The following is a 69,923-nucleotide window of genomic DNA, read 5'->3' on the forward strand; positions in this document are numbered from 1 at the left end:
GCAGGTGAGAGAGAGCAGAATAAAAATAAGGTGTGGCTTGTAGAAAACTAAACCTGGATACTTATATATCACCCTGCACCAGAATCAACTCCAAATGGATCAAAGAACTCAGAGTCAGAGCAGAGACTCTGAAAACATTACAGGATGGAATAGGAGAAATCCTAGGTTTCCTTGGCACAGGCTGAAAATTTCTTAATAGAGACCCAGAAACACAACAAATCAGAGAAAGGTTGTACAAATGAGATTGCATGAAGTTGCAGAGCTTCTGCATGGCAAAGGACATAGCTAGCAAGATCAATAGAAAGCCTACGGATTGGGAGAAGATCGTCACTAGCCAGAGAACGGATAAGTATCTTGTGTCTAAAATATACCTGGAACTCAAAAACTTAAATCCCCCAACAACAAATCCTCAAAGAAACAACTGCCCCATAAATAAGTGGGCTAAAGATGTAAAGAGAAACTTCTCTGAAGAGGAAATAAGAATGGCTAATAGACACATGAAGAAATGCTCAACCTCTCTAGCCATAAAAGAAATGCAAATCAAAACAACATTGAGATACCACCTCACCCCAGTTAGAATGGCCATAATCAAGAATTCTAATAACAATAGATGCTGGAGGGGATGTGGACAGAAGGGAACCTCACTGCATTGTTGGTGGGAGTGTAAACTTGTTCAACCTTTTGGAAAGTAGTATGGAAGTTCCTCAAAAGACTCCACATAGAGCTCCCCTATGACCACTTTTGGGCATTTACCCGAATGATCACAAACAAGACCATACTAAAGCTACCAGCACAACTATGTTTATTGTAGCATTATTTACCATAGCTAAGATATGGAACCAACCCAGATGCCCCTCAGTAGATGAATGGATCAAGAAAATGTGTTATGTGTGTGTGTGTATATATATATATATATATATATATATATATATATACATATACATACACAATGGAATTCTATGCCTCTATCAGAAAGAATGACATTACCCCATTTGCTAGGAAATGGAAAGACTTGGAAAGAATTATATTAAGTGAAGTAAGCCAGGCACAAAGAAACACAGGTCCCATGGTTTCCCTTATTTGCAATAACTAGTATATATCTGAGATAAGCAGAAAAGGTCAAATAAGATGATGTTAAGTGAAATGAACCAAGATAATGACACAAGTGGTTTTTTCTTTCTTGCTATTGTTTCTAACATACTTTTTTTTAAAGGAGATATCTGATTGACTTTATTTTTTTCCAATTGCTATGTTTTTTTTCAAATTCTTTATTGTGATTAAGTGATTATATAATTTCTCAAATTTCACAGTATTGTGGGATAGTGATGCTTAGTCAAAGTCACAAACACATATTTATAAGGTACCATGTGATTTTTTTGTTGCTTTGTATGTCTCTCCCCACCATATAACCCGTTTTCACTGTATTTGATGTTGGTATAATTTGGGGAGCAGAAGGGAAAAAACAAATTGTTTAAATAGGGATACAGGTTGACCCATTGCAACAATGAGATGTATAAGACACTATATGGGAAAATGAACTTTACAATTTAGGCGGGGGGTGGGGGGGATGTAGTTGTGGAGATGGGAGGGAAAGGGATGGTAGGGGAAAAACAGAGCAGGCAACAATGCTTGATAAGAAATGTACTCATTACCTTGCTCATGTGATTGTAACCCCTCTGTACAGTATTTTCACAATAAAAATCTTATCAAAAAATAAGGTGTTGAACTCCTTCATTTACATATGCTAGCTAGAAGCATCAGCTGTGTGTATTGTATATGGGAAATGCATCTGTAGTCTTGGATCTGAGAAAAGTTTTGTCCTATCCCTCAACCATCTCTTCTACCCTTGCAGCTCATATGAGCAATCTGTCTTGAAGAAGTTAAAATCCTGCCCAAGTTTTCCCAGCCTATTAGTGAGAGAAGCCAAATTCAGATCCAGAACAATGGCTCCAAACACCCTGCCTTTTAATGACTTCAAGCTAATGGAAGTGACTCTTCAAAAAGGATATTCTGTGATTTGCAGGTCCTGGGGCTTGAACTCAGGACTTGGATGCTGTCCCTGTGGGCTTTTATGCCCAAGGTTAGTGCTGCTCTAGCACTTGGGCACCAGCTCCACTCCACTCCCCCCTCTTTTTTTGGTGGATGATTGGAGATAAGAGTCTCAGGGACTATCCTTCTTGGGCAGGCTTCCAACCTCCATTCTCAGATCTCAGCTTCCTGAGTAACTAGGATTACATGTGTGAGCCATTGGCACCTAACTTTCACTTTTAAAAATCAAAGGTAAGCATCCCCGCCTCCCCCATCCCACTCCCCATATTTGAAAGTTACATTTCTTTGGAAACTATTTAGAGGTTACTGAAATGGTTAAAGAAAAAGTTAAAAAAAAAAAAAACCGCTGGCAATAGCTACTGATAATATTGAGTAATAATTTCCTGGTATTTTTTAACCTCTTATTTATAGTATTAAAAATTAGCTGACATTAGTTACACAGAGGAGGATTTCCCAGTTACATTTCCACTCCTATTTTACCATACATCCAATCTTTCCGGTTTCTTTATTTTTTAGTTGTGAAAATACTCATGATCGCTGCATGTTGAATCTCACTGTCCATCGTTTCGTGCTTTTCGCTGAAACATCCTCCCATGAACATTCTCTCCCGTCATTAGTTCGGGGAAACATGATTTTTTAAATTGCTGTTCCTTCATATTAACGAGCCATAATTTATTCCAAAGCTTCTATTATTGCCTTCTTAGTGTCCAGCTTTCCACCAGGACAACTAAGCAAGCGTACATTTTGCATAGATCTTTATCTTGGTTATTTCCTCAAAGCCCCGAGGGGCGCGGGGGGGGGGGGGGGAGTGGAGCTTTTGAGGAGGTAATACTGAGCAGTAAAGGGGCTGGAGAGGAGCAGCTGCCCGGGACCGCATCCTCACCGAGGCCGCCGGCATCGACCAGCCCGGCTACGTCTTGGAAGGCATGCCAGGATTCGATCGCACAGGTCGCCGTGCCTCTCAGGGACGACAGCGGGAAGCCTCGCGGCGGGACCAGGGCAAGGATCCCCAGGGTTCTGACAGGGAGGGGGAGAACCCCAGGCTAGGGACCGGGACGGAGGGCAGGAACTCGCGCCAGGGGAGCGCCTTTTGGCTGGGGGCGGGGCCCGGCGCTGATAAGGTAATTCTGCACGGCCCGGGGTGAGGGGGGAGCCGCAGAGCCGGGGCAGGAGGCGGCACGTCCGCTCCGGCCTCCAGGAGCGCTGGGCTCTGCACGCCTCAGCGAAGTTGGCCGAGGCCCGAACCCCTCCCACCCCTTTAACAGGGACACTCCCCTTTAAGGCGGGCGCCCGCGCGCCCCCGGCCCCGCCCTTCGGGGACGCGCGCGCGCGCGCGCGCGGCGGCGGCGGCGGCGGCGGCGGCGGCGGCGGCGGCGGCGGCGGCGGCGCCGGCTCCCCGGCAGCGCACGTGCCGGCGCCGGGCGGAGGAGCGAGGCGGGAGCGGGCGTCGGGAGGAGGGGAGGCGTCGGGAGCGCGCGCGCGCGCGCTGGGCGCTGCTGGGCTGCGGCGGCGGCGGCGGCGGTGGCGGTTACTATGGCGGAGTCGGCCGGAGCCTCCTCCTTCTTCCCCCTCGTTGTCCTCCTGCTCGCCGGCAGCGGCGGGTCCGGGCCCCGGGAGATCCAGGGTGAGTCGCGGGGCGTGAGGGGCGGGGGCCGGGATGAAGAGGGCTGGGCGAGGGGTGAGGCCTCGAGCCGCGGCCCCCACCGCCACAGCGCGCCCCCTCCCCACGCGCACAATATGGCCGGGCGGGGGGCGCGGAGGAGTCGGGGTGACCCTCAGCCAGCCGCCCGGACCTCGGGGGCGCGTCCCCCCCCCCCCCAGCCGCTCCGAGCGCACGCCGGGCCCCGGGGACCCGAATTCGGGGAGCCCCGGGGGTCGCGCTCCCAGGCCCCCCCCAGAGGGGAGTGCGAGCTCCTTTCAGATTGGGAGGTCCCTGATGTCTGCGCCCCTCAGCCTGGGGAGGGCCCCCCTTCTTCCCTCCCACCAGATGCTCTTGGGGACGTCTTTTCTCCCGCCAAGATTGTGGGGTTCAGCCGCGGGGGCTTGCTTCTCGGAGGTGTTGTGGTGTTCAGAGCCCTCGTGCCTCCCTAGGTTTGCAGCGAGAAGCGGAGTGTGTGTGTGTGGGGGGGGGGTCTCTTCTCTTCCCTTCAGCTCCTGCTCTTCGGGTGTCTTGCTCTCCCTCCTCTCTGCCTCGCGGATGTTCTGGGCTCCGGAGTCACATTACCCCCCGTCGCTCGGTCCCTCGCGTTCCAAGGGGCCAACCATCCCTCCTCCTCCAGTGCCTGCCGGTGCAGCCTGGGGAAGGGGGGCGAGCAGGCCCCTAAACCTGTTTGGGAGCTTGGCTGTGGAATCACTCTAACCCTAGGAAACCTAGGTCCCCAGCGGTTGATCTGAATCTAGGTGTTGTTTGATTTTCTCCTCGCCTTTTTCCCCCTCGTCCCCCCACCCCTCCCCCCCGCAGGGGGTTCATTCAAATCACTTTGTGGCTGCCTTTTCTGGTGAAATCCTAGAACTTGCCACTCCCCCCCCTTCCACTCCAGCCCCCGATTATTTAAAGATCCCACCTCTAGACTGTCTCCCTGGCCCTTGGTTTGTACTTATTTACCTTCCCACACGGTCTAGTCTTCCCAGCCCTCTCCACCCGCACACACCCCTTACCTTTCAACCCCCACAGCCTTCGGCTCCCAGGATCCACCCCTGCCCTTCCCACTACAGAGGTGGGGACCTTCTGTGGGCCACTCTACTGAGTCTGTTGTTTATGAGGCTGTAGGGGCTGAGAAGAGCAAATGAAACCCTAAAATATTTGAGAGTCGTCTCAAATGTGTTTTGGCTTTGGGGTTGCAGATGAAGGTTATATTTGGCAGTTAGATTGAAGTGATTATTGACCCACAGATGGATCTGGGAGAGATCCTAAGGGTTGTATTTGCTGCTGTTGTACAAAGCCTGCTTCACTTCTCAGCAGCCCCTAACCTTCTAGCATTGAGAGATCAAGTGTGTGTTCTGAGATCTCCTCTCCACTAAAAATAATGATTGCCAGTAGGTCCTGGTTTAACAAACGAAACCATCAAGAAAGGACAGTATGCCACTTTGAAGTCTCAAAAACAAGTTCATTATCTCCTGTGTTGGTATTTGTTCCCCAGTAGCCTGTGCTGTGGGGTCTTTGTTCACTGGCTAATGCTTCTGTTAGGCACCAACTATGTTCCCCCCTGTTGCTGCGCTGTGTCATAGGTAACACTGCTGTGGGGGTCTGATAAACATGTAAGGTAAGAACAGAACCTGACATTCTGTCAAGATAAGGATTGTCATGAATAAGGATGTTTACCAGGCCTCATTATGGGCCATGTTTTTGGAATGTATACGAATGTTATTTCTCTAGTAGAGTAGTAAAACCAAGGAGAGTCAAGCTTCTTGTTTGTCATTTGTGTATGTATGTGTGTGAATAAATCTTTAAATCCCTCCAATAAGAATTCTTACCCTGCCCCTAATATAGCCAAGATTGAAACAGTCTTTTCCCTGCTGGTTTGGTGTACTGTCTGTGGGGCTTTTTTTAAAACCTAGTTTAAATGTTTAATTGATAATCCAACTAGGTCTGAATGGAGCAGAGTTCATTTTTTTTGTAACTCTCCAAAAATGAACGTTTGCTAGGGTGAAGATGGGTGGGCACAATAGGGAGTTGGTTTCTTTTCTTTCTTTCCTTTTTTTTTTTTTTTTTTTTTTTGTAAATGGGAAATTAAGTTGTGTGTCCAGCAAACATTTCTCTAAGGCCTTTAAACCTCTTGGCTAGACACTACTGTTTTTTTCAGGACACATCTAGTTGCCAGTAGTGCATGCTACAGAGACCACTGTTGCAAAAGGCTTAAAGCAAAACAGTTCTGGGAAGATAGAGGCTGTGGGATAATGAGAAGTTGATTTTTTTTCCCTTCTTCATTTCTTACATAGTAGGTTGGAGAAGTGACAGAGCCAGGCAGCTCTGGTTCTGGTACTTGGACATGATGTAAGGACAGTAACAGATAGGTGTTTCTGTTAATTAATGAATTAGCTGGGACTAGTAAAAAGCCAGAGATAAGGAAAATGGGGTTCAGAGTAGAGACAGCATCCATTTTTGATAGGTATGCTATGTTTTAAGACCTAGCTGAGGCATTTTCACATTATTATTCAAAAATGTTAAATTGAGTTAGTAGCAGAAGAACATGACATTCATTTCTTAAAGACAAAAGCAACAAAAGAGGCATTTGAGGTTCTGATAGGAACATTTTGAGTTTCCATGAATACTCAGAATCTAATTTCAAGTTAAGTCTTGTAATTTGGTTGAGTGAATGTGGATTCAAATTACAGTGGAAGTGAATTCCTATAGAGGGAAGGGAAATCTCTGATTTAATGTTGTTAAAACAGCTTCTGGAACAGATGTGATAAAACAATAAAATGGCTACATTGGTTAAAGGTCAAAACCAGATGGAGGGAGGATGCTGATGTTCAGCCCAGAACTTGGCTTCTTTATAAGTTGCCCTTGAACAAGTAACTTAACCTATCTGTTACTGCCTCAATTTTCCCTCTGAAAAGTAAGGAAATATTCTGTATCACTCTTATTGGGACATTTGTGAGGCTGACTTACTGATAGCCAGTTGGCAGGAAGGTATTTTTAGACACAGTTTCTGACTTCAGTGAATAAGCAATGTTGGGTTACTTTTTTATCTTTAGGGCAGAATAACATACTCTGTGACCAATAGATGTCCCACATGTTAGTGTGGTGGATTTCTTACTTGTGCTTTTTAGTAGACCTGGGTCCTGTTTCCTCAAACCTGTCTTTGACAGGCTTTTTTTTTTTTTTTTTTTTCTTAGACCAGGCAGCATACCTTTGCTAATCAAAGACAGTCTGGAGGGAGTGACCTGCTTTAGGCTTTATTGGTTGGCAGTGTTACGCAACTCTGGGTATGTTTATGGCACTATGTAAATGTTACATAAGAACATGGAGGCTGAGAGGTGGCCAGAATGGGGACTGTGAACACAGGAAGGTTAGACTGGAGGACTTCATCAGAAAGGACCTTGGGAATCTGCAGTCAGTACAGGAAGAAACTGCACTTCATTTTCTTCTGAAAACCTTTTTAGATGATTGTGTCTTTCAGGGGGACTGCTGTGTTATAAATAGGTTTATTCTTCACCGGTGAGCTAATTGTAACCTTGCTACCAAAATATGAATCTGTAAAGAGGAGAGTGGGGAGAGGAGAGGACATGCTGCTTCCTTCAGCATGTCCTGTTGAGGCTGCTTGTTGCATCTTGGAACATGAGTTGAATTACCTTGCAGTCTGTTCTAATAACTCAGGAGTACAGGGTGTTAAAGTGGGATGGACTTCTCAGTTCACAGCACTTTAGATCTTCTTTACTTTTGAAGGTTCACTTAGAACACTGTAGTGGCTATTTCATTTTAATTTTGAAATTCTTATTGTTTACTGCTTGCTTTGAGCAGCAGTGAACATTAATTCTGGAATGCTGCCTCTTTCTGTTGAGTTCTTGTGTTCTCTGTTACAACGGGAGGGTCTTATCCCCCTTTCCTCTCTGTATTTGCAAAAAGAAAATTCTGAAGTCCTCTTCCTCGTCGGCCTTCTGGCTAGAGCTGCAGGAACCCATAGTCAGTCAGACCCACCTGGGCTGGGGATGCTCCAGCCCTTTAAGTAATCAGCTCTCAGACGCCTGGGTTTCTGGCAGTCTGATGTGCATTTCTCTCCCTTCGCCCCATGCTAGAATTGAATGCCTGCTCTGTGTTCTTGCTTTTCTCAGTTTTTCTATCCCATGCGTGGTTTAACCTGAGCTTGAGCTTCAGCGGCACCATCTCCACTCTCGTCTACTCTCTTTGCCTGCTGGCTTCTCTATCATGGGTAACTGGGGCACCCAGTACAAGTACTACTTCAGAGTATCTTTTTTTCTTTATTCTGGAGCTGCCAGAGTTTAGTTTAGCTGTGACTTTTCCATCCCTAGTGATCTTATCTCTAATCTAGATTTCGAAGATAGTACTACTTCAGGCAATGCTGGTATGCTTTTTGTTTTTCTTCTTTTACCACCTAGTCTTAAGCCTGCATTTGTATTGCTAATATATATTTTGCTAGTCCTGGGCTTGAACTCAGGGCTTGGGGACTGCCCTTGAGCTTCTTTTGCTCAAGGCTAGTGCTCTATCACTTGGGCCACAGTGCCATTTCTGGCTTTTTCTGAGTAGTTTGTTAGAGATAAGGGTCTCACAGATTTTCTTGCCCAACCTGGCTTTGAACCTCAATCCTCCTCCTGAGTAGCTAGGATTACAGGCATGAGCCCCTGGCACCCAGCTCACTAATTTTTATTTATTTGTTTGTTTGTTTATTTGTTTTTTGGTTGTGAGGCCTGAACTCTGGGCCTGGGCACTGTCCCTCAGCACTTCAGTTCAAGGCTAATGCTCTACCACTTGAGACATAGCACCATTTCCAGTTTTTCTCCTTATGTGGTACTGAGGAATGGAACCCAGGGCCTCATGCATGCAAGGCAAGCGCTCTACCACTGAGCCACATTCCCAGCCACTAAAATATTTTTATTTAGCATAGTGAAAGTAATTTTATCAAATCGCCTCTAATATTTACATAGATAAATATAGAAGATTCTTATTTCATTTGGTTGGGTATGTGCCTGGAACAGCTTTTGGCACAAGGGAATAACAGAATAAGATGAGCAAAAGTTTCTTGATCTCTGCTGTTGCAGAATCTAAAATTGCAGTGGTTTACACTAAAAATAAATAAATAAACATAATGATTTGTCATAGTGCTGTGATGAAAATAAAACAGGATAATGTGCTAGTATGTTCCCAGAGCTGCCATTTCACCTCAGAGCTTCCTTCTTTCATCTGTAAAATGGGACTCACACCATCAAGCCTTGTTATTTATCATTGCTACCTTCTATAATGTGGCTGTTAACATTAAATTAGTGAATACGAAGCCACTGAGCCATTGCTCCTAGAGGAAATAGGTTGCTGCAAACCTCTGTTCATAGCATTTCATCAAGTGATTAGCATCAGATTTCATCAAATAATTTTGTTTTATATGTTTCTATATATAAAGACATCCTACTTATTATAAATTGTTGATTCACTAATTAAACTCAGGCAAGAAGTGCAGTTTAAATTATGCCTGGACAAGGCTTACCTAACACATCCGTTCTCTTTTAAGATACATCACTGCCTTCTTGTGCTTAGGAGCACCATGCTTGGAGATCATTTATTTATTTAGTTGTGTGTGTGTGTATGTATATGCACATGTGTGCCAGTACTGACTGTAGCTTGAACTCAGCCTGGGCACTGTCCCTTAGCTAGCTGTTTCCATCGAAAGCTAGTGTTCTACCATTTGAGCCACAGCTCCACTTCCAGCTTTTTATTGGTTAATTTGAGATAAAAGCCTCATGGACTTTGCTGCCCAGGCTGGCTTTGAAGCTTGATTCTCAGATCTCAGCCTCGTGAGTACCCAGGATTACAGGCATTAGCCACTGGTGCCCGACTTCAAGACCATTTGAAATAGCAAAATCACCAACAAAAAGTATGATACTAAATATAATGCCAAAAGAACATGTGGTTACAGTATGAGAGCTGAAACAAGAAGGCAGTGTTGCCTTATTTGACCTCAACTGGGAAACATGTGTGTCGGGTGGTTCAAATCTTTTGCTGCTCTGTGTATGTCCTCAAGTGACCAAGAAAATACAAACATCAATTGTTAGGGTTACAGATAAATTTTAGCAAGTATGCAAATTCACATCTATGAAGTCTGGATAATGAGGAACAGTTTTGTTAGAGCTATGTTAGAACTGCATCACGTAGAATTCCAAAGGCTCTCGAATGGTTTTACTGTGTGTGTGTGTGTGTGTGTGTGTGTGTGTGTGTGTGTGTGTGTGTGTGTGTGTGTGTGTGTGTGTGTGTGTGTGTGTGTGTGTGTGTGTGTGTGTGTGTGTGTGTGTGTGTGTGTGTGTGTGTGTGTGTGTAATCTGGGGATTGACCCAGGGTCTCATGCATGCTAGTTAATAGTTCTATAACTGAGCCACATCTCTAACCCTTAGAATTTTAATGCATATGCTTAAAAATCACATTTCTTGGGGTTGGGAATGTGGCTCAGTGGTAGAATGCTTGCCTTGCATCCATGAAGCCTTGGATTTGATTCCTCAGTAATACAGAAACAGAAAAAGCTGGAAGTGGCTATGGCCCAAGGGGTAGAGCGCTAGCCTTGAGCACAGAGAGGCTCAGGGAAAGCACCCAGGCCCTGACTTCAAGCCCCAGGACTGGCAGAAGAAAAAAAGAAATCTCATTTCTAATTGTAAATAAACTAAAGACATACAGCACCTGCACACATTGAATTTCAAGTATGGTGATTTAAAGATTCCATAAAGATGTATTTACTGAGTTCTTTCCTTCCTTCCTTCCTTTCTCCTTCCCTCTTTTTCTACCTTCCTCCCTCTCTCCCTTGTTTCCTTCTTTCCTTCCTTCCTTTTTTTCTTTTTCTGCCAGACTTAGAGCTTGAACTCAAGATCTGGGAGGGTCTAGGCACTGTCCCTAAGCTTTTTTGCTCAAGGCTAGCCCTCTACCACTTTAGCCACAGGGTCACTTCCAGCTTTATCTGTTTATGTGATACTGAGGAATTAACCCCAAGGCTTCATGCATGCTAGGCAAGCACTTCACCACTCAGCCACGTTCCCAGCCCAGGTGCTTGCTTTATATCTAGGGCATCCTGGGCTTGATTCTCCTTCTTCTGCTTCCCTTCATTGCTGGGGATGACAGGCATCCAGAATCCTATTGCTGGGATAATAGGCATGATCTACCAGGCCCAGCCATTGGTTTATATGGAGTCTCTTTAACTTCTTTTTGCCTAGCTTGGCCTTGAACTATGATTCCCCAAGCCTCATCCTCCATCTCCAGTTCCTGAGTAGCTATGATTACAGGCTTGAGCCTGTAGCCTGTCTCCGAATAGGGCTTTTACAGATGTAATTAAGGTCCCAGTTGGTTTATCTTCAGGTAGGGAGACGACTCGTGGTGAGCTTCTGAAATTAAACTAGCCCTTTAAAGCTAGATCTCTCAGATTTCAGAAGTCCAGAGATGCTCCAGGTGACTTGGAAGCAAGCAGACACCCACGTTATGAACTGTCCAGCCCAACAGACAGCTAGCAGAGAATCTTAGGAACTTGAGGAGCTGAGAGGGTCCCTGCCTGACAGCTGGAAGAAAATAGGGACCTCAGTTCTTCAGTTGCAAGGTAATGAATTTTGTCAGCAAGCAGTAAACTTGCAGATTAGAGAGCAGCCTTAATTGACTATAGAAGCTGAAATAGTAAGGAGAGCTATTCTTTTTTTAAAAAATGTGTTAGGTATAGTACATGCCTGTAATCCCACAGGAGGCTGAGATCAGGAGGATCACAATTGGAGGAAAGTCTTGGCAAAAAGTAAGACCCTACCTCAACCAATAAAAATCTGGGCATGGTGACATGTGATGCCTGCCATCCCGGCTATGTGGGAAGCATAAATAGGGTCACACGGTCCAGGTCAGCCTGGGTATAAATGTGAGACTCTATTTGGAAAAACAAAGCATAAAGGACTAGGGGTGTGACTCGAGTGTTGGAATGCTTTGCCTAGCAAGCTCAGATCCCCGAGTTCAAACCCTTGTACTGTTGGGGGGGGGGGAGAAAGTATGTGTGAATGAGAGTAGTGAGTCAGTGCGTCAGGGTAGTGGTGAAAAGTAAATCAGAATGGGAATAATGAGAAATCTCCTAGGATGGTCTTGAGGGTGCTAACGACCAGCTAGGGCATCATCAGATCTTGAATATAGAAAGGTCTTTCTGAATGTGACTTTCTTTCACATGTGACTTTTATCTGGTTGTAACCTTTTCCTGATACTTGTGAGTGTTTTGTGGGAGAGGTCATTCTGTGGGCTTTGGACATCAGCATGGGATGGAATCTGGGAATGAAAGCATTTTTTTGTAAGTTTCTAAAGAGAAACCTCTTTGTCCCAAGTCCTTCAGCATTGTCTAGGTGTGTGTTTGTGCTTTACAGTTATCTAGTGTAGTTGGGTGAATAGTAGATAAGATGAAAATGGAGTAGGTCAGTGTTCTTTCTGATATCCAGGGCGTGTCTAGCCTGGAGCTGAATGGAGGCTGAGATACTCCTGGTGAAAGCCACCCCTTGCCCTTGAGCAATTTACACACCAATTGACTTTTATTCTGGTTGTCAAAACTATCTACCTGCCACAGACTGAAGAGTCCAGACCCTTTTCATTCACTGGAATGACAGTAGATTAAAAAAGCCAAAGCACACACCAAAAAAATTGACTGACTGTGTACTATATATTCAGATGCACTAAGCCCTCGTGTTGTATCACTTCTATATGCAGCTGCTCTTGGAGGTACTCTTGTCCTATTTTACAGATGAGTCTCCAGGAATAGAGTGGCCGCACATTGGGTCCCAAGTCAGTCTGATTCCAAAACTTGTACTTTGTGACTGACTGTGTTTACTGTTACAGTGGTCTAACTAGACAGTCAGCCTTCAGGTTTCCTTTGTCCTCCACCACTGCTGTATTTAACCTTGGGAAATGAACTGTCTCTGTCTGATGGTTCCACTGCTTTTTTATAGCTTCTAGAATCAACTCCAGATCCCTTATCCTGGCATTACAATTAGTCTTCCCTCTTTCTATCCTTGTCTTTAGCTGCAACCTTGTCATTGTTGATGCACCTGTCAGTTACTATGAACCTCATATGCCTTCTATTTTTCATGGCCCTTGCCTTTTGATTCTTTTTTCTTTTCTTTTTCTTTTTGTCAGTCATGGGCCTGAACTCTGGGCCTGAGCACTGCTTCAGCTCTTCAGCTCAAGGCTAGCACTCTACCACTTGAGCCACAACACCACTTCTGGCTTTTTCTGCTTATGTTGTGCTGAGGAATTGAACCCAGGGCCTCATGCATGCATGAGTGCTTACTCTACCACTGAGCCACCTTCCCAGCTCCTGCCTTTTGTTTCTTTATAGCATGCTTTCTTGAACCCTTTTCTAGCTAACTCCAATATCCTCTAGAAAGGGACTTTTGTTCCTGTGTTGCCCTAGTCAGTGTCACCCCTATACACTCATACATCAAGGTTCTCTGCTCTACTCACTCTCTAACCCCAAAACATTGGTGCTACAAACTACCTTATTTTTTATATGGCTTTGGTGGTCACCGAGCCTTGCGTATTTTAAGTAATTAATAAATTGGTTTGCCAGGTGCCTGTGGAAGTTGAGTTCTGAGGATCATGGTTGGAAGCCAGCCTGATCAGGAAAGTCCTTGAAACTCTTATCTCTAATGACTCAATAAAGGCCAGAAGTGGTGCTGTGGCTTAAGTGGTAGAGCTCTAGCTTTGAGCAAAAGAAGCTCAGAAGGGCTGGGAAGGTTGCTTAGTGGTAGAGTGCTTGCCTAGCATGTATAAAGCCCTAAATTTGATTCCTCAGTACCACATAAACAGGAAAAGCTTGAAGTGGTGCTATGGCTCAAGTGGTAGAGTGCTAGCCTTAAGCAAAAGAAGCTCAGGGACAGCACCCAGGGTGAGTTCCAGAACTGGCAAAAAGAAAAAGCAACTCAGAGTCAGCTTCCCAGGCCCAGAGTTCCAGCATTGGGGGTGTGTGTGTGTGTGTGTGTGTGTGTGTGTGTGTGTGTGTGTGTGTGTGTGTGTGTGTGTGTGTGTGTGTGTGTGTGTGTGTGTGTGTGTGTGTGTGTGTGTGTGTGTGTGTGTGTGTGTGTGTGTGTGTGTGTGTGTGTGTGTGTGTGTGTGTGTGTGTGTAATTTAATTTGTTTCTTTTCCATCTTCTCTGTAAAATCCTCCTGGAACATGGAGGTCTCTTCCTACCTCACCCCTTTCATCTCTGTTTATTCTACACCTACCCATTTTATTCCAGCCAATGAACTTATCTCAGCCTCCCTAGTTTCTAAGTTTTAGCCAGTTTTTTCTGTTCATTGTTCCAGTTGCCTAAAGCAATGATTCTTCTCCCTCTTGTCACTCATATGTGACATACAACATCTGCTTCCCACTAATTCATGTAGTATAGTAAATAGGTCAGGAAGAAAGTGCCAGTGATAAATATCAGTCCTTGCCCCAATAGTCACTGAAGTGCAGTAACGAAAGCAAACATCAGTTTTACATGTTTATTGTAAACTCTACGGAAAGGAGAACTAAGCCAAGTCACTAATCTATCCAAATATGATATCAGATTCTATGCACTTAGGTCTTGGGAACAAGCATTGGACCCACTCCTTTATAATGATGCTGCTGGTTCCAGTTTTACCTTGACTTTCTCCTGGGCAGCAGGTGGGCCTTTGCTGGACGTTCAGGTATTTATAGTCAGGCATAAATAACATTGCAATGACAGGTCTCCTTAGCATAAACATCAAACATCCCTTTTGAGTGAGAACAAAGCTTTCATTCTCTAGACCTGAGGCTTAAGATTGAACTTGTTTAAACAGCTCTCTAGGGTTGGGTTTGTCTCCAAGTAGAATTTCAGAAAGGCGGTTCGGAGAATGGATATAGTGTAGAGCTGGCTTTTCAGACGCCTTTCTCTTAAGCAGGCCCCATTCTTAGATCTTTTCCCAGATTGGAATTAAATACCAAGCTTACTAAGCATCTTATTGTTCAATTGGTGGGTTTTTCCTCCCTCTTTGGACAAACAGCTTCCTTTATTAAGTCAGTTATATTTTATATAAGTGCTGTGTGTGTGTACATATGTGCATGTGTATGTGTGCACATGCATGTGCATGCGTGCCAGTCCTGGGGTTTGAACTTAGGACCTGGGTGCTGTCCCAGGCCTTGAGCTTTTGTACTTAAGGATAGTAGTCTACTTGAGTTACACCTCTACTTCCAGCTTTTTGGTGGTTAATTGTAGATAAGGGTCTCATAGACTTTCCTGCCTGGGCTTGGTTCAAACCATGATTCTCTCTCAGATCTCAGCTTCCTGAGTTGCTACAATTACAGGTGTGAGCTACTAGCACCTAGTGCTTATCACTCAATTTACCAAAACAACCCTCTTCTTAACCACAGTAGTAACTATGACAGGGAATATGCATCCAATGTATAATACTAAATGTCTGGGGCAGAAATGAAAGGGGTTTTGAACTTTTGCGTTGTGTATCCTGTGGTTTGGATATTTTTCTATTTTCCATCAGTTGGTGGCCTGCTTCTATTGTTTGGACTGTTGTTGCAAGAGCCACAGCCTTCACTGTTATTTCACACTTAGAAAGATGTTTAGTAAGGAAGCATGAATTTTGTAAGCCAAAAAATAAGAACAAACAAGACCCCCACAACTTAGTATACTACTTTATATACTTATATACCTAAAGGAACCAGACCTATTATACAGTATTCATGACAGCATTTGTAATATTAACAGTGACAGGACATTACTACCAGTAGAATTCCTCAGAATGAAATACTAAAACTGGAAAGTGTAGTGGCAAAGAGAGCTTTGATGGTCTATTAGATTTTGTCTCTGGAACTGGATGGGAGGGCAGTCAGTTGGTTGAGATGGAAACTACTGACCTGTGGTGAGGGTGGGCTGCAGTAAAGAGCAACAGGATGGTAAAAGTTTGACCAGGTAGATACAGCATGTGGGATATGATGCTGACCTCCCAACCAGCCTGTCTGTACAAGCCACAATATTAGGTAAGATATTAGTGATTGCAGATATAAACTAATTCCAACAAAGGAGAGCAGTTTGAAATGCAGTTTTAAGAACCCATTCCTGGGGCTGGGAATGTGACTAGTGGAGTGCTTGCCTAGCATGCATGAAGCCCTGGGTTCCATTCCTCAGTACCACATAAACAGAAAAAGCTGGAAGTGGTGCTAGGGCTCAAGTGGTAGAGTGCTAGCCTTTAAGCAGAAGAAGCTCAGGGTCGGTGTCCAGGCCCTGACTTTAAGCCCCAGGACTTGCTAAAAAGAAGAAGGAGAAGGAGAAGAAGAAAAACCCATTCCTAGGACAGGTGGCATTAGAACTATAAGGACTTCTATTGAATCCAATGTTGAGTATTGAATGAAAGCTGATAGAGAAGTCAGTTGTCGTAGTCTAGGAAAGGGAGAGCTTCATCCTTCCCCAAAGAGTATGAGTCAAAGACTGCTTGCTGGGGCTTGGAGGAGTGCTGAGGGCACTAAACACTGACACAAGACAGGCCTCAAAATGTAGAAGAGTCAGGTACTGGGCTGTAATCCTAACTACTCAGGAGGCTGATATCTGAGGATCACTGTTCAAAGCCAGCACAGGCAGGAAGTTCTGTGAGACACTTATCTCTGAGAAACTACCAAGAAAGTTGGAAGTGGAGCTGTGACTCAAATAGTAGAGCGCTAGCCTTGAGCAACAAAGCTCAGGGACAGGGCCCAGCCACAGAGTTCAAGCCCCAGGATGGATACCAAAGAAAAAAAAATTGAATCAGAATCAAATCAAACCTCTAAATCCAACTACAAGTTTATAGAAAATACAGAGAAGTGAGGTACGTAGTAAATAACACCATTGGGAGCCAATCAGCAAAATCCAGAATATGGAAACTAGCCTGCTCTCTTCTATAGATTATTTTCAAACAGCTAGAGAGTCTAAGAAGTTTAAGAGACCTTTTGGCCAAGTGCAGTGGAGAACTTCATTTGGATACAGATTTGAATAAATTGTTAAAAATATCTTTTGAGATAATAGAAGACTTTTGAACGTTGGCAGAATATTTGAGAATATTAAGGATATTGTTAACCATTTTCAAATGTAACTTGCAGAAGCTTTTGATAGCAAGGACAAAGGATATTAAGGATATTTTAAAGCATAAAAATTGGGGTATATCAACTAGAAAATTGGCTGATTATTGTGTATCTGATATTTAATGCACACTGAAATAGGAACTTTGCTAAGAGGTTTATATACCAATTATTTCTCGCTCACCCTACAAAATAAATTTTGTTTCCTTCCTTCCTTCGTTTCTTCCTTCCTTCCTTCCTTCTTCCCTCTCTTCCTCCCTCCCTCCCATATCTCTTTTTCTTTCTTCCTGTCTTCCCTTTTTTTTTGGTGGATCATGAGGCTTGAACCTCAGGGTCTGGGCGCTGGCCCTCAGCTCTTTTGCTCAAGCACTCTACCACTTTGAGCCACAGCTCCACTTTCAGTTTTTGATTGGTTAATTGGAGATAAGAGTCTCACCGGGATTTTTCTGCCCAGGCTGGCTTTGAGCCAGGATCTTCAGATCTCAGCCTCCTGAGTAGCTAGGATTACAGGTATGAGCCACTGGTGCCCAGCTTGTTATCCCTATTTCTCAGATGTCAATCCCATTCTTTTTCTTTTCTTTTCTTTTCTTGCCAGTTCTGGAGTTTGAACTTAGGGCCTCGTGTTCCTGCTCATTAGCTTTTCCCACTCGAAGCTGATGCTCTACCACTTAAGTTACACTTCCACGTTGGCTTTTAGCTGGTTAATTAGAGATAAGAGTTTCTCAGATTTGTCTACCTGGATTGGATTTGAACTGCAATTCTCCGGTCTCAGCATCCCAAGAAGCTAGGATAACAGGTGTGAGTCATTGATGCCCAGCATGTATCTCCATTCTTTAGTGAGCTTAAGGAAGCTGTCCAGTGTTGCTCAGCTAACAAGTGACAGAGCAAGGATTCAAGCAGGCTGTCTGACCTCAAAGCCCAGGCTGTTCCTCACTATGCAACTATGTCTCCATTAAGCACCAAGGCAGCTGTCAGTGACAGAAGAGATAATCCAGGAGCCAAAAGAATGATTTCATTTTTATTGAGAGGCATAGAGTGTGTGTATAGGGTGCCATTCCTGGGGCTTGAACTTAGGCCCTGGGTACACTGTCCCTTTTGCATGAGGCTAGCACTCTACTAGCACTCTACAGATCCATTTCCAGCTTTTTGCTAGTTAATTGGAATTAAGAGTCGCACAGGTTTTGCTGCCTCAAACCAGATTTTCCTTAGACCTCAACTTCTTAAGCAGCTAGAATTTACAGGCGAGACATTGGTGCCTAGACTTTTTTTTTTCTTCTGCTGGTCCTGAGGCTTGAGCTCAAGGACTGGACACTATCTCTGAGCTTTCTTTTGCTGAAGCCTAGCACTCTACCATAGCTCTACTTCCAGATTTTTGATAGATTATTGAAGATCAGTGTCTAGACTTTCCTACTGGGACTGGCTTCTAACTGTGATCCTCTGATCTCATCCTACTGAGTAGCTAAGAGGTTTTTCAGTGGCTAAATCCGCTCCAGCAAACTGTTGGAAGACTAGATGGGCCCTTTGGGTTAGAAAACCAAATGTGAGGGCAAAGATACATTTAGAGTGATACCAGTAATATTTACAGGATGATAAAGAAACACGGGCAGCTATGCACAGTAATGGGGAGAAGGGACTGAAAACCACACCATAATATAAAACTAGAGTCTCTGGTCCTGAAGTCAGAGTTGTGTCTTGAGTTGTGGTCTTCATTGTGTCCCAAGGAAATGGGATGGGCATGTAGCACAGTAGTACAGAGGTTGCCTAACATGGGGGAGGCTCCAAGTTCCTTATCCAGAACCACAGAACAACAAATAGTCCAAAACAAGCTCAGTGGCTGGAGCCCTGTATAAGGCTCTGGGAAGAGTAAATGAAATAATTCGCGTTATAGGCTGCTGCCGTCCATGTAGACTGTCTGATGGGTGCTCATCTGAAAGAATGAGGGCTGAGGCAGTGTATATTATCAAGTTATAAACTTTAAAGGGCTGGGCGCCGATAGCTCACGCCTGTAATCCTAGCTCCTCAGGAGGCTGAGATCTGAGGATCACGGTTCAAAGCCAGCCCGGGCAGGAAAGTCTGTGAGACTATTGTCTCCAAATAAACCACTAGAAAACTGGAAGTGGCGCTGTGGCTCAAGCAGTAGAGTGCTCGCCTTGAGCTGAAGAGCGCAAGGACAGCACCCAAACCCAGAGTTCAAGCCCCATGACCGACAAAAAAAAAAAAACAAACTTGAAAGGTCAACAGATTTGCAAGAGGCCAATTTTGTACCTGTGTAGGACAGTGCTCCACAACTTGCATTCATCTCTGAAATGTATTATCCCTAAGGAATAATTAATGTTAAAAAATCACATTTGTTTCTATAGCTTTAAAACAGTTTGGGCCAGTTCATGAACTGACTACTGGACAGACTTAGCTGCTTAGTGATGAGTTTACCTTTAGAGGCTGCTACAGCCCTGCTATTCTCCCATCCCTGTCCCCAGATGATGTGCTCTGAGCAGCACTGGGCCATGTGGCTGAGTCTGCCCTGTGTGGCAGTCCCTGGGACTTCCCAGCCCAGCCACAGCCCTTCAAGAACCCCCTCTGGAGGCCCTGCTGTGTGAGGTGCTTTCTCAACCTGCCGCCGCCAGAGGCTGCCCAGGTTGGAACTTGTCTGCCTTTCTCAAAACACAGCCTATTTCTCATGAATCAAATTTTGTGCTCTCCAAATTCACACTACCCCAAACCACCTTGAAGTCATGCTTTGAACCAGGTTTAAATCCTGTGAAGGCAGTTTTGTCTTTAGTTCAGTTGTGACTATCAAACTTGTTAATAACAGAAGTCTATGCTAGTGGGACTCTGTGCTGACCACTTTCTAACTTGTATATGTGCAGAGTGGTTTAGTGAGTCCTCTGTGATTTGGTTCTTCAAATTATGTCATTTCTAGTACATAATACTTTGGTCATAGCATGAAGAGTTTTAGGCCTGTATGGTTTCTATACATGAATGCAGATTTTTAACCTGATGGGTCATTATGAGACATTACTAGGGGCTATTGTCATTAGTCCAGATTTAGTTTTTCAAGAATTAAATTTAGATTTGTATGTTGTGCTAAATTTATAGTAAAGTCAGATATGTTTGTAATTTTGTAACCACTTCTTTAGATTCAATGAAAAATAAATGCTAGCAGATAAGTAGCAAATGAAACAAAGTGGAATTATCCAGTATCAGTCAATTAAAAAACAAAACTAGATTCAAACTTAAGAGTTGGAAAGGATTTGAGGTCTTGTTCTGTTCTCTTTTTCTGGTTTATCTCGAGGAAAATGAGGTTTAGAGAGGCTACCTAACTTGCCTTAAAGCTTCAGCAGAGCTGAGACTTGAACATGGCTTTGTTGCTAAGAACTTGCTGTAACTTGCCGCTTGCTAATTAGTGGTTTGAAAGAGATCTTTTACTTGTGTTTTTTTTTTGGGGGGGGGTGTTCATCAAAAGGAATTATATTTATTGTGTACCTTCTATTTGTTGATTCTTTTAAAATGTTATTCATATAATTTTACATAGTTACGGGAGCTAGTTATTAACAGTCCCACTTTACAGATTGAGCTCAAAGGAGACTGCTGCAATCAAGTTAATAACTTGCTCAAGGTCATCTGGTTAATAGTAGAGCTGACATTTGAGCTTTAGATCTTTCTGCCCTGTTGCTCCGTGATGCCACTGTGGCTTATGTGGCCAGTGATACAGTTTGGACCTTTTCAGGGGGTGGGCAGTGGTGATGGTAATCTTAAACTGTCTGCTCAGACTTCTTGCTCACTATGAAATGTGCAGATGTACACAGATGCAGGTACAGTCACCCTTTCTCACGATAGCTAATCTCTCCACTATCTCTATAAGATGCATGTTGTTTTCTGGTTGGACAGTTGAGGCTCTGGGATTCACCCAGTTTCTTATCACAAACCCACATCCCATCCCATCCCCCCACCTTTTCAGTCCCTTCTAGCATGGATTTCACCACTTTTGCTCTTTCCTGTCTTACGCCAAGATTGTTTAAGTACTTCCCAAAAATAATGAGCCACGTGTGGGTGTGTTCATTCTCCAGAATGATTCATTGTGAAAGAGGCTGTGCACCAACGAAACAAGAATAAATATCTGGAATCAGAGAGACTCCTGACTGTTCTGCCCCACTAATTGATGGACTCTGAAGTGAGCTCTTTTTAAAGAGGCAACTGTGGGTTTGGCCTTGTGTGTCTCACCATGCTCAGAATAGTCTTCTCTTGAAGTTGTTAATTTTCTCTTTCTTACTTCCCAAAATAGACCTGGAGCTGTTCTCAGCTGGACGTCCCAACCCATGTACTGTGAGGTGTGTTCCGCACAGGGAGCCCCTTCATGCCTGAGGGGTGCAGGGGAGTAGCTTTTCTAGATTAATGGAATTCCCGTGGAATAAAAGAGGATTGGACTAAGTATTCCAGACTTGCCTGAGTTGAAGTTTGCAAAGGAGGGTGGGGGATGAATGAGACTTACAGGTATTTGGAGGAAAGAACAAGAAGCCTTTCTTGAGACTTACTAAAATTTAGTGTTGAAATTCAAGGGAAACTTGCTTTTAAGATTCTTTTTATGGTTTGGATCTACTTCCACAAACATCTACTTAAACTTCACTCAATGAAGTTTAGGAAATAGCTCTACCAAACTCAACAGGTACCCACATGTTGTATGGAATTTCTCTCAGAAGATAGGGATCTGATCAAATGCTCTGAAAAAGCACACAGGCTGCCAGGACGGTCTCCACTGTCTACTGGTCCTTGGTTTCTTGGTTGGGAATAGCAAGGGATTGTTTCCTTTATTGACAGTCTGGTGCAGGAAGAGTTGGACTTAAGAGATTTAGAATCTGCCTTTGTATTTGAAAAGCCAAAGAAATGACTTTGAGAATATTGGAAAGGATGAAGATTTTGTGTGTGTGCACATGCGTGCATTCAGGAGACTTGAATTCAGGCCCCTAAAAGCTGATAATTCTCAAATCTCTTTAGTCTTGGTGTTAAGATCATAGATTAAGGGCAAACCTGGGTTTGAAGTCAGCAGTTTGGCTCCAAAATTGAGCAGGTTGTAATCGCTGCATTTTAGCTTTCTGTGTGTGTGTGTGTGTGCCAGTCTTGGGGCTTTAACTCAGAGCAGGGCCTGGGCACTGTCCCTGAGCTTTTGTGCTCAAAGCTAGCACTCTACCACTTGAGCTACAGCTCCATCTCCAGTTTTCTGGTGGTTAAATGGAGATAAGAGTCTCATAGTCTTTCCTACCTGGGCTGGCTTTAAATGTCTATCCTTAGATCTCAGCCTCCTGAGTAGCTACGTTTATAGAAGAGAGCTACTTGTCCCTCCCCCTTTTTTTGGTCATTGGTGGTATTAGGAATTGAACTCACACAACTACTCTTATCAGTTGAACAGTACCCCAAGCTCAAAGATAACCTCCTCCTCTTGTACTGGGGTTTGCACTCAGTCTCTTGCACTTGCAGGCATTCTACCTCTTGAACCAAATCCATCAGCCCGTTTGTCTTCGTTCTTTTTAATTTTTCCCTTTTTTTGGGGGGGGTCCAGTCGTGGGGCCTGAACTCTGGGCCTGGACGCTGTCCCTCAGCTCTTCAGCTCAAGGCTAGCGTTCTACCACTTGAGCCACAGCGCAACTTCCGGCATTTTTCTTTTTGCTTATATGGTGCTGAGGAATCGAACCCAGGGCCTCCTGCATGCAAGGCAATCACTCTACCACTGAGCCACATTCCTTATAAAGGTGATGTACAAAGGGATTACAGTTGCATAAGCTGGGTAAAGAGTACACTTCTCTCACTCCCAGTTTTTCTCGCCCATCCCATCCACAAGTTGTGTACTTCATTTTCAACATAGTGTGTAGTGAGTTGTACTGCTGCATTTGTTCACCCTTTGTCCTTTCATTTCTGTGCCCTATCTTCATTATTTTTCAAATAAGGTCTCCAGTATTTGTCTGGGTTTGCCTGGACTGCAGTGCACCTGTTTATACTTCCCACAGGCACGTGTCACTGTGTCTAGCTATTGAATGAGATAGAGGTCTTGTGCTTATGTCCAGGCTGGCCTTGAACTTTGGTCTTCTCTCAGTCTCCACCTGAAAGATAAAACTATTTACAGCTGAAATGGGGAGTTAGAACAGGGTTGTTTTTCATGGGACTGGTCACAAGTGTTGGCTCTTGAGCCTTAGTGCGTGTCTTCCCACAGGCAATGCTCACCGAATGTGGCACCTAAGACTTGGCACCCTCTTCTCTCTGTCACCTGATTGGGTGAGTGCCTCATTTCCAGCCTCAGTATTCTAGTGGCCAAAGCAGCATTCCTGCCCATCCCAAGAGGTCAGGGCTAGGTTAGGCTCGTGAGAGACAGTGTTGGGAAGAACCAACTGCTGCTGTCTGTGCTATTCTTGTTAGTCAGATAAATAAAGGATTGCAGATTCCAGGGCTGCTGAATGGCTTTCAGAGGCTCCAAATTCATTTTTTGTAATTTCCTGTTGGTGGCACAGTTATTTATGTATGATATATACCCAGCAAAGTTCATTAGTCCCAGGGGGGATTGTATATACTGCCTATTAGAAAAACTATGTTTTGTGCACATATATGTGTGTGTTTAAGTACCATGAAGGTTTGTGGATGAGTTAAATTTATTGAGCACTTTTTATGCATTTAGTAAGCTTTATGAGATAGGTACTAAAATTCTTTTTGGAGGACATCATTTTTGTCACTCATAAAGGGGCACCAAATAGATGAAAATGGTAACGATGATAAAGGAGTTGTCTGAGGAAGTTTTTCATAAGAAGTGATGTTTAAGACCCATGACTCAGGTGGCTGAGATCTGAGGATAAATCAGCCTGAGCAGAAAAATCTGGACCATTATTACTAGTTAACCACCACAAAGCCAGTCATGGAGCTATGGTTCAAGTGATTGAGTGCCAACTTTGAGTAAAAAAGCTAATCAGGAGCTGGGAGCCCTAGATTCAAGCCCCAGCACCAAAAAGAAAAAGTGATGTTTTAGCAGAATTTTGAAGGGTTTGTCAGGACAAAAGATTTCAGTAAAAGAATATATGAGAGCTGGGCTCATACCTATAATCCTAGCTACTCAGGAGGCTGAAATCTGAGGATTTTGATTTGAAGCTGCCCCAGGCAGGAAAGTCCATGAGACTCTTTATCTCCAGTTAATCACCAAAAAGCCAGTAGTAGAGCTGTGGCTCAGCTTGTAGAATGCTAGTCTTGAACAAAAAGGCTCAGGGACAGTGTCCAGGTCCTAAGTTCCAGCCCCACAACTAACATTTAAAAAGAAGAATGTATGAGATCTGGGCACCAGTGGCCCAGGACTGAAATCCTAGCTACTCAGGAGGCTGAGATCTGAGGACTACAGTTTGAATCCAGCCTGGGCAGAAAAGTCCAACTTTATCTCCAGTTATCCAGCAGAAAAGCTGGACTGAAGGAGTGGTCTAAGTGATAGATCACCAGTTGTGAGCACAAAGCCCAGCGCCCTGAGATCAAGCCTAGTACTGCCCCCTCCTCCCCAAAAGAAAAATAATATATGAGGATGTATATATCACATTTGGGAAACTGGGCATGCCTGGTATCCAAGGAGGGAGAGAGGAGATGGGATAATACTGACTGCAAAGTTTTGCCTGGAATATGGGGAGTTGCCTTCTATTCTCCAAAGGGAAGAGACTTTCTCTCATCAAGGGTTTTGGTTACAATTCAAAGGTGTGTGTGTGGGGGGGGGTCTCTCTCTCTCTCTCTCTTTGGCATGAAACAGCACTGAGAACAGCAGTAGGGCCTATAAGGTCTTATTTGCGAGCTGCATTAGTAAATAAAAAGGTTGTGCCCAGTGAAAACGGCTTTTTTACTCCATTTCCACAAAAGCTCCTTATTTTGGAGTGTGAAGTACGCTAAGGGATTATATTCTAAGCCTGGAAAAGATCTTACCATTGCTGTTGATGTCTGTTCCCAATTTCCTGCAGCTCTGCTGTGTGCATGCAACAGCTGCGGACAGGCCAACTACACATGTGAAACAGATGGGGCTTGCATGGTTTCCATCTTCAACCTGGATGGGATGGAGCACCATGTGCGCACCTGCATCCCCGAAGTGGAGCTGGTCCCTGCTGGAAAACCTTTCTATTGCCTGAGCTCAGAGGATCTGCGCAACACCCACTGCTGCTATTCTGACTTCTGCAACAAGATCGACCTCAGGGTGCCCAGTGGTGAGTGGATACCCTTGTTGGACTATTGGCTCAACTGGGAGTAGGGCACCTACCTTGTCCTTTCATCTTTGTTTTGTTTTTCTTCAGTCCACTTCCCCAGTAATAGTTAAAGGTGCCTTTTTTGCTGTTCCCTGAGGTGTAAGGGATGGATTTGCTCCCAAGTCAAGTTTGTAGCTTAGAAGATGAGAGAGGCAGATGTTCAAGTTCGTTTCAGATGTGCCAGTTTCGTGAGTGGCAACCATTGGCAGTGGAGCCAGGCAGGGATTTGTCCAGAGCATAGAGGACTGATTGAAGATGAAGGAATGTCAAAGCCATGTGGAGGGTCTGCTTTGAGGAGGGGAGTGGTATAAAGAGGGGCTGGAATTAGGTAGTGATTACAGTGGAGAAAGTACCAGACACTGACTGCCCTGTGCAGGTGAGCCACTTAGCAAGTGCTGGAGGGACTAGAGCAGAGCCTAGCGAATAGAAATTAACATTTCTCTGCAGACTGAGACAGTATCCTGACATGCTGTGTGAACTTGCAGAGTGGGTTTGGTTTGAGTGTTGGAGAGATGCCTCAACTAAAGAAGGTGGCATTTAAGAGCATCTAGGCAGATGGTCCAGCCCAGTAAGACTGGAGTGATCAGAGGACTCCAAAGCTGAGGGAGAAAGGGGTCTTTTTCACATCGGAGTAGGGTTGGAGATAGACACAGTTCCCTTCTTTTTACTCTGTATTCTTTCCCTCCTTTCTGTCATTTGACCAGGTCACCCCAAGGAGCCTGAACACCCTTCCATGTGGGGCCCTGTGGAGCTTGTCGGCATTATTGCTGGCCCAGTCTTCCTCCTGTTTCTCATCATCATCATTGTCTTCCTTGTCATTAACTATCATCAGCGTGTCTATCACAACCGCCAGAGACTGGACATGGAAGATCCCTCCTGTGAGATGTGTCTTTCCAAAGATAAGACACTCCAGGATCTTGTCTACGATCTCTCTACATCAGGGTCTGGCTCAGGTATGGAGTTCTCCAGGCGTCAGCCGTGCTATTGGCCCTCATGACTGTTTCCCAGCAGGAGAGTGTTTATGAGGAAGGCAGGGGGCCCTGCATTTGTTTCTACCAGCATTGAGTCATTTGGTTTCATAATTCCCCTTCTTTTAGAGTCCAACATGTAATAAGATATGATAATGGCTTCACAGAAAATCTTTCATTCCCTAGGATTCCAAAGGTATAAAACTCTCCCTTGCAGAAACCCTGCCTCTCTTCCAGCAATACATCTATGAAAATCCAGCTGGTTCCACCTGAGCAGTGGAGAGCTCCATTTAAGGGCCCCTTTTGAGAAACAGGAGTGTGCCGGATTCCTGTGAGGTGCTGACAGCTAATCATTGATCTCTGGGCAGCCACAAGGGGAGTTTAAGGACATGGAGCAAAGCTTTAGAATTGGGATCTGGTGAATCATTGACTTGTACCACTGCCTAAGGGTGATTTGGTGGGGGTTCTCGGAAAGACTGCTGGGGCTTCCAGCATAGCTTGGGCTCCATTTCCTGCAGTGCCTGTTGTCCCGGTCTTTCTTAGATGAGGGCATTGAACCTAATAGTGAGCCTTGGCATGAGACCAGAATTTTAAGACAGAGGTCTTATGCAGTAGCTCAGCTAGGTATTAGATGTGAGCATGACTATAAAAGAGGTGTTTTTTTTTAAGTAAAGATAATTATTTTAATAACCATGCTTTTCCATTTTAAAAGAAGAAATCAGCCACAAAGATCAGTGAGTTGCCATTCTAGCTTGAACACACAAGTCTTTCTTATAACACTCATGTGTTTCTGTGTTTCCCTGATCTGGGACAGACTATTGTTCTGGAGGGAAGTCGTCCCATCAGCCATGGCCAGACATTCCTCCTTGAACACAGGGAATACTGTGAGCTGTGACACCTCCTGAATGTCAGTGGTTTTGTCTTTATTAAGCTTGGCAGCAGAGAGCCCCAAAATGATGAATATATTTTAAAACTGCATATTTTTAGAAACAGAAAATATATAGCTTGTTCTTTGTCGACAGAGGTAGGACAGTAGTTGAAAATGCCTGGCTGTGTCTTGATTGGCTGTGGGAAGAGGGGACTTGAATGTCCAGGGATTTCAGGGCCAGGATCAACTGAGGCTGGGAAGGCAGTGTGATTAGTTTTCCAATCACCAGGAGTTCCATGGCTTATGTCTATTTATCTCTGGGTGGTTTAGTTCATCCTCAGTGTAGGGCTTCCAAGGTGGGCATTTTGTAATGTGTGTGTTTTTTGTTTTTGTTTTTGGTCGGTTGTGGGGCTTGAACTCTGGGCTTGGACACTTGTCCCTGCGCTCTTCAGCTCAAGGCAAGCTCTCTACTGCTTGAGCCACAGTGCCACTTCTGGTTTTCTAGTGGTTTATTGGAGATAAGAGTCTCACAGACTTTCCTGCCTGGGCTGGCTTTGAACCCCAGTCCTCAGATCTCAGCCTCCTGAGTAGCCAGGGTTATAGGCGTGAGCCACTGGCGCCCATCTTGTTTTTTGTTTTTTGTTTTTTTTTTTTTTTTAATAATAAGTCTGTGATGCTTATGTGAATTCCAGTTTATTTGAACAAGTGTAAGCTGAATTCCCTCTGGGAACAAAGACTACAGAGAGGCCAGTGCTGGATTGCATAGGAGGGAGTGGGATTGTTGGGAAGTCTTATAGATGAGGATGCATTTGAGGGGGGTCTTGAAGAATGATTGGAGCCAGGCACCGGTGGCTCACACCTGTAATCCTAGCCACTCAGGAGGCTGAAATGTGAGGATCATGGTTCAAAGCCAGCCTGGACAGAAAAGTCCGGAAGACTTTTATCTCTAAGTAACCACCACAAAACTGGAAGTGGTGCTGTGGCTCAAGTGGTAGAGTGATCGCCTTGAGTTGAAAAGCCGAGGGACAGTGCCCAGTCCCTACAACCAACAAAAAAAGAAAAAAGGAATGATTGAAATTTTGCAAGGATTCAGGGGTGCCCATGCTAAGGAGCAGGGAATGGGGAGCTGGCCAGGGTGTAAAAGGCCTTGGAAGGCTTTACTTCATGTAGGTAAGAAGCATTTACCGAAAGCTTTCACATGTGAAAATCTGTGTTCATCATTTCCTTTGGAAGGATGCTGGCCGTATAAAGGATGAAGTCACTCATATGCCCGCCTCCTGTTAGGAAGGGTGGGCTGAGGCAAGACGCAGAGTGGGTGTGTAGGGCACGAACAGGGTGAGATAAAGCAGCAAGACCAGTTGGAAGTCTTTAAAAGAAGGGCCAGAATAGGACAGGGGCCTGTTTCTAATTTGAGAGTTTGGTGGTTTCTATACTGAATAGTTAAAAGCATGGATTGTGGAGTCCTAGATTTTAATCCCTGCCTTGTCACATAATGGTTTGTATGAGTTTGAATGAGTTATATAATGTTCCCTTGGTATTTTGGTTTTTGGTTTTGTTTTTGTTTTTCTGTTAAGTGGAAATACCTACCTTACAGGTGGTTGCAAGAAGAGTTAATAATTTACCCAGCCTGTGCATAGTAAATAGTAACTCATATCCACCAATAAGTTGTTATTTGGTCTTAAGAGGGAGATAGAAATGGAGTAGTGGATGAGTTAAATGAAGCAGTAACAAGGTCCTACAAAGACAGTAAAATGAGACTTAGATGGATAGTCCCCTTTCTACACACCTGGAGTTTCTTGTGAGTAGAGTTTAACTGTCTGAGTGTCTTGGGCCACACAACACACAACACTTCCCTCTAGTGGCTAATAGGAGAATCGTCAGAAGGCAGTTCTTAGATCTTTTTTTTTTTTTTGGTTTGAACTTAGGTCCTTGAGCTTGCCTGCATAGGCCTGCTATACCATTTGAACTATGTCCCCTGGTCACTGTCATTTTGTCTGCTCTCTTCTTGTTTCCTTCAGAGTAAAGCAGAGGTGGGTGGGTTGGCCCACAAGTGTAAATCTGGTGAAACACCTGGGTGCCCGTGGCTTACACTTGTAATCGTAGCTACTCAGGAGGCTGAGATCTGAGGATCATGGTTCAAAGCCAGCCCAGGCAGGAAAGTCCATGAGACTCATCTCCAATAAACCACCAGAAAACCGGAAGTGCAACTGTGGCTCAAGTGGTAGAGTGCTAGCCTTGAGCTGAAGAGCTGAGGGAGAGTGCCCAAGCCCAGAGTTCAAGCCCCACCACCGACAAAAAAAAAAAAATCTGGTGAAACATTTACATCTAAACCCATCATCCATACCAACTGGAGGAGAAATTGCTTTGGTAAGGAGCAGTTAATCATACGCATTTCTCTTCTGTGTTCATGTACTCCCAGTCACCACCTGGCTCAACCTGCTGATAGACTACATAAAACTGACGCAGGGCCAACTACTGTACTCTGTGGCTAATGGACCAGTGTAGATAGGAGACACTGTGTTGGGTCTTTCCAGTAGTGCAGTAAACGTGCAAGTCCCAAAATTTAGCAAACTCATAGTGTCAAATTTCATTCTTTGTCCCACAGGGCTACCCCTTTTTGTCCAGCGCACGGTGGCCCGAACCATTGTTTTACAAGAGATTATTGGCAAGGGCCGGTTTGGAGAAGTGTGGCGTGGCCGCTGGAGGGGTGGTGACGTGGCTGTGAAAATTTTCTCTTCTCGTGAAGAGCGGTCCTGGTTCCGTGAAGCAGAGATATACCAGACAGTGATGCTGCGCCATGAAAATATCCTTGGATTTATTGCTGCTGACAATAAAGGTAAAGGATTGGGTTAAGATACAGAGGAGCCTCAAATCAATGGCACTCTCAGATTGAAGGTGACTGAAGTCTAACTGCAGTGGGATACACAGCTATATGGCTCCAGCGTTACAATCTATGGAAAGAAAGTCTGAGTGAAGTTCTTACTTTTAAGCCCTTCATAAGATGTGTGGACCTTGGGCTGGGAATGAGGCTCAGTGGTAGAGTGCTTGCCTAGCATGCATGAAACCCTGGGTTTGATTCCCCAGTACCTCAGTACACAGCAAAAGCCAGAAGTGATGCTGTGGCTCAAGTGGTAGAGTGCTAACCTTGGCAAAAGAAGTTCAGGGACAGTGCCCAGGCCCTGAGTACAAGTCCAGGACTGGCCAAAAAGAAAAAAAAAAAAAGATGTGGACCCTTTATGCCATGCAAAACCTATACAGAAACCCAAGTTATTAAATTCAGGTAAACAACCACACATGTCCTCACCCTACCCTCTAGTTTCTCCTCTTTGACACTGAAATCCACCCCCAGTGTAGTCCCTGTAGGGGCTCCGGTGAGTGTATTTTGAAAATGGCTAGAATGAGGAATTGTGGCCTTACCTCTGCCAGGAAAAGATAGCCACAGAAAGCATGCAGTCCAGATACTGGCACATTTCTTCTCCAAACTGATGCTTGCCAATAATCTCTATGTAAGCATGGCATCTACTTGTAGTAAGTGGCCACAGGAAAAAAAAAAAAAAAGACTTGCCTGTCTTGGAATGTTTCTTAGTAGCTGTGAGATGCAGCCTTTGCTTTGACCTGGGCTTGAGATCTTTGTTTCCTCCTTCTCTCCCCTCTTTTCTTGCTTTTATTTTGAGTCTCTTATTGCCAGGCATATCTGTATATTTGAGGACCTTACTCACTGGTAAACTAATGGTTGTAATAGACAGGCACAGCTATTTTAGTAAGCATAGATTGGAGGTGAATGATATCTGAGCTTGATTGAGACAAAGGTTGCAAGAATTGGAAAGAAAGAAAAACCAGTGGGGAGGACCCTTCAGACATGTGTAAAGGTGTGAGTTGTGTTTGGGACCCTACAGGTAACTTGGGAATGCTGTGTTGCTGTAAAAAACCAGCTGGAGCAGTAGGCAGAGGCCACGTTGTAATGGGGCTTCTGGAAAGGATCATATTTTAGTCTGAAAAGGTGTGTAGTAACTAGAATTTCATTCATTAATGCAATAGCATTTATTTGCCCCTGTGGACAAGGACCTTTACCAGCTGTTCTAATCACATATAAGAAGATAGCATTCCTGTTCTCACAGAGCTCCCAGGAAGAGTGGAGGAAGCATGGAGAGGACCTGAGGGAATAGAGAGGACTGAGGCTGTATTCTAGAAGAGTCTCTGACAGTTGTGATACAGCTTGCGCAGTGGCACTTAGAAGTTAGTGTGTGAAGTCTGTGGAAGATGCTAAGTATTTGGTTTTTGTTCCTAAAACAACAGACTGCTTATTCCTTTCACTATTGTGGAGGCCGTTGATGGTCCCAGCTGCCCCCATGCCGAGGAGTCTTGGGACTTGTGTAGAAGGGAAGAGAAGGGGTCACTCCCTGTGAGTAAGCTGTTCTTTACAGTTTTTGATGAAATTGTGTACGTCAGAAAGGATGAAAACCTGTCTTCCCTTTCACTTAGGAGGATCCTCAAACCTGGTGGTCGGCTAGAGTGTGGGGAGCTTGTATGTTGGATAAGAGAAGCCAAGGCTGGGGCATTCCCAGCAGCCACTCTGTCTGTTGATTCTGTGTGAGAAGGGATCTGGCTGTCGAAACCCACTGTAGGGCCAAGGGTAGGAGAAAGATCAAACTCCTTTGTTCTTGTCTTTTTACCACCATATTTAGTATGGAGCCTGGACCTCGCACCAGCCTAGAATTTGGGAGTTCTCAATCCAGTTTCCAGTCTTCTAGTGACAGTAACATGGCCTAATTCGATTATCGACTTCTGTTTCCTTTTTCTCCTTCCAGTCCTTCCTACCTGATCCTGGCTCTTCCTTCCTTCCCACTGCCCTGTGTGTAAGAGCCCATTGCGGGTATATGTGCTCCCTGCCTCCCATTGCTCTCCTGAAGGGTGAGATGGCCTCTATGGAAATACTTGGAGGTGGATTGTTTGTGAGTTGAAGTGTACTTTTTGGCCTGTTACTCAATAATGTGTGAAGGAGATCTTTCCTGCTCTCACTGAGTATTCCTAGCTGAGAGAGACAGGCGCTGTGGCTGGGCTGTGTTAGAGGGCTAAGGAAGCATAGAGGACCCTCCAGGCCTTCCTCCTTGGCATGCTGGGTGCCGCCAAGTGTACTTCTAATGCAGTTGAGCAAGTGAATCCCTTCAGGATCAAAAGCAGCAAGGCAACAAAACTGGTCAGCCTGTTGCTTTTCCTAAATGCACGTTTTTTAGTGTCTCAGACTTGGCAGAAAAATGGACTTCTGTTTAGAATCATTCTACAGTCTGAGCCCTCACTGGAGCCTAGAACTTTGGGCCACTGTGATGGAGTAGACAAAGGGGGCACTAAGGGATGTGGAGGCAAGAAACATAAATTCAGGGTCCGCTTGGATCTTGTGTTATACACATTATCCCTGTTCTGATGATTATGCCTTTTCTAGAATGTATATGTTCTCTGCAGATAATGGAACCTGGACACAGCTGTGGCTTGTCTCTGACTATCATGAGCATGGCTCCCTGTTTGATTATCTGAACCGCTACACAGTGACCATCGAGGGTATGATTAAGCTGGCCCTGTCTGCAGCCAGTGGTTTAGCACACCTGCATATGGAGATTGTGGGCACTCAAGGTGAGTGGACTTGAATGAGGAATAGAAAGTTTTGGCTGATAGCCTGTTCATCCTGATTTTGTTCCTAGAACTTCTTTTTGCTGGGAAAGCTGGGAATGGACCTCAGGAGCGTAGTCTAAAGGCAGAGGCTTGAGCTTTATCTGAGTGAGAACAAAAAGATAGACAGAGGGCTGGGAATATGGCTTAGTGGTAGAGTGCTTGCCTAGCATGCATGAAGCCCTGAGTTCATTCCTTAGTACCACATAAACAGAAAAAGCCAGAAGTGGTGCTGTAGCTCAAATAGTAGAGTATCAACTTTGAGCAAGTGAAGCTCAAGGACAGTGCCCCGGCCCTGAGTTCAAGCCCCAGAACTGGGGGGAAAAAAGATGAACAGACACTCCTCCCCAGTCTTCAGAAGTCCCTTAGGGCGGGGCACTGGTGGCTCATGCCTATAATCTAGCTACTCAGGAGGCTGAGATCTGAGGATCCTGGTTCAAAGCCAGCCTGGTCAGGAAAGTCTGTGAGACTCCTATCTCCAGTTAAGCACCAGAAGTTCCTTAGGAAGGTCTTACTGTAAGGTTCAGTTGTCAGTGGTGTGACATAGTTATTTGCTAAGAAGTAACCACTTCAGATGCTCAACAGTGCACATATAGGAGAATGGAACTAAAAAGAACCCAGCCCCCAAGGAGCTTTTTAGCAACACTTTAGTAATTTATTTTCTTTCTTTTGGTGTGCCAGTCCTAGGACCTGGCTGCTATCCCTAAACTTTTTTGCCCAAGGCTAGTGTTTTATCACTTGAGACTTAGCTCCACTTCCAGTGCGCGCACGTGTGTGTGTGTGTGTGTGTGTGTGTGTGTGTGTGAGAGAGAGAGAGAGAGAGAGAGAGAGAGAGAGAGAGAGAGGGAGGGAGGGAGCGAGAGAGGGAGGGAGAGAGAGAGAAAGAGAGAGTACATTGGGTTTCTCAGATTTTCCTGCCCTGGGCTGGCTTCAAACTGAGATCCTCAGATCTCAGCCAGATCTCAGCCTACTGAGAAACTATGATTACAGGCATGAGCCACTGTCCCCCTCCCCCCCACTTCTTTATTTTTTTTGATAGTACTGGGAATTGAACTTAGGACCTATGCTTGCTGAGCAGTTGCTGTATGACTTAAGCCATGCCTTCAGCCCTTTTAGCTTGTTTTTCAGATTGGACCTTCTGTTTTTGCCCAAGGCCCACCTTAGAACTTGATCATCCCACCGGGCGCTGGTGGCTCACGCCTGTAATCCTAGCTACTCAGGAGGCTGAGATCTGAGGATCGCGGTTCAAAGCCAGCCCAGGCAGGAGAGACCGTGAGACTCTTATCTCCAATAAACCACCAGAAAACCAGAAGTGGCGCTGTAGCTCAAGTGGTAGAGCGCTCGCCTTGAGCTGAAGAGCTGAGGGACAGCGCCCAGGCCCAGAGTTCAAGCCCCATGACCGACAAAAAAAAAGAACTTGATCATCCCACCTCTGCCTTCCCCATAACTGGGACTATAGTTATATATTACCATACCCAGCTTGATTTTTTTTTGGGGGGGGGGGGTCCGGTCGTGGGGCCTGAACTCTGGGCCTGGGCGCTGTCCCTCAGCTCTTCAGCTCAAGGCTAGCACTCTACCACTTGAGCCCCAGCGCCACTTCTGGCTTTTTTCTTTTTGCTTATGTGGTGCTGAGGAATCGAACGCAGAGCCTCAGGCATGCAAGGCAAGCGCTCTACCACTGAGCCACCTTCCCAGCTTGATGTTTTTGTTTTTTGTTTTTGTTTTTGGTTTTGGTTTTTTGGTGTTTTTTTTTTTTTTTGGTCGGTCCTGAGGCTTGAACTCTGGGCCTGGGCGTTGTCCCTCAGCTCTTCAGCTCAAGGCAAGCGCTCTACCACTTGAGCTACAGCGCCACTTCCGGTTTTCTGGTGGTTTATTGGAGATAAGAGTCTCACGGTCTCTCCTGCCTGGGCTGGCTTTGAACCGCGATCCTCAGATCTCAGCCTCCTGAGTAGCTAGGATTACAGGCGTGAGCCACCAGCGCCCGGCTGTTTTTGTTTTTTGTGTATGCCAGTCCCAGGACTTGAACCTCAGAGCCAAGGCCCTGTTCCTAAGCTTTTGTGCTCAAGGCTAGCACTCTACCACTTGAGCAATAGCTCCACTCTGGCTTTTTTAGTGTTTCATTTGAGATAAGAATCTCATGGACTTTCCTCCCTGGGCTGGTTTTTAACCATGATCCTCAGATCTTAGCCTCCACAGTAACTAGGATTACAGGTGAGCCACCAACATGTGGACCAGCTTGATCTTTTTGAGGTAGAGTCTCACTATTTTTTTTGCTCATGCTGACTTCAAGATCTTCCCATATTCACCTCCCTTGTAGCTGTACAGGCATGTACTACCATGCCCAGCTTCAACTCAGTAATTTCACATGGCAGTAATTTTACATGGTAGTAATTTTACATGGGGATACTGACTTGCAGACTGTGTGCTAGTGAAACACTGGGCTGTCCTAGCTAGAAAGGTCTTCCTGGAGACAGAAGACCCAGAGCCTGGCTGCTCGTTGACTGTAATGTTCACTCTGGGAGATCCTGGTTTTGCCCAGCTGCAGGTGGAATCCCTAGTGCCTGATTGACTTGGCAAACAGCTTTTGCTAGCCATGATAAGAAACAAAGTATGACAGTTGGGTCTGTTACTGATCTCTGTGCTGATCCCATCAGTGTCCACGTTCAGGCCTATTTGATTCTGAACTCCTCTGAGCTGCTCTTAGACCTTACTGTTTATGGCCCGCTGGAGGCAGCTGTATCAGTAGTTCTGTTACCAAATACCCACCTCCGCCTTAAGCCTTTACTTACACATAGGTCATTTCTGTAGTACCCATGGATCAATGGATACAGGAAGCAACACAAGAACTTAAGCATACCCAGTCTTGGCTGTAAAGTCTCTTTAACAGTTTTACTACCTTTAAAAAAAAAAAAATCCTGGTTTTGTCTCCACTAGGAAAGCCTGGAATTGCTCATCGAGACTTAAAGTCAAAGAACATCCTGGTGAAGAAAAATGGCATGTGTGCCATTGCAGACCTTGGCCTGGCTGTCCGTCATGATGCAGTCACTGACACCATTGACATTGCTCCAAATCAGAGGGTGGGAACCAAACGGTAAGAAGGTGCTAAGCTTCTGCCCTCACTTACCAGCTTGTCCTGAGTCTTATGTATCCTTTCCATGTACACAGGAAGAAATGTAAACAAAAGGACAGGTGGCCCTTCCCCTTGGGCAGCTATAAGCTGAGTCAAACACCCACTCCCCACACTGCAAGCCATGTAGTCACACATAACAGATTCCAGTGCTGGGACTACAGCTCTGTGGAAATGTATACTCACAGCTGGTGGTATTACAAGTGAAGGCAATGGAGAATTTGGAGCATGGTAGACACAAGGTGTGCTAGAGGAAAAGATGAAATATTTTGGTCCAAAGGGTAGCTTGTGCAGAAACTTGGAGGAGACTGTGGCCTATTCTGTGCAGAACAGAGTTGACTGAGATGGGGCTCAGGCTGCTCAGGGATTGTGGCCTGCTTCCTGTTTCACTTGGAAGTAAAGGCATTGTCGTTTGCTGCCTGGGTGGAAATAGGGCTGCCTTGTCAAAGATGTCAGAAGAGTTTATGTGCTGAATCTAAGTGAATTCATTAAGTTGTGTGGTTCCTTTTCGTTCTTTCCTCCCCCCTCCTCGGGCCCCCCCAGGTTCTGGGGCTTAAACCGACTCAGGGCCTGGGCACTGTCCCTGGGCTTCTTTTACTCAAGGCTAGCACTCTTCCACTTGAGCCACAGCACCACTTCTGGCTTTTTCTGAGTAGTTTATTGGAGATAAGAGTCTTAGGGACTTTTCTACCCAGGCTGGTTTTGAACTGTGATCCTCATGTCTGAGCCTCCTGAGTAGCTAGGATTAAAGGTTTGAGCCACTAGTGTCCAGCTTGCTTTTGACCTGAATGATTGCTGCAGCCACCCAGACTCCGAAGTGTGGAACCTCAGGTGATCCACTGGTGTATTGTGAGAGGCTCAAGTCATAGTAATTAATTGTAATTACTACTCAAAGTCAGAAAAGGGTAACTTTCACTAAGGGTGACTCTAGAATTATCACCTGTCTGCAATCAAGCAGATAACAAAAGTTCAGAATAAAATTATTTTTGGTTACTGTTTTTTGTTCCTATCCTGGAGCTTGAACTTAGGGCCTGGATGCTACCCTGAGGTGTTTTTTTGCTCAAAACTAGCATTCTACCACTTGATCCGCAGCTTCACTTCCAGCCTTTTTGGTGCTTAATTGGAGATAAGGGTCTCATGGACTTTCCTCCCCAGCCTGGCATTGAACTGCAATCTTCAGATCAACCTACTGAGTAGCTAGGATTTCAAGCATGAGCTACCGGCACCTAGCTCAGAATGAAATTTAAATGCAATCCATTCCTGCAGCTTCTTCATTCAATAGAGTGAAAAGTTCTAGTAGCAACCAAATGCTATGTACTATAATGCTTATGTGGCCCACTGCATACCCTCTGCTGAGAAATCAAGAGGCTTCAATAAGTAGATCATAATGATAAAAAAAAAAAGATACAGATCTGCTACATGGGAGGTAGATATGGGGGAATTATGGTTTGCAGCCAGCCTTGTACAAAAATATAAAAAGTGAGATTCCCTTTCAGCCAATGGCTGGGCACAGTAACATACACCTGTCATACCAGAGATAGGAGAAGCACACATAGGACCACAGTCCAAGTGAGAACGTAAAGGGAAGCCCTATCTCAAAACAATAACCCCCTAAATGGGTTGGAGGTATGGCTTATGTTGTAGAATGACTGCTTAGCAAGTGTGAGACCCTGAGTTCAAACCACCATACTGCTAAAATACAGCTATGCTTGGTAGTATGTGCATGTAATCATATCCTTTAGGAAGCTGAGGCAAGATAATTAGGAGTTTGACGTCAGCTTATGCAACATTGTGAGACCGTTTCAAAAAAATAAATAGCCAGGTGTCAGTGGATCACACCTATAATTTTAGTTACTAAGGAGACTGAGATCTGGAGGATCGCTGTTCACAGGCAGTGCAAGCAAAAAAGTCTGAGACTCCCATCTCCAGTTTGCCAGGACAACGCCAGACTGGAGGTATGGCCCAAGTGGTTGAGCACCAGCAGTGAATAAGAAAGCCAAGCAAGAGTGTGAAGCACTGAATTCAAGCCCTGGCACTGGTAGGAATATAAATAAAAAATAACCAAGCCAGGTGCCAATGGCTTACACCTGTAATCCTAGGTACTCAGAAGGCTGAGATCTAAGGATCATGGTTCAAAGCCAGCCCGGGCAGAAAAGTCCCCATGAGACTTCTTATTTCCAATTAACTACTCAAAAACTGGAAGTGGTGCTGTGGCTCAAGTGGTAGGGGATTAGTGTTGAGCATAAAGAGGCTCAGGGACAGCGCCCAGGCCCTGAGTTCAAGCCCTACAACCACCCAACAAACACACACACACACACACACACACACACACACACACAAGAGTAGCCTAATATTGCCAAATTGGTACTAAAGTGTTTAAGCTTGAATTTAGAACGTGAGTGTGTACAATAAACACAAGTGCCCACTTGTCCCCAAAGGCCTATACAGGAATGATGCTCTCCCACATTCAGAGAACAGTCATCATGTTCTGTGCATAACCATGTTTCTTTTTTTTGCTCTTGCAGATACATGGCTCCTGAAGTACTTGATGAAACCATTAACATGAAACATTTCGACTCCTTTAAATGTGCTGATATTTATGCCCTTGGGCTAGTATATTGGGAGATTGCTCGAAGATGCAATTCTGGAGGTAGGTAGTTTTTTATTTGACCTTTTATCGTACTCCCGGTTTTTGCATGATGGCTCATCTGAGGGTTGCTGGTGCTTCACTGGCCCTTTGACCTCAGGCTGTTGGATGACAGTTCCAGAGCCAGAGTGCACATTGAAGGTCATCTAGACCCCTGGAGTCAAAGGGCCAGTGAATCACTGGCATTCAGCCTGGGGGAAACAGGATAACAAGACTCTATCTTAATCAATAGCTTGAGGCCTTGAGTTCAATCACCAGTACCACCAAAAAAGAGGGGGGAAGAGCCCAGCATAAAGCATTATCAGATTAGGTAATATTCTTTGTTTTGTTTTATGCCAGTACTGGGACTTGAACTCAGGTCTTGGGCACTGCCTTTTACCTTTTTGCTTAAAGCTGGCTCTCTACCACTTTAGCTGCTGCTCCACTTCTGGCTTTTTGCTGGTTAATTGGAATTAAGAGTCTTACAGACTTTCTTGCCCAGGCTGATCAAATCTCAGCCTCCTGAGTAGTGAGCAACTAGCACCCAGCTGCTTATATTGGTATTCATGATTACCTCCAAATATTCTATGACATGATCAAGCTCAAGAATATCTGCACTAGTGGCTCCGTAATTCTAGCTACTGAGGAGGCTGGTACCTGAGGATCAAGGTTCAAAGACAGCCCAGGCAGGAACATCTTATCTCCAGTCAACCACCAGAAAACCAGAAATGGTGCTATGGCTCAAGTGGTAGAGTGCTAGCCTTGAGCAAAAGAAGCTCAGGGACAGTGCCCAAGCCCTGAGTTCAAGCCCCAGAATTGGAGAAAGAAATGTTGCTGGGCACCTGTAATCCTCAGACAAAGGTTTAGAGGATGACTATTCAAAGCCAGCCCAGGCAGAAAAGTCTGTGAGATTCTATCTTGGGGCTTGAACACAGGACCTGGGCACTGTTCCTGAGCTTCTTTTTTTTGTTTTGTTTTGTTTTTTTGGTCCGGTCCTGGGACCTGAACTCTGGGCCTGGGTGCTGTCCCTCAGCTCTTCAGCTCAAGGCTAGTGCTCTACCACTTTCGCCACAGCACTACTTCCGGCTTTTTTCTTTTTGCTTATGTGGTGCTGAGGAATCGAACCCAGGGCCTCAGGCATGCAAGGCAAGCGCTCTACCACTGAGCCACCTTCCCAGCCCTTCCTGAGCTTCTTTTGCCCAAGGCTAGCACTCTACCACTTGAGCCACAGCACCACTTCCAGCTTTTTCTGTTTATGTGGTACTGAGGAATCAAACTTAGGGCTTCATACATGGTAGGCAAGCACTCTACTACTAACCCACATTCCCAGCCCTCCCTGAGTGCTGGGAGCTAGCACTCAGGGTGGCTAGCACTTCCGTTTTTCTGGTGGTTAATTGGAGATAAGAGTCTCTTGGACTTTCCTGACCTAGCTGGCTTTGAACCATGATCCTCAGATCTCAGCCTCCTGAGTAGCTAGGATTACAGGTGCCCCTGGCACCTGGCTAGCCTGGATTTTTCTTTAAAATGAAACTTCCCAAATTGTCTACTTGGTTACTCAGGTGTAAAGGTTGACTAAGAGTGTCAGGAAAAATGCTTGATTCTTTCCATTTATGAACCATTTTCAAAATAATGAGCTAATGCCTAGCACACTCAAAAGATGACTAAGGGTTTTTTTGTTTGTTTTGTTTTGTTTTTGTCAGTTGTGGGGCTTGAACTCTGGGCCTGGGTGCTGTCCCTGAGCTCTTCAGCTCAAGACGAGGGCTCTACCACTTGAGCCACAGTGCTAGTTCCAGTTTTCTGGTGATTAGGTGGAGATAAGAGAGAGCTACTTACCGGACTTTCCTGCCCTGGCTGGCTTCGAACCGCCATCCTCAGATCTCAGCCTCCTGAGTAGCTAGGATTACAGGAATGAGCCACTGATGCCAGGCTTCTTTTTTTCTTTTCTTTCTTTTTATTTTTAGAATCACTATGAGCTGATAGATTTAAAAATACTAGTTTTGGGGCTGGGAAGGTAGCTCAGCGGTAGAGTGCATGCCTTGCAAGCATGAGGCCCTGGGTTCGATTCCTCAGCACCACATAAACAGAAAAAACCAGAAGTGGCGCTGTGGCTCCAGTGGTAGAGCACTAGCCTTGAGCTGAAGAGCTGAGGAACAGCGCCCAGACCCAGAGTTCAGGCCCCATGACCGGCAAAAAAAAAAAAAAAAAAAAAAAAAATACTAGTTTCAGCCTGGCATCAGTAGCTCATCATTAGCTAGTTGGGAAACTTTCAGTAACCCCAGTAATCGTCAATAGATTCTCTGCCTTTTATTAGAAAAAAATAATGTTTCTGGCTGTTTGTGGGTTGGTGGTGGTGTTTTGTGAGCTTCTTGTACCATATCTGGAATAACAACCTTCTTTGTTGACCCACGTTCATCATAGTGGGAAGCAGCATTGCAGACCAGAGTGTGGGCTGTTCATTGGCTGCAGAGTAATCTCTCCCTTCCTTCTGCTGAGAGTGTCTTTTCTCCCAGGAGTCCATGAAGAGTATCAACTACCATATTACGACTTAGTGCCCTCTGACCCTTCCATTGAGGAAATGCGAAAGGTCGTTTGTGACCAGAAGCTACGCCCCAACATCCCCAACTGGTGGCAGAGTTATGAGGTAGGACATTTCTTTGACTGCTGTGGCTTTTCTTATCTGCATCATAGTAAAGATTTACATCCCTTATCTGAAAGTCCAAAACCTGACATTTTTCCTAATTTGTTTCTTTAGATAGTCTTGCTCTGTAGCCCAGGCTGGTCTTCAACTAACTCACTATTGTAGTCTTTTTTTTTTTTAACGTTTTTGTACATTTTTTTAATTGTAAAAATGCTGTATAGAGGGGTTACAGTTACATGAGCAAGGCAATGAGTACATTTCCTTTTGAGCATTGTTGCTTCCTCCTTTGTTTTCCCCTTACCATCCCTTCCTTTCCAACCTCCACAACTACCCCCCCATTGTAGTCTTAAGTACTGAGATTACAGGCATATGCTACCATGTCTGGCAAAAATCTGAATTATTATTTTTTTTTTTGCCAATCCTGGACTTGAACTCAGGACCTGGGCACTGTCCCTGAGCTTCTTTTCCCCAAGGCTAGCACTCTACCACTTGAGCCACAATGCCACTTCTGGCCTTTTCTGTGTATGTGGTACTGAGGAATCAAACCCAGGGCTTCATGCATGCTAGGCAAGCACGTTACCACTAAGCCACATTCCCAGTCCCCACCCCCCCCCCCAAAAAAAAAATCTGAATTTTTTGATTACCAACATGGTGTCACAAGTGGAAAATTCCTCACCTGATCTCATATAACAGGTCACCTTGCCCTCAAGTTGTAGGGGAAAAACAAATGCAGGCTCACTAAAAATACTGTATTGGGGCTGGGAAGGTGGCTCAGTGGTAGAGTGCTTGCCTCGCATGAGGTCCTGGGTTCGATTCCTTAGCACCACATAAGCAGAAAAAGCCAGAAATAGCACTGTGGCTCAAGTGGTAAAGCGCTAGCCTTGAGCTGAAGAGCGAGGGACAGAGTTCAGGTCCCATGATGGACAAAAAAAAATATTGATTAATTAATTAATTAATTAAAAATACTGTATTAATGAAGTTTATGCTCAGACTTGCTTCTCATCAAGATCTTATTGTTTATATATAAATATTTCTCAAATGTGAAAGAATCTGAAACCCACCACACTTGTAGTTCTAGTCATTTCAGGTAAGAAATGCTGTTTATAGGGGCTGGTAAGGTGGCTCAGTGGTAGAGTGCTTGCCTTTCATGCATGAGGCCCTGGGTTCGATTCCTCAGCACCACATAAGCAAAAAGAAAAAGAAAGCCGGAAGTGGTGCTGTGGTGAAAGTGGTAGAGCACTAGCCTTGAGCTGAAGAGCTGAGGGAGACAGCGCCCAGGCCGAGTTCAGGTCCCACAACCGGACCAAAAAAACAAAACAAAAAAAAGAAGCTCAGGAACAGTGCCCAGGCCCAGAGTTCAGGCCCCATGACTGGACCCAAAATAAAAAATGCTGTTTATACTATTCTATGCAGTTACTACTAATCCCTCTGGGCTATAGTCTTTGTCCTCTTTGGAGGTGACAGCCTAAAGGAAATAGGATTTTTTTGGGCAATAGATAATGGAGGTGGTCAGCTAGAGACAGAAATGGGGGTTGGGGGTTGGGGGGTTAGACTATCACATGGACTGATGATGTGGTAGTATAGGAGAAAATGCTGATGTAGTAGTACAGGAGAAAACCCGCAGTTGGCTTCCTGTGGAACAGTAGAACTAGCAGCCACACAAGCTGAGCTTGTGGATAGTATCACAAAAGTAAGAGGCGTGTTTGAGCAGTGGCCCTACTAAAAACTGCAGAGAAGAAGATGACATGTGAAGAGCCAGCATTAGATAGGAGAATTTGAATTGGGGACACGTGGTGGGTGAAGCGGGGAGTGACAGCATTTGGTGGAAATGGCTGGCATACTGTTTAGTTGATGACAGATTCCTAAGAAGCCTGAGTTTTGGGGTTTTAAGAGTTTTCAGGGGAACAAGGTTTGCTTAGCTGAGTGCATAGGGGCTACTTTCTCACTTGTCATCCTGCTTTTCTTTCTACTTATTTATGTGTTTAATCAGTTTTATTTGAGCCGTGATCGACAAGTGAAATTATAGTTACGGTGTACACAGGCTAATTTGATAGTGTATATATTGTGAAGGATTACTACAGTCAAGTAGCACATCTGTGACCCTACCTAGTTGCCTTTATGCATATGTAATGAGCACATTTAAGACTGGGTCTCCTCATTCCAGGCATGGTTGCGGAGGCCTGAGGCAGGAAGATTGTGAGTTGGGTGGTCAGCCTAGGCCTGTCACAAAAAAATTAAAAATGTGCTGGGCATTGGTGCTCATGCTTACAATCCTAGCTACTCAGGAGGCTGAGATAATGAGGATTGCAGTTCAAAGCCAGCCCAGGCAGGAAAAATCTGTGAGACTCCTACCTCCTCCAGGTAACCACCAAAAAACAAAAAACAGGAGGCTCAAAAGGTAAAGTGCTAGCCTTGAGCAAAAAAAAAAAAAAAAGTAGCTTAATGACAGCTCCCAGATCCTGAATTCAATCCCCAGGACTGACACCAACATATATATATTCTTTTAGCAGATTTCAAGCATCTCATACAGCTTTGCTAACTCTCCTCACCGTATTTTGGATCCAACCTTCCTCTCCCCCCAACTATAGCATATGTGTTAGAGTGGAGCAGAAAAGGTCGGCTCTGCCTTTAAAGAACACAGCCATGAGAGGGCGTTTCAGCACCAAGAACATCAGCTCCCATTTCCCCCATGTTTTCTTGTTGCATAATAGAACAACATTTTCCAAAATGTTTCCTCACTGCCTCTGGTTAGATTTGAGAGTGAGGCAGAGACAGCTGGCCTTTAACTGCAGCTTTTTTCTTCCCCTGCACAGCCTCTTCCTTAGAAGGAAGAACAAAGGGGAGAAGTTTGCAAAGAATTGCCCTGGTTGGAAGGTGTCAAAGAGTCGGATAGTCTTGGCATAGATGAGGAGGCAGCAGGGAAATGAGCCAGTGCCTAGGGGCCAGAAAGCTTTTCTGGGTCAAGGTCAAGCTGATAGCCCTGCATCTCTCCTGACAGGCATTGCGGGTGATGGGGAAGATGATGCGGGAGTGCTGGTATGCCAATGGCGCAGCCCGCCTGACTGCACTGCGCATCAAGAAGACCCTCTCACAGCTCAGCGTGCAGGAAGATGTGAAGATCTAACCTCCTCCCCTTCCATGCAGCCTGGGCGGCAAGGATGACACGCAGCTGCCGTGTTGAGCGTACAGTGGAGGCCTACCTCTCGTTTCTGCCCAGCCCACTGTGGTCAGAGCCCTGGCCCGCAACAGGGACAGAGCCCGGGAGACTCGCTCGCTCCCCTGTTGGGTTTGAGACACAGATAACCTTTTTTATTTACCTCCTGATGGCATGGAGACTCTGAGAGTGAATCGTGTGGAGAACTCAATGCCACAACTCAAACTGGTTGCGGTGGAAAATCCACGAAACCCGGTGCATCTGGCACATAGCCAGGAGTAGTGATAGAAAGGCCTGCAAGGGGCCAGGAGGAGCTGCACCGTGGCCAGTGCTACGTAGCACTACAGGTTTTCCTCCAGGGACCAGCCAACAGTACCCCAAGGTATCCAGGGGAACCGAAGTACAGCCCCTGTCACAGGCAGCTCTGAGCTGTGTGCTCCCCTCCTCACATGGACATCTGGAGGAACTGCCAGTGGAGTCACCTGCCAGCTGTCTGTCCAGCCGCGTGTGCATGTGCCGAGGTGCGTCCCCATTGTGCCTGGTCTGTGCCTCGCCTGCCCTTAACGTGTGTGTACGTGTGTGTCTGTAGGTGCGCACTTACCTGCTTGAGCTTTCTGTGCATGTGCCGGCCGGGGGTGTGGTTGTCCTGCCGTCTGCGTGCCGGTGCCTCTGTGCATAGTGAGCAACATCTAGTTTCCCTGGGGCCCTTCCTGGAGGTATCCCCCATCCCACCCCTGCCACGGTAGCCCTCTTTCCAGCATGCTGCTCCGCCCATCCCATGCCAGCCTCTCCTCTTCCATTTCAGACTGGAACCAAAGCTGGCCCAGCTGTCCATGGCAGGAGAGGCTTTTGGTCAAAATGTGAGGGGGAGAGGGATGGGCAGAAAGAATCTTGGCAGAAATCTTGGGTGTTGTGGTCAGCATCAGCTGTGGGAAATGAGCCAGCCCAAGGGCATCATCCTCAACAGCATCAGGAAGGGCCAAGGAGTCGGAAGTGAGTCCTTGGGACTCACAGTGGAATGTCACATCTGTCTGTCCCATCCCAGATTCTACAAACTGCAGTGTATATTTTTGGTGGTGGTGGGTTTGGGGTGGGGAAAGGAAGGGTGGGGCACTAAGTGGGAGGGAGACTGGGGTGGGAGGGCGGCATCTGCATGGACCTTGAGCTGGATTATCCAATCAGGATGGAGGGAAGATGAGAGATTTGCATTCACTTCAGAGGCCCTGCTAAAGGGAACAGCCTGAGCTGAACATGTTATTTAACCTAAGTATAGTATTTAATGAAGTCTAGAAGCACGGTTGTGGGTGGTGATTTGGTCAGCATATCTTAGGTATATAATAACTTTGAAGCCATAACTTTTAACTGGAGTGGTTTGATTTATTTTATTGTTATTTTATTTTATTGGGAGGGTCTGGATTTTAACTTTTTTTAAATGTTAAGTTTTTGTAAAAGGAAACCATCTCTATGTGATGATTACCTCTCAGTCTATTTTGTTTTGTTTTGTTTTGAAGAAATCCCTGAAAAAAAAACAAAAACAAAAAAAAAATTTCAATCAAACGCACATAGCTCAATCACACTGGAAATGTTTGTCCTTGTACCTGAGCCTGTTCCCACTCAGCAGTGAGATTTCCTCTTTGCCCTGGGGGCTTGGTGTCTCTTGAATTTTGTCTCTCCCCTACCCCCTCTGAGCGCCCTTACCTTTTGTGCTTGTGCCGCTCCAGGCATTGGCTCAGCAAATGAGAGTCAAGTGCTGGCTGAGTACCCATGCTGGCTGGGCCTGGAAATACCTCTGTGTTGGACTAGACAGGCTTAGGTGCTGCTCTTAGAGCACTGAAGAGGGAGCTCAGTCAAGTGAGTGCCTGCTTTGAAGCCAGATGTTTTCGTGCTTGGTTCTGAGAGCTTTTTGAGCCTGGAATTGTTGTTTTAAATAAGACCACTGAGGAGAGAGGATTCCCATATCCCCTCTGCAGAGACCACTGGTGGGCAGCAAGACCTGGGCTCTAAAACCCCAGGTGGACCCCCTCCAAAGCACTGCATTCATCTTGAGCCCCTTCTGCCTGGGGAGGCATGTTATGTGTGCAGCTTCCCTGCCAAAGTTGGGGAGGAGGGACCGAGAGCCCTCCCCTGCCCTTGGTCTCCTGCACTCCTGGCCTTTCTATTTATTTTCCCCATGTGTCACTTCTCTTCTTGCATCAAAGGAGATCTTCCTCTAATCCTTTGGGCCAATTTACTGGCCACTGATTAATTTCCCTTGAATACCAATGTGTCATTAGGGGACCTTCTTTACCCATCCCTGCTGACCTCCCACTGACCTGCCAGCCCTGCAGCAGAACCTTGGTGTTACAAGTGATGATGAACTTAAGACTCCACTGCCCTGGTCACAGCTAGCCTCTGGGATCCGCCAATGTGAGTCTACCCGGTGACTTCAAAGTCACTAGCCCACTCCTTGGGGCCCCTGCTGTTCTCCCGTACTATTAACGCCCAGTGAGAGTTGGGAAGAGCTGAAGCTGTGGCTCTGGCACTCTGCGGCGTCCCTGAGGCCAGGGCTGTGCGCACCTCTGGATTCACAGACGGAGTCCAAGCCCGTTCCCACGTCGCCATCGAGGCCCCGTGCGGCATTCTCGGTACTTCTGTTTGTTTTTGTACATTTTATTAGAAAGGACTGTAAAATAGCCACTTAGACACTTTACCTCTTCAGTATGCAAATGTAAATACATTGTAATATAGGAAATCTTTTGTTTTAATATAAGAATGAGCCTGTCCGATTTCTGCTGTACATTATTAAAAGTTTTATTCACAGAACTTTACTGGTGCTGTTTGTCTTCAATATGGAGAATGGCTGCCGGTGCTTGTAGGGGGACATAAGAGCTCTGGGGTAGAATTCCCATCCTCCCCTGGCCAGGGGCCCCATGTACACCCCTGTTTCAGCAGCTCATGTTCACAAGTCTAGGGTCTTTCCTGGGACTTGATTTGCCTTATAGAGGGCGGGCCCAGTGGGGACAGCAGCTGTGTACACTGAGCACCTTCTCTCTGTGCGCTTTCTGTCTTTGTTTTTGTCTTCTTACCCAAAAGGGTCTAAGCTAGGCAGTAGTAGCTCACACCTCTCAGGAGGCTGAGATGTGTGAATTGGGTTTCAAAGCCAGCCAAACTTATCTCCAGTAAACTACTCAGAAAAAGCCAGAAGTGGTAGAGTACTAACCTGGAACAAAAGAAGCTCAGGGACAGTGCCTAGGCCCTGAGTTCGAACCCCAGGGCCTGCAAAAAAAAGATGGTCTAGACCCTAGATAGTCACAAGTGTGCAGGGTAACCTAAAAGCCCTCTCCTGCTTTGTTTTTATTCCTAGACTAGAGCATAGTCCTGAATTATGGGGTGCATAGGTAACTGAGATGGAATCCTCAGTGGTTTTGCTGGTAGATTCAGATCATGATGTGTGTGTGTCCCCTGTGCCTCTAGGCTGAGGGGATCCAAAATAACAAATGCTAGAAGGATAGAGTCTCAAGTTACAAAATGGTACCCTGAGGATTATCTTGTCCACCAGGTACCCAGCTCCCCTCCAGTACCCCCACCAGGTGACTGTGCCTTTGAATTTTAATACAACTGCTCCTATCTAGAGGTTGCAGTGGGAGAAAGGACCAGACAGCCATGTACCTTCTGAAGATGTTCAGAGCAGCTAAAAGGCCTTTCCGGGTAAGGACACCATATGTGAAGGCAGCCATCATGTATCATTCTGTTGGTATTTGCAAAAATACCTATTCTAAACCTACCTCTGCCAAAATGTGTTCTAACTCCCTTAATCAAAACAACCATGTGAGGTGGGTGTGATTCTCACTGTGGATTAGAACAGTCAAATAAATTGCCCAAGATCTCACAGCAAAGGGGGAAAAGAACTTCGGTCAGGATGTTGCCTGTAATGTACAGCTCCTTATCCACTCTATTGTCATGGCTCTGTGGTTTTTACCCACCTAGCTAGAGCCCTGGGCCAGCCAGGTTGTGGACCCTCCACCAGAATTCACAAACTGCACTGAGTCCACAGACTGCCTGATGCGTCCAAGGTCATCCGAAGACTCAGCTCATCTCTCCAGCCACCTTTTTCTCTCTCAATCCTGTAGATGGCAATTAATATTTTGACCTCTTAATGCAGGACCTCGTGTCTTTATTTTTGGTATTGGACCTGGGGCTTGAACTCAGGGCCTGAGCACTGTCTCTGAACTTTGGTGATCCAGGCTAGTGCTCTACCACTTGAGCCACACCTCCACTTCTGGCTTTTTGTGTGTGTGTGTGTGTGTGTGTGTGTGTGTGTGTGTGTGTGTGTGTGTGTGTGTGTGTGTGTGTGTGTGTGTGTGTGTGTGTGTGTGTGTGTGTGATTAATTGGCAATAAGCCTTCCTGCCTGGGCTGGCTTCCAATCATAATCCCCAAATCTCAGCCTCCTGAGTAGCTAGGATTACAGGCATGAGCCACCAGTGCCCGGCTAGGACCTTGAACTTTTACCCTGTTAAATGTCACTGTAGACCTGTCCTTTGTTCCAGCTTTACAATTATTAGGTCCTAATTAGACATGGTCCTGACATTCTCTAGGTGTTTGCAAGTTCAACCTTAGCAGTATGAAAACCAGAATAGCAGCCATTCTGGTACCTCTTCCGGTGCTCTTGGCAGTTACTCTGTCTCATCTTGGTAAGACAATGGCACAGGAGACCTGATTTAATTTGAATGGTATATTAGTTGTGATTTTGTTTCTTACATCTTGAATTTCTAAGACTTAGGCCATATATGTAAAGTACAGTCCTGAAAAAATGCTTTCTAAATACAACCAAAACAAAATTAGGTGTAGTAGAGCTAAAATGCCTGACTAGGGAACTTGAAAAGGGGAACAAAGGTTTGGATCAAACCTAGGACCTGTGGTTATAGGGTTTGCCAGAGACATAACCAATGGGATATTGAGACCTAACTATAGACATGATGCTGGCCAGTCCAGATTTGCAAGATGGGCCAGCAGACTAGAGACCCAGGGAAGGACTGATGTCATGAGTCTAAGGACAGACTCAGACTCGTGGGTTGATACGATGAAACCCTTACCACCTCAGAGAAGGTGCTAGGTATGGTCCCTGAAGGTCAGGGACTGAACCCTTAGGATATAATGGATTTAGCAGGTAGGGCTTACTGAAAGGTCTTATAGGTCAGTGAGGAAATGGCCACAGAAGGGACTGTGTGGCCCTTCTTCTTTGTCCAATCCTCCCAAGGTACCCACCTACTCTGAAGAAGGAAGGTGATCAGGCAAAGCCAAGTGAAATCATGAGAGAGTAAGAACTTGATGGAGCCACACCACAGTGGTTCACATCTGTAACTCTAGTTACTCAGAAGACAGATCTGAGGATCATGGCTCAAAGCCAGCTGGAACAAAAAAAAAAAAGTCCATGAGACTCTTATCTCCAATTAACCACCAAAAAAACAGAAGTGGAAGTGTGCTCAAGTAGTGGAGCACCAGCCTTGAGTGAAAAAGTTAAGGAATAATCCCCTGAGTTCAAACCTCAGGACCAGGACACATACTCTTACATGTGCTCATTTAGACACAGATAGGTCCCAGTGTTGGCACCAAAAACAAAACTGAAAAACAATGGAAATAAGGATGGGAATACTAGTCTCTTGCTTTCCTTTCACAGTTACATATGCTTACCACCCTGTACTGCCTCTTACGGGCCCAAAGTCATGATGCCAATCAGTCACGGCTGAAACCTCCAAACTGCCAACCCAAATTAACCTCCTTTTTGAACTTGATTATCTTAAGTACTTGTTTCAGTGACAAAAAGCTTACATAGAGGCTGTCGTGCTTTATTTAATGTCTACTGATAAAAACTTTAATCACATCTAACACATACCTTCATAGCCAGCACTGATCAAATAACAACCCCATAGCTTATAAGTTGTTGGGTGTCCTGTGGTCAGAAAGAGTAACTTTTTAGGAATATGGCAGATGGTACTGGATCCTTTTGAGACTTCTTGGAAGCTATAGATGGGGGCTGATGGGACAAAACCAATCCAGGAACAGTTGGATGAGCTAGGCTCTATTTGTTGAGCAACCCTAGTGTGTAAAGCAGTAGACAGAGCATAAAAACAAACAGTCCATGATCTCTGCCCTAAAGGAGGTGGGGTTTTTTATTTTTGTTTTTAATTATTTGAGGGAACATCCAAGGGCATTATCACAGAAGAAGCAGTTGTAGAGTGCTGGTGGCTCTCGCCTGTAATCCTAGCTACTCAGGAGGCTGAGAACTGAGGATCATGGTTCAAAGCCGGCCCAACCAGGAAAGTCCATGAGACTCTTTTTTTTTTTTTTTTTTTTTGTCGGCCGTGGGGCTTGAACTCTGGGCCTGGGCGCTGTCCCTCAGCTCTTCAGCTCAAGGCGAGCGCTCTACCACTTGAGCTACAGCGCCACTTCCGGTTTTCTGGTGGTTTATTGGAGATAGGAGTCTCACGGTCTCTCCTGCCCGGGCTGGCTTTGAACCGCGATCCTCAGATCTCAGCCTCCTGAGTAGCTAGGATTACAGGCGTGAGCCACCAGCGCCTGGCGTCCATGAGACTCTTATCTGCAGTTAACCACCAGAAAACTGGAAGTGGCACTGTGGAACAACGTGGTAGATCGTGATCCTTGAGCAAAAAAGCTCAGGGACAGCACTTAGGTGCTGAGTTCAAGCCTACAACTACCACCACCAACAACAAAAAGTTGAGCAGGGGCCCAAGAAACTATGAGAAGAAGTATTTTACCATGGAGAGATTAGATTTGTTGAGAGACAAAAAGGTAGATTTCAGCAAATCTCATATGATACCCCAAGTGTCATGGAGCTAACAGGTGAGGTATCCAAGAAAAGAAGCGATGTCATCCTAGTGAACAATGGCTGTGATGGAGAGAGGTAAAGCACTATGACAAGAACAGATGAAACACTGGGAACCACAGGAGAAACTGGAGGTTGGAGTGAAGACAGGCATTGTTTAGGGAGAGGCACTGCTCTGCTGACTGGGAAGGAGGCTTAAGTCAAGAAGAGTTGCCTTGGGCTGGGAAGGTGGCTAAGTGGTAGAGCGCTTGCCTTGCATGCTTGAGGCCCTGGGTTCAATTCCTCAGCACCACATAAGCAGAAAAAGCTGGAAGTGGCACTAGTGGTGCTGTGGCTCAAGTAGTAGAGCACAAGCCTTGAGTTGAAGACCTGAGGGACAGTGCCCAGGCCCCGAGTTCAGGCACCATGACCGACAAAAAAAAAAAACCCACAATCCTCAGATCTCAGCCTCCTAAGTAGCTAGGATCTCAGATGTGAGCTGATTCTGGCTCTGTTTGTCATTCGTGGTGTAGGAAGAATGCCTGCTGCTACTTAAAAATAAAAATATGGGTAAGGGGGCTGGGAAGGTGGCTCAGTGGTAGAGTGCTTGCCTTGCATGCATGAGGCCCTGGGTTCGATTCCTCAGCACCACATAAGCAAAAAGAAAAAAGCTGGAAGTGGCGCTGTGGCTCAAGTGGTAGAGCGCTAGCCTTGAGCTGAAGAGCTGAGGGACAGCGCCCAGGCCCAGAGTTCAGGCCCCACGACCGGACCCCCCCCCCAAAAAAATATATATATATATGGGTAAGGGGTAGGGGAGTGGCAGCATAGCTCAAGTGGTAGAGCACCTGCTTAGCAAGACAAGGTCCTGAGTTCAAACCCTAGTGCCACCAAATAATAACAATAACAATAAATTAGCTGGGTGCTGGTGGTTCATGCTTTTAATCCTAAAACCTGAGGATTGCATTCAAAGCCAGTCTGTGCAGAAATGTCCATGAGACTCTTTATCTCTAATTAACTAGCAAAAAAAAAAAAAGATATGTGGCTCAAGTAGTAGAATGCCAGCCTTGAGTGGAAAAGGCAAGCAAAAGTGAGAAGTCTAGAGTTTAAGCCCCTGTATCAATATACATACAATAATAATAATAATTATTATTATTATTACCACCTTAGGGCTTGGGGTATAGCTCAGTGGTAGAGTACTTGCCCATATGTGAGAGGCCCTGGGTTCCATCCCCAGGGTGTGTATGGGTGGACATATTAGACTGGATAATTTATGAGCATAAATTTCTATTATTCACTTTTCTTGGAGGCTGAGAAATCCAAGTTCAGCAGACTCAGTGTGTCAGAAGGCCTGTTCATCACAGATCATGCCTTTACAAATCCTCACCAGGCAAGACGGGGAAGCAGGCCCCCTTCAGCCTCCTTTATGTGTGCACTGACTCCATTCATGTTAACAGACTCTTTCTTACCTACTCACCCCCTAAAGGCCCTATATTAATATGATTACTTTAAGTACTGAGTTCCAACATAGAATTTTGAGGGACACCAATATTCAGAACATAGTAGGGAGGTTTGCACATGATGAGGTCATGTTTGTCTTTGGGTGTCTGCCTTTGGGGGGCCATGCAGAGTACTGGATGGCAGAGTACTCAGGTGGGGAATGACCAGATGAACTGTTGTGGGAAACGGGAACCAAATCCAGCCTGGCATTAATAAGACAGTCTCAGCCTGGTAGTCTTGTGTTTAGAGACTGGGAAGGATGATGCACACTGCTGGTCTTGGAGAGGAAAACAGGGATTAAGCAACTTGAGCAGTATGTTTGCTGGGCAGGTAGGGGCCCTCAGAACTGTCCTTTTTGGTCTTTACCTTGACATTAAGGGGTAAGATCATACATACTCCATTTCTTCAGAAATACTGTGATGAAAACTAGAGTTTGCCTCCCTTCCTCATACCAAGTCAACTTGTTAACTTGTTGTAGGTAGAGACACACTCCCTCAACCCCTATCCAATAGGCAAGATGGTCCCTAACCTCTGGGTGGGAAAGACAAAGAGTTACCCACATGCAACACAAAGTCCACCTGCCTTCTACTCCAGTCTCTCAGATCATTGGAGCTGTACTGAATCAATCCTGTAGGTAGACACACTCCCCTAGCAGAACACCAGCACCAACACAGACCACGGGAATTGTTGGGCAACAGGAGCCATTCAGAAAAACAATCACTCCCTGCCCAGCCAGCTGCCCACCAGCTGTCCATGCCTCCTGCAAGAGGTGATGTCATCCAATGGGAGGCCCAGCCCCTCATTCCTTAACAAACCAGAGAACCAGCTGAGCCCCAGGCCCTCTTCTGCCTGCCGCATCAACACCCAGAGAGGAGCTCCAGCAAGCTCTTTGATCTGACCAGTCCTGGATCCTCTAGCTCTATGCTAGAAGCCTGAGACAGAATGAGACTCCAGAGGCCTAAACTTGTATAGCTCTGGGCTCAAGTGACTCAACTTCCTGATGCTGTCCCAGAGTTTAAGCTGGTCCATTGGGGGGCAAGAGTCAGCCCTTCTCATTTCTCCCACAGGGGTTGTTGACTAGTGGGTGTCTGAGTAAACGCTTTTCCAGAAAAGAAGGGATGGTATCTGACCTTACCATTCACCATTCCCCCTCCCCTACTACCCAAAGTCCCTACCCAGGCCATCCCTCCCTCCCCGAGCTCCCATCCTGAATGTTGGTTGCCAGGACAGCTGGAACCAGAGGAAGAGAAACCTTCAAGCTCATCCAAAGAGAGAAACCTGCCTGAGAATCATGCGCAGATGGAGGACAGATGTCTCAGGAGTCCTGACCATGGGGGATTTGCAAGGAGGCGTGGAGGGGGAGTGGGCTGGTACATGAAGTTACAGAAAGAAAAACAGATGCTGGAGCAAAGACTGGGACTCAGGAGGGGGTGGGGGGGAGCGTGGGAAGGCAGGACTCTGGAGCCTCATGCCCACTGTGGATGGGAAGGTTGCTGCCCTGAGAAGGCCAGCAGCTGCCTCCCTTGCCCCTGCTGGCTTTCACCCGGAGCAAGGCAGAAGCAGAGTCCGGCACACAGAGCCAGCTTCCTCCCTGACAAGTGTGAGATTCCACAACTGTGGCCAGCTGGACAGATTCTCCTGGGAACTACAAGGACTGTGTCTGACCCATCCTAAAATGTGGCTGGAAGTACAGGTGGTACCTGGCACCAGCCAGCCAACCTTTTGGTTTGAAGATTTTTTTTTTCACCATCAATCTCATGACCAGCAGAGGGCATTACCACTCCGTAGTGTGGCATTCCCCCCCCCTCCCCCCTCCCCGCTCCATCGCTTCCTGGAAAAACTGGGGATGAAGCAAGCACAGATTCAGGGACTGAATTAGTGGTATGAGTCAGGACTCCCGGGTTCCCCAGCCTGTTCTACTGGAGTCTTTCCCTCCCTCACCTCTGTGACATAAACACTTATGCCACAGCCGTTCTTTCCGGAGTATAAGGCCCCTTCTGGCTCTGAAACCTCAGGATTTAAGGAAGTAACACAAAGGATAGGAGAAAATGGCTTTTTTGAGTTCATCCTTACTCTGGAGGTCTCTAGTACTTTTCTGCCCTGTGGAGGAGGAAACTGAGGTGTGAACTTCTTTTCTCCTGGTGTCCTCTCACTTAAAGTCAGAGAGACTTTCTCACCTGCATAAACCGAGAAGGGGGGGAGCAGGGAAGTGGGACCCCACCTCCATATTGACCTGAAGGAGGACTGTAGTCAGGCTTGTTAGACACAAATGAAGCCACTTGGGCAGGCTTCAGGCAAGGAGATGACTCTGTGAATCCTTTATGGAAGAGTTTGGACTAGGAGTGCTGTGGGGTCCCTTCAGGGATGAGCACTGGAATGAGTACAAAAGAAATTATTGCTCCTCTGCCTTTGCCACCCCTCCCCTCCCCCGCCACAGATGCCAGTCTGTCAGGAAGAGGCAACAGACGGTCCAGGGGTCCATCTGTGCTAATGCTCACAATAGAGTCCCATGTTTCCCCACTGACACCCTCTCAGCCCCTCAGCTGATGGCCACTTGGTGGTCCAAGGAGGAGGTGGGACAGGAGGGCCCTGAGGGAGGGACTCTCAGCTTCCACAGTGCCCAAGCCTCCCCTGCCTCCCACCCCACATACATCCTGCCATCTGGACTTGTGCAATTACTGAGGGCTGGAGGAACACTCACACCCACCCATACCTCAGTGGGGCCGGGGGCCCAGGGGTGTGGGGGTGGATGTGGGCAGGAGACAGTCTGTGAGACTGAGCCAGACTGGTGAACTGAGACAGACAGCCTTGCCTGGCCTCCCTGGGTGGGTGTGGAGTCTGCCCCTTTGCACTCCTTACGCAAAGCATATGCACAGTATGCCACTCCCTTCCAGACCAAAGGCTACCCTTAACCCCAGCACCTAGTGGGTACCAGGTGGTGAAGAGAAGGGCTCAGAGGCAGGATGAAGAACTGAGCAGGGCTGGACACTGGTGGCTCACATCTGTAATCCCAGCTACTCCGGAGGCTGAGATCTGAGGATCACAGTTTGAAGCCAGCCCGGGTAGAAAAGTCTATGAGACTTATCTCCAGTTAACCACCAAAAAGTCAAAAGTGGACATGTGGTTCAAGTAATAGAGTACCATCCCTGAGCAGAAAAATCCAAACAAGAGTGAGAGGCCCTGAGTTCAAGTCCCAGTACCCCAGTACCAGCACACACACACACACACACACACACACACACACACACACACACATACACACACACACACACACACACACACACACACACACACCCTTGACATACAGATATGGAAAGTCTAGAGAAAGGAGACAGGGACAGTGTAGCCCAAGCCACTCTGTAGTGGCTCCCGTTGGAATGTGTAGCCCAGGCTTGTGCTGACGTCCCACAGTGACTATACATGGCCTTCCACTTCCTTCTCTCACTTCTTATTCAGGCACCATTGACGAAAGTCTGGGGCTGGGCCATCCCAGCCTCTCCTACAGCCTGGCAGCCATGGTAACAGAGTCTGAGGAATGGTCCCTAAGACAGGGTCTGTGGATGGCTCATCAACTCTGAGCACTCACTCTGCTTGGGCACACCCCCAACCCCATGAGTCAATCTGGGAAATGGGGGCCTGAGGTCCAGCATCACAACCCAGAAGAAGTCTATCCATCAGGGACCACTCTATCCAGACCGTAGCGAGCCCGTGCCAGAATCCCTGTCCTGTGTTCAGGTTTCCACCTTCTCCCTTTACCCTAGATGTGGTATGCAGCCTCTTTCAGCAATTCTGGGGCATTGGTATAAAGGAGAAATTCAGGCCTTCTCATGCCCTGTTGGGCTTCTACCTAGTCAGTCCAGGAGTGTCTCCACTCTCCTTCTTCCCCTACATAGCCCCTCCACTTCTCTCCACTGGCCTAAAGTCTCCTGCTGGAGACTACTTTGGAGCTCGAACCTTCTAAGGGCTCCCAAGCTTTCTCGCAGTGATCCCTCGTGTGCCCCTCTGCATGAATTGCTAAATCCATCCATTCCCAAATTTCAAATTTCGTGCAAAGGCCCTTCACAGACCCTCTCCAGTTATCACACAGACCCTGGCCCCGCCCTAAAATAGCATGTTTCCCCCTTGCCGCATCCTGCTCAGATCTGCCGCTAGGTTGCGACCTTTGAGTGCCTCGGTGCGCTAGAGTTTGGCCCAAGGCTGGCAGGTCACCGAACGTCGTAGGCGGGGCTCCGGGGCAGCGGTCTTTCCCCCCCCCCACACCCCCCTTCCCGTGGGCGGAGCCTGCGCTCTGGGGGCGGAGCCTGCGCGCTGGGGAGGAGCCTGCGCGCTGGGGGCGAGGCCACCGCGGGCTGCGCCCCACGCGGCTCCGGAGCCTATAAAGGGAGGCGACACGCGGCTGGCTCGGCTGGCATCCCCCAGCTGCCTCTAGCGCCGCCGAGGGGAGCCAGAGCCGCCTTGGAGGGGCGCCGGGCGCCGGAGCCATGACCCTCCGCCGGCTCAGGAAGCTGCAGCAGAAGGAGGAGGCAGCGGCCGCCCCGGACCCAGCCGGCCGGGCTCCGGACTCCGAAGCTGCTCCCACCCCGATCCCGGCCTCGGGTGGCCCGGCTGCGGCGGCTACCCCGGGTCCCCCCGGCGAGGAGCTGTACGCGGCGCTGGAGGACTACCATCCTGCCGAGCTGTACCGCGCGCTCGCCGTGTCCGGCGGCACCCTGCCCCGCCGAAAGGTGCGTCCTTCTGCGCCCCGAGTCTCCGTACTCTGGGTCCCATGCTCAGGACCTGCTGAACCCCAACCAGCGCCTGATTGACCCTCCCACCCCTCCACACAGTACGCTCTGCGCCGGGTCCGCTGAATGTCCCACATTGTCCAGCCCTCTGACCCGAATTGACTTCCCACGGCCTCTCCAAGAAGGCGCAAAGCGTCCCCACCCGGGCCCCCCGCCTCCATGCCGCCCCCAATCTCTCAACTCCACTCTCCGCCCTCGCCCCCCCCCGTCTTCTTCCTCTGTTCTTCTGCCTTGACTCCGTCCCAACACCCCCTTTCTCCGACCTACTCCACCTGGCTACGAGCGCCCCTCGCCCTTCTTTTCCCCACACCCCTGTCCTGCCTCTCCAGAGCCAAGTGTCTGGAAGCTCCCAGGACCCCCTCTCCCGAGCTTTTCTGTAGTTGGGCTAGATCCCTCTGCTCCCCCCACACGAGTGAAGGTGCCCAGAGCCCCAAGCGGGAGAGAGACCGGGTTGGTGGCCGCGCCGCGTGCCGTCCCTTCTTAAAGAAGTACGTGATCCGAGAGAGCACACCCTTCCGGAGGGGCGCTCAGATTCCTGAACTTGGGGCCTACTGCCTTGCCCCACAACTGTGGTGCGGGGTGGGTGCGAGGGCACCGCTCCTTGGACTTCAGCCAGGACCGGACGCGGTGGGAGGGGTCGCGGGGCGCTCTAGGGGCAGGAAGGATGGGGCCGCACCCGTCTTCTGCGGCTCCCTCTCCTTGGGGCTCTTCCTCTGGCCTCCAGGACCTGAGCACTCAGCGACCCGCGACTCCCAGGTGGGGAGAGGGAACTGGTGGCCTTTCTCCAGGCAGCACCCCCTCCCCTCCCTTAGTCCCCCCGCCCCCCATACACAATGAGCAGCTTGTTGAGAATTTGCATTTTATGAAAATCATTTGAAAGACAAAGGGGTCTCTCTGTTGCTGCCTAGTCCTTCCTTCTTGGCCCATTTAGGAAATGCACACATAGCCCCAAGCTAATCTTTGGTTCTGGAAAAAAGAGAGTCCCCACCTCTTTCTTGTCTTGGAGCGGAACGCAGGGCGCGGATTGTCCGGAGCACCAAGCAGGAAGATCTTGGGCTGTTTGGGTGTTTGGGCACTTGGAGAAAGAACTGGTCCTGGACGGGGCTTCCTCCGGGTACCAAATTTTGGGGAAAGAGAGACATCGCTTTTGGGTATTGAGGGCCCCGAAGAGACAAGGGTCTTCAGCTTTGTCACCTCTTCTCCCCCCAAAGAACCCACAATGTCACTCCTTAAGTATAGTGACACAAGTTTGGCCTCTAAGGTTTGTGTGTGTATGTGTGTGTCCCAGAAAATACATGGTAATTTTGAGAGACCCAGGAATGGCTGAAGGTGCCTGCAGCAAGGATGGACAACTGGTCTCTGAAGCCGACTGGCACCTCCTCTGCCACCTTCCAAGCTGATTGCCGTCTCCTCAGAACTGGGCCTCTGTCTCAGCTCTCCCAAGTCACTCACTTGGTCATTCGATGGGGACTCACCTGGCACGGGGTCTTGGAGTGCCTTGCTAGGGAAGCCTGTGGGCTCCCTACCCCTTTTTGAATCTTGCTGGGAAAAAGCCCACGCCTCAGCTTTTAGAGTCTGGAAGGCCAAGCCCTTACGACATGGGTCCCATGGAGGTGGGTGAAGACCATTCTAGTGTCCTGATCCCGGACTCAGAGGGTCATGAAACCTCTAAGATAAACCTCAAGGAGTCATCTAGGACACAGGAAGACAGCTGTGTCCCCAAGGTCCCAGGAGTCAGAGGTCAAACCTGGAGGGAATACTAATAATTGCATTCAGTAAAGATACATCAGCACCTAAACAGGTGTGGAGTAGGGAAAGGGCAGACAGGTGGGAAATGGAGTGCTGTATCCAGAGCTGGAGCCCAGGTGAAGGACCTCCTAGAGGGTGGCTGGCAGCTTCTGCTCAAGGACAGCCCCCTCTCACCTGTCTTTCTTGTCTGTCTTCCTGCCCCAGGGCTCAGGATTCCGCTGGAAGAACCTCAGTCAGAGTCCTGAACAGCAGCGGTGAGTCACCCCCACCCCAGTCCCTGTGGTGGTCCAAAAGATGAGGTGCTGGGGTGGAGTGGGGAGGGGGGTGTTGCACACACACACACACACACACAGCATTTAACCCAGCCCAGGGTGTCATTCTTCCGCCCTTCCCCATGGCTCCCCCACTGGGAATGAGGGGCAGGTGGGGGTGCACACTCTGTGTAGGGGTGGCAGAGAAAGGAGGTGGGGACTTTTGACTCATGAGGTAGTCCTCAGCCACCCCCAGTCCCTGTCAATTACCCCCTCCCCGGGAAGATCACGATCTGCAAGGGGTGGAGAGTGAGGGCAGCAGCAGAGAGCTGTGGGATTGCCCCAGGCCTGGCCTGCAGGGCTTACCCCGGAGCCTACTCAGGCCAGCAAACTGGGGCCACACTAAGACTAGACTTGAATATGACCAGCTTTGAGCCCAAAATCTTAGTTGTACGATAATCCTCTTATTCTGTGGCAGGCTAGGGAGGACCAGAGATAGTCAGAAGTAGGACTTGCCCAAGACCTGGGAGCTCACAGTTTTTCTGCTCATGTCCCCTCAGTGATTCAGTCCTGACTTCCTCTGAATTGGATCAGCAAACCATGCCTGGCCTATTGGCCAGATTCAGCTAACAATTGTTATATATTTTTTCCAAGAGTTGTAAAAAAAGAAACAAAGATCCATGTATGACAGAGGCCCTATGAGGCCCACAAAGAAAGCTTAAAATATTTACCATCTGGTCCTTTGCAATAAACGTTGACTGTCCCTTCCAGAAACCCAAAGAACACAGAGACAGACATGGAACTTCCAGGTCTGCCCCAGGACACACAGGGAAAGACTTGTGGTTCCGAGTTAAGGACTTGGATCAGAGGTGGGAGGTTGGTACAAGGGGGTGGGGAAACCAGGGTCAGGCTGGAAGCTGAGGGGCCTGGTCTCCAGGGCCTTTCCCAGGCGGCTAGACTTGAAGGGGCCTTCTAACACAGCTTTAACTCTGCCTCTGGCTGGCGGGAAGGAAGGGGGTGGGGTGGGCAGAGGAAACTATGGGCTCCCCCAGCAGGCGAGGATCTGGAGCAGCTCCAGACCATTGTGTCCAGCGGGCAGGCCTTCAGTGCGGGAAGGGGCGGCCTCAGGCTCCCCTCCCCCAGCCCTCACATCTGGTGGGCTGGCCCCACCACAGCTGGGAGGAGCAGCTGTGGTTTTGTGCTGAGCCCTCGTGACTGGCCTCTGACGGGTGGGGCCAAGAGGCTCCTGGCTGGGGCCGAATTTGAGACCTTAACTCATCAGTGAATGTGGCCTGGAGCTCAGTAGAAGGCTGGGGTGCAACTAGCCTACTCTAAGGGCCAGCTATCCCTGATGCTATACACCCTCCTCCCCACCAAAGAGAGAGAGAGAGAGAGAGAGAGAGAGAGAGAGAGAGAGAGGACAAAAGAAAAACTCTGGTTTATTCTGTGTGTAGCTCCTTGAGGCTAATTTCACTTGGGTCTGGAAGGACATTCCAAAAATCTGTGAGTGACTTGTCACTGGAAACTGTGGGTCCTTCTGGCATGTTCTAATCTAGACTTCCACATCCTTGGGGACCAAACTATGGAATTGCTACGCTCCTACTTTTTATGCTTGTTTTGTTTTGTTTTGGATCGCTTTGGTTTGGTTTGGCTTTTGAGACAGGATGTCATTACATAGCTCAGTCTGGCCTAGAACTGTCTGTCTACATAGCTCAGGCTGACCAGGAACTCACTACCTTCCTGCCTCAGCCTCCTGTGTGCTGGGATTATGGGTGTGCACCACCTGGCTCTGCCATGCTTCAAACTTCTGTTAGTCTTGACCCCTGTGTCTCCTGCAGGAAGGTGCTGACTTTGGAGAAGGAGGATAACCAGACTTTTGGCTTTGAGATCCAGGTGGGAAAAACGGGGCATGGAGGGGTTAGGGGTCAGGAGGCCAGCCCGAGGGACAGATGGATCTGCCTGTCCTCAGACTGAGGGTCCCCTTGTTTGTTATAGACTTATGGCCTTCACCACCGAGAGGAACAGCGTGTGGAGATGGTGACCTTTGTCTGCCGAGTTCATGAGTCCAGTCCTGCCCAGCTGGCTGGACTCACGCCAGGTGGGGCCAGAGCCCAGAAAACAGGGCACTGGGGCAGGATATGACTTTAAGAGGTGTGAGAAATCGCTCCTGAAATCAACCCTTCTACTTTGAGAAGGCCAGAGAGTAAATGGACAGAATCCAGGTTTGGGATCTATGGAAATGTGATCTTGCACAGTCCTGTCTGCAAAATGGGGGTAACAACACATCATTACGGCATAGCACCACAAAGGGGGGATGCTCTCTGGGCACAGAGCCAAGGTCTAGTAAATGGTGATGATACTGCTGTGCTGTTGATCTGCCTCCTCCTGGCAATCTGACAACCCAGCATGGACTGGAGCTGGGGCAGGAACAGGCGCAGCATTCCACTGTATATTTGATATGAACCAGAAAGTCTACCCTGCCCCAACACAGCTCAAACTAGGGTACCCACGTTATATCCTCTTAAGAAGGAAATGATGGCTTCCATCTAAAGTCCTAGCTACTCAGGAGATAAGAGTCTTACAGAAGTTTCTTCCCCATCTGGCTTTGAGCTTTGATCCTCATATCTCAGCCTCCCTAGTAGCTAAGATTACAGATGTGAACCACTGGCACTTGGCTCCCTTAGATATGAGCTACACAGAAACTCTAGGAGCAGTCCAGGGGCCTAGGAGGGCTTAGCCTTTGGGGACAGACCTACCTAAGGGTGTGAATATGTGGGTGCTTAATGCATCCTATTGTACCCTGGTACCTAGGCTGAAGTACTCCAGGCCTGGGTAAACTAGTGGACTCTGTAGGCAGGGAGAAAATGACTTTTTGGTTTTGGTTTTTGTTTTCTTTGTGATTTTAAGGATTGAACCCAGGGCCTTGCATATGCTAGGCAAGAACTCTTGAGTCCTACAATTCATTCGTTTATTTAATTTTTTTGCCAATCCTGGGGCTTGAACTCAGAGCCTGGGTGCTGTCCTTGAGCTTCTTTGTTCAAGGCTAGCACTCTACCAATTTGAGCCACAGTGCCACTTCCAGCTTTTTCTGCTTATGTGGTACTGAGGAATCGAACCCAGGGCTTCAGGCATGCTAGGCAAGCATTCTAACACTAAGCCACATTCCCAGCTGAGCCCTGTAACTTTAAGATAGGGTTTTGCTAAATTACCAAGGCTGGCTTCGAACCTGGAATCCTCCTGTTTCAGCTTCCCAAATAGCTGAGATTACAGGCATGTACCTTGGTGAATTGTGGTAGCATGCATGTACCACCATTGGACAGAGTAAAAGTAATATCGAGAAGGTCTTTCTACACGTTTGCATGGGGGAGGGAAGGAGTTCAAGAGTATTCCTTGAAGGCCAAGTGCTGGTGGCTCACCCCTGTTATTCTAGCTACTCAGGAGTCTGAGATTTGATGATCCTGGTTCAAAGCCAGCTCTGGTTGGAAAGTCTTATCAGTGGAGCTGTAGCACAAGTGGTAGAACACTAGTCTTGAGCAAAAGAAGCTTAGGGGTCGTGCCTTTGCCCTGAGTTCAAGCCCCAGGATTGGCGCGCACACACACACACACACACACACACACACACACACACACATACACACACACACACGAGTATTCCTTGAGGTTATTACCCATCCCTTCCTGGCCAACATAGGGATCCGAATTCTTCCCTCATGCCCTGTGGAGCTGATGCTGACCTCCTCTCTGCCTGGCAGGGGACACCATTGCCAGTGTCAATGGACTGAATGTGGAAGGCATCCGGCATCGGGAGATTGTCGACATCATCAAGGCATCTGGCAATGTTCTGAGGTATGACTAGGAGCCATGGCACCTGAGGGTTCTTGATTGAGCTTAGTTGCTCAATCAAGTGAGCCTGTGGGCTCACTCCCCCTTTGCTCTCTCAATTCTTCAGACTGGAAACTCTGTATGGAACATCAATCCGGAAGGCAGAACTGGAGGCTCGCCTACAATACCTGAAGGTAAGGGGCACATGAGCATCCAGCCCCCACCCATCCCCCTGCCCTCTTAGGGCTCCTTCCTGTGTTGGAAACCTCTTTGATCCCTGGTTAAGCAAGTCCTCGACGCTGACGCTGGGTGGGGGGGTGTGTTTTGCAGCAAACCCTGTACGAGAAGTGGGGAGAGTACAGATCCCTCATGGTGCAGGAGCAGCGGCTGGTGCATGGTGAGTGGATTGGGGTGGGGAGGGGCTGCCTACTCTGTGTAGACCCCCCAGTCTGCCATCCCTGCCAGCTACTGGGCTTCTGTTCCCTCCACAGCGACAAAGGGTTTGCTGAGCTACTACTTTGGGCACCACACAGGCCTGGGCTGCTGAACATCCTCGTTTTCACAATTGCCATATGAAGCAAAATGTGACATTGTATTACCTCTATTTTCCAGCTGCATAGCGCTTCTCAATCCTGTTGGTGGCCCTCCTGTCATAAGTGGAAAGATTTGAGTTCATAAACCAGCCGCAGTGGCTCAGCCTGTTATCCTCGCTGCTGTTCAGAAAGCTGAGACCAGAGGATCATGATTCAGAATCAGCTTAGGAAGGAAAGTTTGTGAGCCTCTCATCTCCAGTTAACTACCAAAAAGGCTGTGGCTCAAATGGTAGAGCGCTTGCCTTGAGTGAAAAAGCTAAAAGATAGCACTCAGGTCCTGAGTTCAAGCCCCTGTACCAGGAGAGGAGGAGCTTGAGTTTAGAATTCAGTTGATTGTGTGTGTGTGTGTGTGTGTGTGTGTGTGCCAGTTGTAGGGCTTGAACTCAGGGCCTGGGTGAAGTCCTTGAGCTTTTTTAGCTCTCTACCACTTGAGCTACAGCTCCACTGCCAGCTTATTACTATAAAGCTGATGTATGGAGGAGTTACATTATATGTCAGATGCTTTCCTTCCTTCCTTCTTTCTCTTGGTAGTGGGGCCTGAACTCTGGGCCTGAGTGCTGTCCCTCAGCTCTTGGGCTCAAGGCTAGCGAGCACTCTACCATTTAAGCCACAGCATCACTTCTTGCTTTTTCTGCTTATGTGGGGCTGCGGAATCGAACCCAGGGCCTCATGCATGCAAGGCAAGCACTCTACCACTGAGCCACCTTCCCAGCCCGAGTACATTTCTTGTTAAGCAATGCCCAGCTTTTTTGGGGGGATGGTTCATTGGAAATAGGAGTGCCACGGAGTTTTTGTCGAGGCTGGCTTTGAATCTCGATCTGCAAGATCTCATCCTCCTGAGTAGCTAGGATTACAAGTGTGCGCCACCAGCGTACCCTACCCATTTTTTTCGGATGAGAGAAGTTGAGTCTTTGGAGTTGGGCTTTGGCCAGGACCACGGGGTGGGCGGGGAGGGAGAGTGGGTCAACAGACAGAACCTAGGCCTCCCACCTGGGCCCTCGGATCCCAGGCCTCACTCGGGGCCCTCCCTGGTGTCTGCTGCCCCGACAGGGCTGGTGGTGAAGGACCCGAGCATCTACGACACGTTGGAGTCCGTGCGTTCCTGCCTCTACGGCGCAGGCCTGCTCCCCGGCTCGCTGCCCTTCGGGCCGCTGCTCTCTGCCCCCGGAGGAGGTCCCCGCGGGGGTGCCCGGCGGACCCGGGGTGACCCCGGTGACGACGCCGCCGTCTACCACACGTGCTTCTTCCGGGGTGCTGACCCCCCTGCCCTGCCGCCCCCGCTGCCCCCCGCGCGCGCCCCCGGCTTGGGCTCCGCCGAGGCCCCGGCGGCCTCGATGCCCGGCCCGGTGCCGCGCGCCGCCCTGAGCCGCAGCGCCAGCGTGCGGTGCGCGGGCCCGGGCGGCGGCGGCGGCGGCGGGGGCGCGCCGGGCGCGCTCTGGACTGAGGCCCGCGAGCAGGCCCTGTGCGGGCCCGGCCTGCGCAAGACCAAGTACCGCAGCTTCCGCCGGCGGCTGCTCAAGTTCATCCCGGGACTCAATCGCTCCCTGGAGGAGGAAGAGAGCCAGCTGTAGGGGCCGGGGATGGGGCGGGTGGGGTGGGGGCGGCGGGGAGGTATTTATTTATTTATTCATTCGTAACACCAGTGCAAAACGTGAGGGCAGGTGGTGGTGGTCGTGCCCGGCACAGAGGACCCCAGGAGCCCAGCGCCTCGGGAGAGGGTCCTTGGCTAGCCTGGGCTTGGCCTGCTTGGCTCATGGCTTATCTCTACCAGGTCCCTTCCTTCCCCTCTAAACCACAGTGGGATCCTGGGACAGGAGTAGAATAGGCATTCCGGGTCGGGACCCAAAGATGGGTGTGCTATCCTTTAGTCTGGGTCAGTAGTGCCTTGTGGGATGTCCAGGAAAATCTCCCCAACCTCAGGTGGGAGAGACCTGTCTCATGAAGCCCTCTCCTCAGCTTTCTTTGTTCCCCACCCTTATCCTTGGGGAGATGGGTCGGTCCCCCTACACACACACACACACACACACACAACTTCGGTTCCAGCAGGCCCCTTGAGACAAGGTGCTGGTCTTCCTCCCTCTGACCTTGACCTCTAAGGGCTTGGCCCCTTCCTAAGGGCCTGTAACTAAGTGGGGTCCTGCCAGGCAGGTGTCCTGGGTTCTGTGGCCCCTTGGGGAACAGGGCCTGACATGTTCAGGTGGGCTGGGCCTGCACAGACTGTTCCACTGTTTTGCCTATGTTGCTTCTGAACCACAAAGTGTATAAAATTGAAGGTTTTTTGGTTTTTCTTTTTGCATCTGTGTCAGCATGGTTACTGCCTGTGGGGGAGGACTGGGCTCGGGCAAGTCTGACTCCACCATGCACCCCCTCCAAACACACACACACTATATTTTACTTTTTTTTTTCTCTTCTTTCTTTTCTTGCAGCCTAAGGCCAGGGAAATCTGGGAGATTTTAAGGGACATGAACAGGCCTGAATAGAGGCCCCACACCCTCGTAGAACTTGGCCCTCTTGTTTGAAGATGCATCCTTAGCATTCGCTTTCCTCCACAAGTATCCACAATGCGCAGTGGGTGCCATGTCTGAGTCCTTAACTTGCACCAATGCTTGGCTCCTCTCTCTTGCCAGTATCTCGGCTTCATCCAGGGCAGAAGCCAGATTGCCTGGGACTTGGCCACTATTTACCCCACCTGATAGACCTCTATCACCTAATTTTTCCCCAGTACTCTCAGAATAGGATTTTGCTGCTGCCTTTTTTTTTTTTTCTTTTTGCCAGTCCTAGGACTTGAACTCAGGGCCTGGACATTGTCCCTTAGCGTCTTTTGCTCAAGCCTAGCACTCTACCAGTTGAGCCACAGTGCCACTTCCAGCTTATTCTGTTTATGTGGTGCTAAGGAATTGAATCCAGGGCTTCACAAATGCAAGCAAGCACTCTACCACTGAGCCACATTCCCAGCCCTGCCTTCTTTTTTGTACTGGCTCTTCCCAAAGGTGTGGAGTTTTCTTTTTGTTGTTTGTTGGTATTGTTGTTTGGTGCTGGTACTAAGCCTTGAAGTTAGAGCCTGGGAGCTATTCCTTACCTTTTTTTTTGCTCAAGCCTGGCCCTCTACTACTTGTGCCACAGCTCCACTTCTGGCTTTTTGTTGATTAATTGGAGCTAAGAGTCTTATGCACATTTCTGTCCAAGCTGTCTTGGAACCATGATCCCTCAGATCTCAGCCTCCCAAGTAGCTAGGATTTTTTTTTTTTTTTTTTGGGTCCAGGCGTGGGGCCTGAACTCTGGGCCTGGATGCTGTCCCTCAGCTCTTCAGCTCAAGGCTAGCACTCTACCACTTGAGCCACAGCGCCACTTCCAGCTTTTTTCTTTTTCTTTTTCTTTTTTTAAAAAAAAATTTTTTGGGTCCGGTTGTGGGGCCTGAACTCTGGGCCAGGGCACTGTCCCTCAGCTCTTCAGCTCAAGGCTAACGCTCTACCACTTGAGCCACAGCATCACTTCCGGCTTTTTTCTTTTTGCTTATGTGGTGCTGAGGAATGGAACCCAGGGCCTCAGGCATGCAAGGCAAGCGCTCTACCACTGAGCCACCTTCTCAGCCCCTAGCTAGGATTTTTTAAAAAAATACTTTTGAGATTAAGTGATTACATAAATTTCACAAATTTCACAGTGTTGTGGGATAGTGATACTTATTTAAAGTCACATACTCATTTAACCTTCACAAGGCAAATTGTCATTATGGGAGTAGCTAGGATTACAGCTGGCACCTGGCTTTCTCCCACAGTTGACCCCTTCAGTGCCCAGTAAGGCTCTGCCACCCAGATGAACATCCCATTGTGCCCTCATTTGTCACAGCCCCACTTGACTTCCATCACAAATGCATCACCATCTGAAATTGTCTCCACTTTCATGGGTTTAGGTGTGTCCCCTCCCCCAGTAGGAAGTCAAATGTAGCTCCTCACAGTAGGCCTTAGGGCCCTTTTTGGTCTCATTCACTGCTTTATTCTTACTTCCTTGAGGTGGCCCTTGACCTGTCCAGGGCCATGGAGCAAGTGAGCAGAGCTGGGCCTGGGGTTTAAGTGTCCTACTCCAGTATTCCCTGCCCCTTCCCAGCCAGGCTGCCGCCCTGCCCTGCCCTGCTCTGCCTGCTGTATTTGCCTCCTGGGTGCCTCCCCTGCTTTCCCTTTCCCCTCTGCTGTTTTCCACTCAGCAGTCAGGCCCATCTTTTAAAAAAGGATGCAGATCACAGGCCTCTGCAGAAAACCCATCATAGCTTCCCTGAAATCAAGAGTGTGGCTCAAACTCTTACCATGGCCCATCCATGACACATCCTTCTGAGCATAAATTACCAAAAGATGTCCCCACTCCCAGGGCCCAGCAGCCACCTACTGCCCCTTGTCCTGCACAAGGCCTTCTCAGGTCTCAGCCTTGTCCTGAGTCTCAAATTGTTTCCATGTCCCATATTCAAGCCATACTTAATCATTCTGTTCCTATTCCTTCTCTCTGCCAGCTCTCTCCTGTTTCTGGGCTTTGCTTTGTTGTTCCCTCTGCCTAGAATACTCTTCCAGCCTGACTTCTGCTCAGCTTCATATCACCTTCTCAGAGAGGTTCCTTGAACTGATCTGACCTCTTTTTCCATCCCTCTTATTCTTGATGTCAAGCCTCCTGCCTGTGTTGTTTGTGTTTTATTCACAGTACTTTCTCCTGTTTGCCATTAGGGGAGGAGGAAGCCCCAGCCTTGTTTAAAGTTGCAGCTCAGGGCTGGGGTGGAGAACTAAATGGGGTGAGTTCCTGGCTTCAGCCTCCAGTACTGGCAACATTAAATAAATAAATACACAAAAACCAACATGTGAATCATCAAGAAAGCTTCAGCCCTGAAGGGGCCAAACCCGCCCACAGCAGGTGCTTAGTTAAGCCTTGCTGAGGGGGAATATCCCTTCTTCCCTTTGGGCCACCCCCGTTTGGGGAGGCGGGGGGAGTGGGGGTGGCTGGGGGACCTCTACTGCCGAGCCGCCCTACCTGCGGGGGTGGGGGGAGATACCCCCTCCTCTTCTCCATTTGCACCTGGCATCTGTGGGCTCTTTTGGGGAAGTCCCTGTGGGGCTGGTGGTGGCTCCAGTTGGGGGACCTGCACCTGGCTAGCCTATCCTCCTTGGCCTGGAAAAGGGATATTGGGTAAAGAAAATGGAGCCTTCCCGAGATCAGTGTTTGAACAGCTGCTGTGCAGTGAGGACAAACAGGTGGGGATGGGGTGTGTGTGTGCTGTGGGTCTAGGGGCGGGGCCCTCACACCTTTGTTCCCAAAGCCCAGGGCTGCCAGGTGACCAGCTGCAGGGCACCGCTCAGCACCTTGGGTGTGGGGGGGGGGAGAGTGGGAGACAGTGGGAGACAAGGAAGCCTGGCTTTCTCCTCTCCAGTAGATCCTGGTCTGTCTGCCCACAGCCTGTCCCCACACTCCTGGCCTTGGGCTGGTCTGGGGAGTAGTGTCTCTACTCCTCACCCAGGTTGGGGGGGGGGTAAGGGCTCCTGGCTGGGTGTCTGTGTACACACGGGGGTGAGGGATGGGGGGGGATCCAGAGAGGGGCCAAATCCCACCTCTCAGCTGATGGATGACGGCACCAGCATAGCAGCCTCCTGCCGTGTAGGTGGGTGACAGGGAGTGACTAATGTGTGAGCTGCGATGCTAAAAATTAACCCAGGGATCGTGTTTGGTGGAGGGGGTGGGGGTGGATGGGGGAAAGGAGCTAGGATGGATTTTGAGTGGTCGGTATTCCCTGCCTCCCTCTCCCCTTCCCCTCCCACCAGCCTTCTGTGCTTCCCCAAGCCTCTAGGAGCCCTTCCCCAGCCTCAGGCCAGAAGGGGCCCCTAGCAACTCCAGGGAGGACCTCCTTGCTCAGGCCAAGAGCAATGGGAGAAGCAGAGGCAGCCAGGGCATAGCAACAAAGGCAGGTTGTCATCAGCAAACTGGATTTGGGGGCAGCTGAATTCATGGGCACCTGCTCAAAAACAAAAGATAGGGGACAATCTCCCAGAACACCTCCCATATGCTCCCTGCCACCATACTACGCTAACCTCTTCCACATCCTTTACCCCTGGCCTCCCAATATATTTGACTCGTCTATCACAGTACGATTTCACAGATGAAGAAACAGAGTGCAAGGTTAAGGTGACATAGCTGGTCCCTGGAAGAGCTAGGATTCTCTCAGGTTGGTCTCTATAGCCTGCAGCGGGGAGAAGGAAGTCTTCCCGGAGAAAGGGGTATGTTCATAAGCCAGGGTCAAGGAAATGGTAAGGAATAGATTGAGCCTGTAGAGTTATTGTGGGACTTACTTGTGGAAGCAGAGTGGGATAGGGAAGGTTTAT

The 69,923-nt window shown here is 47.6% G+C and overlaps 2 protein-coding genes across 3 annotated transcripts; both read left to right on the forward strand.

Annotated features, from left to right (window-relative positions):
• The first annotated feature begins 3,503 nt into the window (after positions 1-3,503).
• On the forward strand, positions 3,504-45,149 carry Acvr1b (activin A receptor type 1B). Of its 2 annotated transcripts, XM_070041408.1 has the most exons (10): positions 3,519-3,673; positions 24,748-24,987; positions 25,731-25,979; positions 29,468-29,698; positions 31,159-31,264; positions 32,303-32,490; positions 35,461-35,617; positions 38,179-38,303; positions 40,790-40,920; positions 43,916-45,149. In XM_070041408.1, the coding sequence occupies exons 1-10, from the start codon at positions 3,583-3,585 to the stop codon at positions 44,039-44,041; spliced, it is 1,644 nt and encodes a 547-aa protein (XP_069897509.1). In that variant the 5' UTR covers positions 3,519-3,582; the 3' UTR covers positions 44,042-45,149. The 2 variants fall into 2 exon arrangements, with proteins under 2 accessions (XP_069897502.1, XP_069897509.1); XM_070041401.1 differs by lacking the exon at positions 31,159-31,264 and having other exon boundaries at positions 3,504-3,673; positions 32,323-32,490.
• An 11,620-nt stretch (positions 45,150-56,769) lies between these two features.
• On the forward strand, positions 56,770-65,160 carry Tamalin (trafficking regulator and scaffold protein tamalin). Its single transcript, XM_070041410.1, has 8 exons — positions 56,770-57,095; positions 59,109-59,158; positions 60,994-61,048; positions 61,151-61,253; positions 62,908-63,001; positions 63,105-63,171; positions 63,308-63,374; positions 64,621-65,160. Exons 1-8 carry the CDS (start codon positions 56,853-56,855, stop codon positions 65,139-65,141), a joined length of 1,200 nt encoding a protein of 399 aa, XP_069897511.1. The 5' UTR covers positions 56,770-56,852; the 3' UTR covers positions 65,142-65,160.
• Positions 65,161-69,923: the final 4,763 nt, after the last annotated feature.

The sequence above is a fragment of the Dipodomys merriami genome, unplaced genomic scaffold (assembly GCF_024711535.1).
Source record: "Dipodomys merriami isolate MVZ:Mamm:240054 unplaced genomic scaffold, mDipMer1.0.p SCAF_10, whole genome shotgun sequence".
Lineage (NCBI taxonomy): Eukaryota > Metazoa > Chordata > Mammalia > Rodentia > Heteromyidae > Dipodomys > Dipodomys merriami.

Excerpts from the sequence above, each read along its gene's own strand:
- Acvr1b (XM_070041408.1), top strand. The coding sequence starts at position 3,583 with ATGGCGGAGTCGGCCGGAGCCTCCTCCTTCTTCCCCCTCGTTGTCCTC. Across the intron at positions 3,674-24,747 it reads CGGGCCCCGGGAGATCCAGG|CTCTGCTGTGTGCATGCAAC; the intron begins GTGAGTCGCGGG and ends AATTTCCTGCAG. Across the intron at positions 38,304-40,789 it reads TCGAAGATGCAATTCTGGAG|GAGTCCATGAAGAGTATCAA; the intron begins GTAGGTAGTTTT and ends CTTTTCTCCCAG.
- Tamalin (XM_070041410.1), top strand. The coding sequence starts at position 56,853 with ATGACCCTCCGCCGGCTCAGGAAGCTGCAGCAGAAGGAGGAGGCAGCG. Across the intron at positions 63,002-63,104 it reads GCATCTGGCAATGTTCTGAG|ACTGGAAACTCTGTATGGAA; the intron begins GTATGACTAGGA and ends TCAATTCTTCAG. Across the intron at positions 63,172-63,307 it reads CTCGCCTACAATACCTGAAG|CAAACCCTGTACGAGAAGTG; the intron begins GTAAGGGGCACA and ends TGTGTTTTGCAG.